The 72,089-nt window shown below is 38.4% G+C and overlaps 2 protein-coding genes and 1 long non-coding RNA gene across 3 annotated transcripts; 2 read left to right on the top strand and 1 right to left on the bottom strand.

The window, feature by feature from the left end:
* The first annotated feature begins 45,516 nt into the window (after positions 1–45,516).
* On the top strand, positions 45,517–48,026 carry LOC145102986 (uncharacterized). Its single transcript, XM_079040514.1, has 3 exons — positions 45,517–46,025; positions 46,277–46,701; positions 47,145–48,026. The coding sequence occupies exons 1-3, from the start codon at positions 45,563–45,565 to the stop codon at positions 47,877–47,879; spliced, it is 1,623 nt and encodes a 540-aa protein (XP_078896640.1). The 5' UTR covers positions 45,517–45,562; the 3' UTR covers positions 47,880–48,026.
* A 7,194-nt stretch (positions 48,027–55,220) lies between these two features.
* On the bottom strand, positions 55,221–58,026 carry LOC145102985 (uncharacterized). Its single transcript, XR_013706332.1, has 2 exons — positions 57,888–58,026; positions 55,221–55,923 (listed from the first exon to the last, which is right to left on the bottom strand). It is a non-coding gene; the product is annotated as an uncharacterized LOC145102985 (long non-coding RNA).
* Positions 55,404–57,357, top strand: LOC145102984 (uncharacterized). Its single transcript, XM_079040513.1, has 3 exons — positions 55,404–55,866; positions 56,090–56,511; positions 56,715–57,357. Exons 1-3 carry the CDS (start codon positions 55,404–55,406, stop codon positions 57,291–57,293), a joined length of 1,464 nt encoding a protein of 487 aa, XP_078896639.1. The 3' UTR covers positions 57,294–57,357.
* Positions 58,027–72,089: the final 14,063 nt, after the last annotated feature.

Here is a 72,089-nt window from a genome sequence, read left to right as displayed (position 1 = left end):
TGTCATGGGGGTTAAGGACCCCATTGTTAGCAACAGATGGTTGGCAGTTGTCGCCAACACTTTTTGTACCAGACGTTGTCTCAAAAGGACAAGATCCAACTTACTTCCTGTCTCCTGAGGGACAGAGCACGAGATTAATGGGAGAAGGTTGGTAGTGAGTGGAGTGATGAAGCAGTTGATGCTATTTCATTGGATGGCTTTTAGACCAGATTCTGGGCAGAGTGTGCCCAGGCGTTTGAGGTGCTATAGTTGGCGCAAGAGTTGTTAGATCTCCACTAGACGACTGAGACTGTGGCAGAGATCACTGCCAAGTCTCAAGAACGAGCTTATATGGTACCAAAGTATGCGGTAGATGAGGAAATGAAGAACGTAAGTTATCAGAACATACTGTAGAATGATAGAAGGGAGATCGTGAGTATCTCAGGGTGCAAGACCCTGAATGATATGCCTTTTTGAGCTTGAGAATGACATATGGACTTGGAGAACAATGGTAAGATGGAATCAAATTAGTTGCATATATTGAGGGGTCTCGAGAGGAGACCCTAGATTTTGGATCAGCTTTTGAGAAAACATGACCAGATTCAGTGCAGCACTTGCGGGAAACTGCACAAGGGAATTATTAGCGAATAGTGATAGAGAATTTCCCAAATTACGGGATTCGGAGAGTACAACGTCGTCTTGGTTTATTCCAAGACTGAGGAGTAGCACGAGAAGCACCTGAGGGAGGTGCTAAAGACTTTGAGGAAGGAGAGAATTTTTGCAAGGTTCTCCAAATGTGAGTTCTGGTTGCGCGAGGTGCAATTCCTTGGGCACCCGGTCAACCAGAAGGGTGTACTAGTCGATCCGGCTAAGATAGAGGTCGTGATGCAGTGGGAGATTCCAAGGTCTCCAATTGAGATTCAGAGCTTCCTGGGTCTAGCAGGTTATTACCAGAGATTTATTCGGGTTCTTGGAGGTGGTGTGATCTTTTGGAATGGCTAGTATTGAAACACTAGCAATAGTAATTAAACTTATGAGAATAATATATTAAAGGAAAAATCATATTGTTTAATTAATATTAGTCAATAATTAATTGATAATTGATTTTGTGGCTAAAAGAGATTAATTAAACTTAAGGGGCTGGAACTGTAATTATAAGATAATTGCATTTGGGCTATGGATCACCTTGGAATAATAGGTTGGATGAATTCTATGGGGAAACCCATTAGAAATCGTCCAATGGATATTCTAAAAGGGTCCATGGGCTGCTTAGGGCTTAAGCAGTCAGATTAGGGTTTCCTAGTTGAAAACCCTAATAGCCTACATGTATATATAGTACCCTTAAGCCCCAAAAACGAGGCTAAGAGTTCGACTAGGGTTTATACACATTTTGGGCAGCCTCCTCTCTCCTTATTCTTCATCCTCTTGCTCTTGGTGTTTGTGAACCATTAGAAGAGTGACACTTGTGACTCTAAGCTTTCTAAAGTCATTACAAGGAGGATTTGAGATTGTTATTGCTACATAACAATCAAGGTAAGATCTAAAAACCCTTTCACATGTTAATATGATTAATTGTATGCTAGAACTAGGGTTTAAAGTCTTGGATGAATTGCATGTGCAATAGAGAAACCTAGATCCAAGCATTAGGGTTGCATGAGCACATAGGATGTTCTTATGGCTAAAACCCATCAGTGGTATCAGAGCCTTGATTGGTTTCTATTGTATTGATGCCTTGGTTATTTGTTCAAGCTTCAAAATCGATTTTTTGGCTCCCTGACTGATGAACTCGGCGAGTTCCAATGTGGACTCGGCGAGTTGCCCCAACTCGGCGAGTTCGAGCGTCAGTAAGAGCAGATTTCGGGATTTCTTGCTGTTTTGCTTGAGTATACTTGCCTTAATTGTTTTGGGTCTTTAATATTCGAATTTTATCTTATATTTGAGTATATCCTTGATTAAACAAAAGATAATTACCAATTGATTATATAATAACTTCCTTATATGATTAAAGATTGATTATTTGTACTAATTGGGTAACTTATCTTGCAAGAAATTGAAATTAGGTCAAATATAGATAATGACAAAATTAATTGTTTAATTTCTATTATTTGTTATTTGATCCTTGTGTTGTGAAAAAGTTTCATTTGTGTCCATGTAAGTTTTATGGTTAAATTTGAACTCAAAGGTTTTGTTTTGAAATTTAAATAGTTGAAACCATAATGTTTTGAAATTTTTCAAAACTTGCCCTCAAGTTTTGGAATTTAAAAGCTGATTAAAAGTTTAATTTAGAAATGTTGAATTTTAAAACCCTAATATTGTTTTGAAAAGTTCAAATCACGCCCTTATGGTTTTATTAATTAATTAAGGTGTATAATTAAAAGAGACTTAATAAACCCATAAAGTTTTGGTTTACATTTAATTAAATTAAAAGTATAATTTATTAAATTAGAACACCTAGTATTTTAAAAGTGTAAAATTCACCCTATACTATATAACATTAAAAGTCTAATATATATGTATGAGTAAAAGTCAGTTTTACCATTAGTAGGCCTCATTCACGAAGCTGGTCTATAAGGGGTGTTTAAGGAAATTGCCTATAAAATGGCGATTGAATGTGTATCCACTCTTACTCACCGCACTCTTGACTAGTGGAGGGTTGTTAGCCGAACGGGTAGGATATGACAGAAACCTTCCATTATAAGTATAATGAAGTACAAAAGTAACCAAATGCTTTTACAAATTCCCAATCTTAGTTACTTTAGGCAAAAGTGAATTGATGAAATTCCATGAAATTACACTTTGTGCCCTTGCGAAGACATTAGTGGAGTGTGTGTGGTTAACCGACACACTAAATGGTTCTAAGCAAAGGTAGCAAAGGGTGACTCAATGTTTTTCATAGTTCGGTGGAGCATGTGTGGTTAACCGGCACATCGAATAGGTGATTGTAACATGTGGGGGCACCATTAAGTCTGCATGGTTATTCACACCCGCTTTGTGATCCTCGGTATCCCAGTCACAAACTAGAGGGGCATATCGAGATTTAAACATGCCATTAAAAAGTTCAATGAATCTCAAAAGATCTAGGAATTTTCAATAGATTTAAAACTTAAATTTCTTTTTCGTTTTTCATGGTGGAAGTTAGTGAATCGTCATTCACTTACCTTCAAATATTATACAACAAGATTACGGCATCCCTTTTCTAGGTTGTAGAGTATTGTGTTGGGTCCTAGCCTTCATATCTCATTTGGGTGATTTATTAAGGACTCAATCAATCAACTAACTTGAATTTAATTTTTCTCCCGTTTTGTAGATGTCAAAGTATGACAACTATGGTCTTCCCAAATCCCGTGGAACAAGATTTTCACATGAAGATGATATTCCACAATTCGATCGAGGAACATGAGATCATGCTTCACTTCCTCCTCCTCCTCCTATTATTCTCCCTAACCCATAAGTTCAAAAGATAGAAAAGTTCAAACTCACTCAAGCCCTTTTGGCAAGTAAACATGAAGAAGGAAAGTCAGTGTGTGCACACATCCTAGAGATGAAGTCACACATTGATAGTTTAAGAATGTTGGGATCTGTTGTCTGTGAGGAGCTGGCTGTTGACTGGGTTCTTCAATCACTTCCTGACTCATATAGTGAGTTCGTAAGAGAGTACTATATGATGAACCACGACGTAACCCTCATTGATCTCACCTATATGCTTATTGCTGTTGAATCAACAATGATTTGGCGCACTGGAAAAGCAAAGTTGATTGGTGAATCTGCCTTCCAGACCTCTGTGGATATAGGAAACGAAAGGCATGCCATGATCGAAGGGTTTGATTATAAGAGAAAGGCAAAGTCTGAAGTAGTTCCATGCGCTGTTCCAAAAGAGTCAATTTGCTTTTATTGCCAAGAGAAGGGGCATTGGAGACGAAGCTTCCCTATTTACCTAAGAGATCTAAGAGATGGGAGAGTCGAAACGTATGGCTTTGCTTTAGGTAAAATCCGTTAACTAACTCTTTTAAGTTCCGATTCTAGATTCTTGATACATGATGTGATAAGATTACAATTGATGTTTTGTAGGATCAAAGAAAGGAAAGGAAACTTAAGGGAAGAAGTGAGCAGAATCTAATCGTGAAGAAATGGATTTCGATCGCATTGCTTGAAGATTGGATTCTTGAGCTACTACTTAGAGTTAGAATAGATTGCTAAGAAATATGTAGTAATATTTTTTCAATGAATTGCATTGTAAGGACAAATTTTTCCGCAATAAAATAGATTTTGATTTTACATTTATCCTTGCAATGGCGTGTATGAAAAATTGATGTTTGAATGTTTCTGTTATTAGCAATAATGGATTTGTTTCTTAATTATGTTATTTGTGGAAATGTCAAGAATTTACCAAATAGGGAAAGTTTCTCATCGCCCAAGTTTCAATTGGACAGAAACTTAGAATCATACAACTTGGTTGCATGATGAATGAGAAATTTCATATTTGGAAATTAGACTAATTCGTTGACAAAGTGTCATGTGAAGGACTAGGAGATCAAGTACACAAGGTTGTGTGTTGATCAAGTCCACCATAAGAGTAACAAAGATATTCGTCATGATTTACTAAGGTTAAGTAAATATGATTATACTTATGAGATTAAGTGTAATTCTCAATTGATTGAAAGAGTTTCAGTAAATAGCAAAACGAATAAAGAAGAATCAAGTAGGCAGAAAGATAAAAGTTTCTCTATTCTAAGAAGAAGGGAGAGTACCTTTTATTATGTTTTATGAGATGTATTAATGATTAAGAACCATATCTCAATTGATCCTCTAAGTGAGTCTTAGTGCAATTGTATGTCTGAGAAGAGGAATCAAGAATTGAAGAAATGGTTAAATCAAGAAGTCAATCATACTTCGTTCCAAAACCAAGTCTTAGAGTTAAGATTGTGACATTGAGTGACAAGTCTTAAGAAGGTTTATAACATTCATCAAATGTGGAAAGTTGTGATGTCTTGGATAAGGCAAAGACCAACTAGGACCAATTTTGTGAAGTGCTTTGTCTTGACAGAAGCTACACTAACTCTTGAATATTTGTTTGTCAAGAAATGTTTATTGACAAGAGAATCTTATATGTCAAGGAGTCATTGAGAGTCTTAATGGTCTTGAAAGGTTTCAAGAACTAATCAAGAATAATCCTTATCAATCATCACTAGCACACGACTTGAGGTTTACAACCTATCGTGTTGACATTATCTTGTTTCTAATGGGTTTCCCCATAGAATTCGTCCACCCCTCTAATATGGAGTCCATTAGCCCAATATTCAACTATCACACAATTGACTGTTCTATTCCCTTAAGTTTAATTAATGTCTTTTAGCCACAAACTTAATTCTTATTAATTCTTGACTAATATTAATTAAACAATATGATTTCTCCTTTAATATATTATTCTCTTAATATATTAATAAATCATAATTGATCCTCTCTCTTCATAATTCATCCTATCAAGTTGCTTTAGTGAAGGCAACCCAAAAGGACCATGCACCATCGGGTCAAGTACATACCAAAATATTTATGGACTTAGACACTAATCCAACAGTCTCCCACTTAGATAAGTCTAATAACTATTCTGCGTATGACTTCAGATCCTGATCAGCAATCGTAGCTTTCAAAAACCGTTGTCAACTCTGATCTTATCAGATACGCGTTTCCTTTAGATAAGGGATCATATATTCCTCCATTCTAGATATCGTATAGATATAAGACATGAATTCTAATCATCCTCTCTATACTATTTCCCGACTTCCGATTTATGACGACTGACAACAGACTACAATTGATCACATCAAATTAGTCCTGGCTTGGCCAAGCGCTTAGGTGCCATCACTAAATCATCGAGGGGCCCAAAGATATCGCTTTTATCCTACTTTGGATAAAAGGAACAGATAAACTTTGACTCAATGGTTGCTTGCACTTACTTACCGAATCACACACAACAATATGTTTTATAACACCAAGTTACTGGTGTGTTTACATATTATCAATGTGCAACCGATTCGCAAGATACAACTCACACATCTCGGTTTCAAGAATATAAGATGTTATCGTCTCACCAATCATTCGTGATACAATTCATGAAGTGATCCAAGTGAGCGTGGGTTTAATCCAATTCTCAAATCATATTCATAAGCACTCATGAACGTTGCAGCAAACATTTGCTTATGTCTAATACACTTTAGACAATCCACACACTAATTCACAACAGTCTTCATTCATACCTACTTCCAACATATGAACGACTGTGGTCCATTCGAATAATTCGATTATTTTGAAATAATTAATTATTTAGGAAGTCAAAACATGCAAAGTGAAACACAAGAATAATACTAATCCCATATGGCCTCAAACCTTTGAGTATAAATAAAACACCTTTTATTTATCACCATATCGATTACTCATTATTTGTTGTTTCGGGTAATCAACTTCTTACTTGAATTATTACTACACTTGTCCCATGCTCTTAGCATGCACACAATGTTTACCTACGGTCCTTACTTTGTGAAATAGGTCAAATGAACACATTTCCAATCACACTCATTTCACAACTCCCAATCCCTATCACAAGTGTAAGAATATCAAATTCTTGCTACTTATAGAATATGCTAGATTCTAACATTTTATGCAATGATCCTTTCGTAATGTCATAGCACAAAAATCACAATGACTATTGCCAATGAAATTACAAAGTTCTCTATTTGAGATTGTTACAATACAATTCCATAGACGTGATGTCTCTCATTCAAAGTACATTCCTTTGAACATCCTTTTGCATAAAATTTTCTAATCTAGACATAGACTCTTAATATCCAACTCCTAATAAGGAAACACTTCCATATTTGCCATATGAAAACTCATTCTTAATAGAATCTTATCCATAATAATGTCGATATGGTCCATCATACTTCCAACTACTCACAAGCGACCAATCCTCAGCGAGCTTTGGATCGTCCTTTGATAGTTGTTTAATTATCTTAGTCAAAACCGATTCTTGTCCTTTTTCCCTCTAAATGCGTTAAACATTTGGAAAATTTTAGAATGGTTAAGTATTACAGCCCTTGCAATTGATCCTATACCCGAAGCGTATGGGACACGATGCATAATGTCTTACATAAAGATATGATACTTTATCAATCTTCTGCCATAATACTTAATGTGTCACGTTCTCACAATTCGAGCTATGAAGAGGGATGCCATAATCGTAATCGAAATTTGAGAACGCACTATGTATCCTTGACAAAATTTATTAACATTCCACAACCTAAGCCTTTAGATTTGAAATGAAGCATAATATTCATTCCCTTAATTATAGCAAAACAACTTTTCAACCCTTACGACTTTGCAAAGTATAACTCTTGTTTTCTATAATTAATATTCTAACTTGCAATACTTGCCATAATAATCATACAAGCACAACATTTATGCTCCCACTATGATGATTATTATCACATAAGCATAACTCTTATGCTCCCACTAGCTTTGACATGTATTCAGAAACAACTTAACTTCCAGAAAACAATTCATATTGAATTTCTTAAGTTCATATTTCTAATGCTTTGATAATCCTTTATCTAAGCTTCTCAAACTTATACACCTTCGCCTTAGATAGTTCAGATGTGTGTCTAAACAATTCAGACTAATTCCCAAATCTCACAATTTGAATCATGGAAAGGGATACCGTAACCGTAATCAAATTTGAGAATTCAATTTTCACAATCACTATCTTCTTAAAATCTCTCTTAGTGAAAGCATTTTCTCACAGTCATTTTCATGAAGGTGGGAATCTTATGACACTTAGATTTTAATGGTGTATGTGCTCCTATCCATATGAATTTGTCAAAACCAAAATTTACGACAAATTCAAACTCATATGGACCGAACCTTCTCAATCTTGATTTCTTGCCTTATGGTAACACGAGTGCCCACCATATCTTCCAAGCAGTTAAGTAGCTCATCCTTTCCTCTCAATGTACTTTCCATTGATCAAGGTGCTTGCTTTTTATGCGTTCAAGTTAGAACTCATAGAACTCACATGCATAATTAACTCAACTGGAACGGAACAGAAACAAGATAGTGTCAACACGATAGGTTGTAAACCTCAAGTCGTGTGCTAGTGATGATTGATAAGGTTTATTCTTGATTAGTTCTTGAAACTTTTCGAGACCATTAAGACTCCCACTGACTCCTTGACATATAAGATTCTCTTGTCAATAAACATTTCTTGACAAACAAATATTCAAGAGTTAGTGTAGCTTTTATCAAGACAAAACACTTCATAAAATTGCTCCTAGTTAGTCTTTGTCTTATCCAAGACATCAAAACTTTCCAATTTCAAATGTGTAAGAATAAGAAAACCTTTTTCCAAATTCTACATTTGATGAATGTTATAAACCTTCTTAAGACTTGTCACTCAATGTCACAATCTTAACTCTAAGACTTGTTTTGGAACGAAGTATGATTGACTTTTTGATTTAACCATTTTTTCAATTCTTGATTCCTCTTCTCAGACATACAATTGTACTAAGACTCACTTAGAGGATCAATTGATATATGGTTCTTAATCATTAAGACCTATCATAAAACATAATAAAAGGTACTCTCCCTTCTTCTTAGAATAGAGAAACTTTTATCTTTCTGCCTACTTGATTCTTCTTATTCGTTCTGCTATTGATTTAAACTCTTTTAATCAATCCAGAATTACACTTAATCTTTTAAGTATAACCATATTCACTAAACCTTTAGTAAATCATGACGAATATCTTTGTTACTCTTGTGGTGGACTTGATCAACACACAACTTTGTGTATTCGATCTCCTAGCCCTTCACTTGACACTTTGTCAACGAATTAGTCTAATTTCCAAATATGGAATTTCTCATTCATCATGCAAGACTTGTTGTATGATTCCAATTTTCTATCCAATTGAAACTTGGGCGATGAGAAACATTCCCTATTTGGTAAATTCTTGACCTTTCAACAAATAACATAATTATGAATCAAATCCATTATTGCTAATAATAGAAACTTTCAAACATCAATTTTTCATACACGCAATTTCAAGGATAAATAAATAATATAAAAATCAAAATTTATTTTATTGCGGAAAAGTTTGTCCTTACAATGCAATTCAACTGAAAAACTATGTTGTTACATATTCCTAAGCAATCTATTCTAACTCCAAGTAGTAGCTTAATATTCTAATCTTCAAGTAATGCGATCGTAATCCATTTCTTCATGATTAGATTCCGCTCACTTCTTCCCTTAAGCTTCCTCTCTTTTCTTTGATCCTACAAGACATCAATTGTAATCTTATCACATTATGTATTAAGAATCTAGAATAGGAACTTAAAAGAGTTAGTTAATGGATTTTACCTAAAGCAAAGCCATACGTTTTGACTCTCCCATCTCTTAGATCTCTTAGGTAAATGGGGCAACTTCATCTCCAATTCCCCTTCTCTTGGCAATAAAAGCAATTTGACTCTTTTGGAACAACACATGGAACTACTTTAGACTTTGCCTTTCTCTTATGATCAAACTCTTCGATCATGGCATGCCTTTCGTTGCCATTGCCTATATCCATAGAGGTCTAAAAGGCAGATTCACCAATCAACTTTGCTTTTCCAGTGCGCCAAACCATCGCTGATTCAGCAGCAACAAGCATGTAGGTGAGATCTATAAGGGTCACGTCGTGGTTTATCATATAGTACTCTCTTACGAACTCACTATACGAGTTAGGAAGCGACTGAAGAACCCATTCAACAGCCAGCTCCTCACAGACAACGTATCCCAACATTCTTAACCTATCAATGTGTGACTTCATCTCTAGGACGTGTGCACACACCGACTTTCCTTCTTCATGTTTACTTGCCAAAAGGGCTTGAGTGAGCTTGAACTTTTCAAGCCTTCGAACTTGTGGGTTAGGGAGAATAATTGGAGGAGGTGGAGGAGGTGAAGCATGATCTCTTATTCCTCAATCGAATCGTGGAATATCATCTTTATGTGGAAAGCTTGTTCCATGGGATTTGGGAAGACTATAGTTGTCGTACTTTGACATCTACAAACCGGGAGAAAAATAAATTCAAGTTAGTTGATTGATTAAGTCCTTAATAAATCACCCAAATGAGATACTAAGGCTAGGACCCGACACAATATTCCACAACTTGGGAGAGGGATGTCGTAACCCAAATTGAAGAACATTTGAAGGTAAGTGAATGACGATTCACTAATTTTCCACCATGAAAAACGAAAAACAAATTAAGTTTTAAATGCTTTGAAAACTCCTAGATCCTTTGAAATTCATTGAACTTTTCAATGGCATGTTTAAATCTTGATATGCCCCTCGATTTGTGACTGGGATGCCGAGGATCACAAAACAGGGTGTTAATAACCATGCAAACGTACATGGTGCCCCCACATGTTACAGTCACCTATTCGATGTGCCGGTTAACCACACACGCTCCACCGAACTATGACAAACATTGAGTCACCCTTTTCTACCTTTGCTTAGAACCATTTAGTGTGCCGGTTAACCACACACGCTCCACTAACGTCTTCGCAATGGCACAAAGTGTAATTTCATGGAGTTGCATCAATTCACTTTTGCCTAAAGTAACTAAGATTGGGAATTTTGTAAAAGCGTTTAGTTACTTTTGTACTAAATTATACTTATAATGGAAGGTTTATGTCCTATCCTACTCGTTCGGCTAACGACCCTCCACTAGTCAAGAGTGTGGTGGGTAAGAGTGGATACCCATTCAATCGCCATTTTATAGGCAATTTCCTTAAACACCCCTTATAGACCAGCTTCGTGAATGAGGCATACTAACGGTAAGACTGACTTTTACTGATACATACATATATATATATATATATATATATATATATATATATATATATATATATATATATATATATATAATTTTAGACTTTTAATGTTATATATAGTATATGGTGTATTTTACACTTTTAAAATACTAGTTGGTCAAATTTAATTTATACTTTTAATTTAATTAAATTGTAAACCAAAACTTTATGGATTTATTAAACCTCTTTTAATTATACACTTTAATTAATTAATAAAACCACAAGGGTGTGATTTGAGGGCAAGTTTTGAAACATTTCATAAACATTAGTGTTTTAACTATTTAAATTTCAAAACAAAACCTTTAAGTTCAAATTTAATCCACAAAACTTACATGGGCACAATTGAAACTTTTTCACAACACAAGGATCAAATAACAAATAATAGAAATTAAACAATTAATTTTGTCATTATCTATATTTGACCTAATCCCATAAGATCATTACCAAATAATTTAAATAATCCATATTTATCATATAAGGAAACTATTATTCAAAAGATTTGAAATTATCTTTTGTTTTATGAAGGATAATCACCCAAATATAATAAAAATCGGATTTTATCATAAAAATACGTTTATCGGTATTAATCCTTCAGCAAAACAGCAAGAAATCCCAATATTCCCTCTGTCTGACCCTTGGACTCGCCTAGTCAGGGACTGGAGTCGCCGAGTCAGATAGACTCGCCAAGTTCATCCACTGACTCACCGAGTCAGGTCGGGCAGAGGCCAAAAAATTGTTTTTCAGTAAATAATTCAACATATCATAACATACAATAGAAACCAATCAAGGCTATGATACTTGTCACACCCCAAAACCGATAACGGCCGAATAAGTTTCGGGGTGGAGGACGTCATGTACAGTATCATCACAATTGCATAATAGTAAAAACAAGAAACATACAACCATTTCATTACATAGTGAGTTTAATTACAAGTGTGTTTTATAATGTTTAACAATCACCAAAAGTATTACAAAAATAAGAGATGGATCTTGTATGCTCCACCTTCTCCGAAATGTCGCGCCTGTACCTGTCTATGTTTGACCTGAGGATACAAGTTGTTTTGAAAACGAATATCAGCATAAAGCTGGTGAGTTCATAAGAGTTTAGTGTGAGTTTTTGTATAAAAAGCATTAGAACCGATAGTATGAAAAGCTGTAATTTACATTCATAAGTAGTAGAAAAACCTAGAAAATCCTATATTTTCCAGAAATACTTTGTAAGTGAAAACCTTTAAGAAACATGTAATTTTCATCATTGAAGAAAACATTCATTGTAACAGTATAATAGTGGGTTCCCAATAAGTAATGCAATATGGTAGGTTATGCCTAAAATCAATAATAGTGGAGCAAACTTTCTATAGTGTTAGATACTTGATTACTTCGGGATTTTAACTTAACTCTTAGTTAGTATTTTACTGTGGTGATAGTGTATTTCTTGTATGTTACCGATAGTGTGAGTAATAGAGGACCCCATGACCTTCCCGATCATGCACAGTGTAGTGAAGTAGTGGCATCCCTGGACCTATACGGCTCGGACTGAGGTTAACAGTTGGGATGTAATAGCGTCAGCCCCGTATAGATCTATACATATAGCGTCGTCTTCCTGCCAGAATACTCTGGGCGTAGTATGTAGCGAATAGAGTATCTCGTAGTGGGTTAGTGTGTTATCTCTTGATTAGTGCTTTCTCTTGTATTATAGCGTAGTAGTCTTTTGTATATTCGTAGTATGTTCTCGTATTAGTATATAGTATCATTATAGAGTGTATTATAGTGTGTAGAGAAGTAGCTTTAGCGAGTAATAGTGGCCTTAACTATACCTTTTATAATTAACATAGTGTGTATGATTCTTGTCAATTTAGTGGTTTAAACATCGAATGAATTGAAAATACTCGTATCCAACACTAATATATATGATATATATAACTAAGAAATAAACGACAGTCGGATGGATAACAACTACCCTAAGCCCACAATCAAACAAGAACAGGAAATAAGGCGAGCTATCGGTCCTAAGTCCTTCAAGCCTTATTTATATAAATATATTGGTGTGGTTACATGTTATAAGGAATTTATTTAATAAAAATCTTGTCAAAAGGGAATATTTAGAAAATTGATCTTTTATCCGAAATGGTTTTGAAAACGAGAATCCTTTTTATAAAGCATAGTGGTAAATCACATGTGATTTGAACTACGGATAGTGAATCACATGTGATTAATTTCCGTAACATGAATGAATGACTTGTATGAATTTCCATAAACATGTAAAATTGACTTGTACCCCCCCCTAAAACATATAAAACATTTGAAAGGTTCATTAAAGGGGTATGAACTCACCTGAAATCGCGTAAATCGGGTGAATCGGGTAAATCGGGTGAAAGTGTCGGTTGAGTGTTTTGTACCAATAAACGACTTGTGCACCTTTTAGGATCCTAATGTCAAATGAAATATGTATTTTTCAAGAAATTAGTCATTTTATGCTTTTCATTAAAGTATTTAGGCATTTTAGCATTGATTCGGGGTTCTAGGGCCTAGAAAGGGGTTCCCGGGAGTGGTACAAGGCCAAGAGGGGTTTGCGGGGGAGTCCATGAGTTCACTCCCTTGGAGTTTACGGCCCAAAGGCCACTCCTTGGGATTTTACGGCCGTAAGCCCCCTAGGCTTGGCCGTAAACTCATGTATTCCTCCAAAATTGCAAGTTAAGGCCTTATTTCACTTCCCTAATTTACTAGCAAGTGTCTTGGACTAATTTGGAGGGTTAAAACCCTCATTTTGTGACATTTTGGGGAGTTTACGGTCCAAATTGTGCTTGGGCCATAAACTCCATTTAGTCCCTCAAAATCGATGTTTAAATGGTCCAAATCACTTCCTTAAGTCTTAGTTAAATTCTAGAAGGCCTTAGGTGGGTTTATGGGACATTTTGGCATAGAGTTTGGGGAGTTTACGGCCCAAGTATAGCCTTGGCCGTAAACTCTTCTTTTGGCTTCAAAATGAGATACTTAATGGCCTTAAACATTTCCTAGGGTCATAGCTAAATTCCTACATGCCCTAGATGAGTTTTTGGGACTTTTATCAAGGGTTTTTGGGTGTTTACGGCCTAAGCATAAGCTTGGGCCGTAAACTCCTTTTTAGGCTTCAAAATCTTAAGTTTCCATGTCCAAACTCCCCTAGGTAAATCCTTTAATTAGTACACAAGCTTAAAGGAAGGAAAAATGGGGTTTTTGGCAAGGTTTTAGGTGTTTACGGCCTAAGGGGCTTCCTAGGCCGTAAACTCCCTTTAATCCTCTAAATCCTATGATTTTTGGCCTCTAAATGCTATGGACTATGATTAGAACAATATAGGGAAGAAACCCTTACGTTTGGGAGCCGGAATTCGCGGTTTTGGAGTCGGGTTCGGGTCTAGAGAGAGAAAGTAGTGAGAGAGAGTGAATGAGTGGTAAAAGAGTGTTCAAATGGTGTTCACTCTCATTTCATATACCTCGGGTATTGCACCCGATACACGGCTACCCGATGCTAAAGTTTAACGGGGTTGAAACTTTTTACCCGGGTGAAGTGGTTGAAAAGTAATATAACTCTATTTAGTTAAACGGGGTTAACACTTACAGGTTATAATTACTTATGATAATATCAAGAAATATAAATAGCTAGATATTTATTTATTGGCGACTCCAAACTTTACGGAAAATAATATATAACGACGAATTCCGTTAGAGAAGACGGGATTTTGTAACGGTAACAAATTTGGGTTGTCACATCATCCCCCCGTTAGGGAATTTCGACCCGAAATTTAGAATTCAAACAGATAAGTTATTACAATACCACTAAGCAAAGAGATGAGGATATTTGAGTTTCATTTGATCCCCGCGCTCCCAAGTGAATTCCGGTCCCCGCTTGGCGTTCCACCGAACCTTCACGATTGGGATGCGGCTTTGTTTCGTTTGTTTTACTTCCCGATCCATAATCTCCGCAGGCTCTTCCACAAAGTTGAGGCTCTGATTGACCTCGATCTCATCGATGGGAATCACGAGAGTCTCGTCGGACAGGCATTTCTTCAAGTTTGAGACGTGGAAGGTAGGGTGTATGTTTCTTAGTTCGTGGGGTAAGTTGAGTTTGTAAGCTACAGGGCCGATTCTGGCGAGAATCTCAAAAGGCCCCATGTACCTTGGGTTTAACTTTCCACGCTTTCCGAAGCGTATCGTGCCTTTCCAGGGCGAGACCTTCAAAAGGACTCGGTCTCCCACCTGGAATTCCAAGGGTTTTCTTCGTTTGTCGGCGTAGCTTTTCTGCCGATCCCTAGCGGCTTTTAGTCGCTCATGAATCTGTACAATCTTCTCGGTCGTCTCTCGAATGATTTCCGGACCAGTGAGAGCGCTGTCAGGAACTCGTCCTTTAGCTAACTGAGTGTCACCCACCTCAGCCCAGCACAGAGGGGATCTGCACTTCCGACCGTAGAGGGCTTCGAATGGAGCTGCCTTGATGCTCGTATGATAACTGTTATTGTAGGAAAACTCCACAAGAGGTAAGTGTGTATCCCACAATTTACCGAAGTTGATCACACAAGCTCGCAACATATCTTCTAGAGTTTGAATCATCCTCTCACTTTGTCCGTCGGTCTGCGGATGGTAGGCTGTACTCATGTCCAGCCTCGTCCCTAGTGCCTTTTGCAATGATTGCCAAAACCTAGAGGTGAATCTACTGTCTCTGTCCGAGATAATAAATATAGGGACGCCATGCAGCCGCACTATTTCCTTTATGTACGTTCTTGTGAGTTTCTCCATCTTATCCATCTCCTTGATGGGTAGGAAGTGCGCAGACTTGGTTAATCCGTCAACGATGACCCAAATGGTATCCAACCCACCCGCTGTCTTGGGTAGCTTGGTTATAAAGTCCATTGTAATCTGCTCCCACTTCCATTCCGGTATCTCTGGCTGTTGGAGGAGTCCTGATGGCTTTTGATATTCGACCTTGACCTTCGCGCAAGTAAGGCACTTACTCACAAAGGTAGCGATCTCCGCTTTCATGTTCGGCCACCAGTATAGCCTTTTGAGATCCAGATACATCTAATCTGATCCTGGGTGGACGGAGTAGCGAGTGTTGTGTGCTTCCCCCATGACCAAGTCTCTGAAACCTCCATGGCGTGGAGTCCAGATTCGGTCCATGAAGTAGTAGGCTCCGTCACTCTTAACCTCCAAATTTTTATCCATTCCACGCAGGGATTCTCCCATCACGTTCTCAGGATTTAAGGCTTCCACCTGAGCCTCTTCGATCTGTGTGGATAGATGCGAATGGATAGTCATCGTCAACGACTTGGTCCTTCGACCAGAATACTCCTTTCTACTCAGGGCGTCTGCTACTACGTTGGCCTTCCCCGGGTGATATCTAATTTCACAGTCGTAATTGTTAAGTAGCTCAACCCATCGACGCTGCCTCATATTGAGTTCTTTTTGGTTCAGTATGTGTTGGAGGCTTTTATGATCAGTGTACACCACGCTCTTCGTCCCATACAAGTAGTGTCTCCAGATTTTTAGTGCGAAGACGACCGTTCCTAACTCGAGGTCATGAGTAGTGTAGTTCACTTCATGGGTCTTTAGCTGCCTCGAGGCATAGGCGATAACCTTTCCTCGTTGCATCAAGACACAACCGAGCCCCTGATTTGATGCATCGCAATATACAACAAAGTCTTCTGTCCCTTCGAGAAGGGATAATACTGGTGCGGTGCATAGGGCTCGCTTCAAGGTCTGGAATGCCTTCTCCTGTTTCTCTTCCCAGTCGAATGATACACCCTTCTGTGTTAGCATAGTGAGAGGCTTCGCAATCCGAGAGAAGTTTTGGATGAATCTGCGGTAGTAGCCGACGAGGCCTAGAAATTGACGAATTTCTGTAGGCGTCTTCGGTGCTGACCAGTTCTCAATAGCTTTAATTTTGGAGGGATCCACGTGGATTCCTTCTTCACTAACCACGTGACCCAAGAATTCAACTCTTCGGATCCAAAACTCGCACTTAGAGAACTTCGCATATAACTTTTCGAATCGCAACATTTACAGGACTTGTCGCAGGTGATCCTTGTGTTCTTCCTCGCTTCGAGAGTAGATGAGTATGTCGTCAATGAAGACGATGACGAACTGATCTAGATATGGAAGACACGCCCTATTCATCAAGTCCATGAACACTGCGGGGGCGTTAGTCAGTCCAAAGGGCATCACTACGAACTCAAAATGCCCGTAACGGGTTCGGAAGGCTGTCTTCGGGACATCTTCCTCAAGCACTCGTAACTGGTGATACCCGGATCTAAGATCAATCTTGGAGAAGTAACTTGCTCCTTGCAGTTGGTCGAATAGATCGTCGATACGAGGGAGAGGGTAGCGATTTTTTACCGTGAGTTTATTGAGTTCCCTATAATCGATGCACATACGAAATGATCCATCCTTCTTCTTCACGAACAAGACCGGAGCTTCCCAAGGTGAGAAGCTCGGTCTTATAAAACCCTTGTTGAGCAGCTCGTTGAGTTGACCGGATAATTCTTGCATTTCGGCAGGCGCTAAACGATAGGGCGACTTAGCTACAGGAGTAGCTCCTGGGACTAGGTCGATTCTGAACTCAACCTAACGTTTGGGAGGTAGGCCTGGAAGATCCTCTAGGAAAACATCAGAGAATTCACATACAACGGGAATGTCTTTTGGATCCTTCGATTTCTGACTAGTGTCGACGACGTGGGAAAGAAAGGTGCGATATTCCTTACGCAAATATTTCTGAGCCTGAATACTGGAGATGATACGAAGGCTCATACCCGGTTTATCTCCATAGATCAATAGGGTTTCGTGATTTGGAAGATTCAGGCGAATGGCTTTGTCGGAGCATAGGATATCGGCGCGATGAAGACTCAACCAGTCCATACCAACAATGACATCGAAATTTTTGATTGAGATTGGTACGAGATCGATTAGAAATGGGTGATCGTCTAACGTGAGGGTACAACCTATGTAAATTTCGTTGGAGCTTTCTGTCTTCCCGTTAGCCATTTCTACGACGAATGTTTCTTTTAGTGGTTGAGGGGTTTGTTTGAGTAATTGTTTAAAGTTTTGATTTATGAAGCTTCTTTCTGCACCACTATCGAATAAGACACAGACATAAGAGTTGTTGAGAAGAAACGTACCCGTGACTACTGTGGGATTCGCTACCGCTTCATTGTGACCGATAGCGAGTGACCTTCCAATTCCCCCAGCATTTGTAGCCTTCGGACAGTTCTTTTTGAAATGGCCAGCTTCGCCGCAGCCATAACACGTCGGGGTTAACCCGGAACTTGAGAAATAGGTTTGGGAGGGGCCTTGCAGAATCGCACCGTATGGCCCTTCCGCCTGCAGTTGGAACACTGCAATTCACAGCAGGGTCGTTGTGGTGGAATGGGCACTTGGGACACTTGGGCAGATTCCCGCTATAAGATTTTGGCGGGGCTGGTGCGGCTGGAGTGGCTGGGGTAGTGGCAGCATGGACCGCCACGATTTGTTGGTCCTTGGAGGTGGTTTGAGTTTTCTTGCCCTTTTTCTTATCCCATCGCTTCCTCTTTCTATCAGATGAATCGGGTGGTGCAGTGGTAATGGGGGTTGCTGTTGCTGGAGTGGAAGAGACTTCATGGTTGATCAAACTCTGGGCCAATTCCTTGGCGCTGTCGAAGGTGGTAGGGCGTGAGGCCAGAACGTTTCCTCGATACGGGGGCACTAAACCCCAGATGTACCGTTCAATCTTCTTGCTTTCGGACGGGATCATATTGGGACACATAGTCGCCAAGTCGCAAAACCTGTCAGTGTAAGCTGTTATGTCAGTCCCTTTCATCTTGAGGTTCCAAAGTTCTTCCTCAAGTTTCTGAACTTCGCCCCTAGGGCAGTACTCCCCTCTCATGAGATCTTTTAGAGTGTCCCAGCCCATGGCATTGGCTGTGACCAGGGAGAGTGCGTTGACATGGCCGTTCCACCATGTCAAGGCCCTGTTAGTGAGGGTAGCAGTTGCGAACTTGATTTTGCTCTCTTCGGGGCAAGAGCACATTTCAAACACAGCTTCGGTTCTTTCGAACCATTGAGATAGTGCCAGAATTCCTCTTGTACCGTCGAAGAAGGTAGGTTTATAGTTCATGAAGTCCTTATAAGTGCATCCCTGCACTCTTTGGTGGACTTCCCCAAACCTAGAGTTTCCACCGCTCGCGTCCCCAGAGTTCATTTGGGCCATGGCTACTGTCACAGCCGCGGTCACTGCTATTTGGAACAACACCAGGTCGAACTGCGGAGGAGGAGGTGGTGGAGGAGGGGTTTGAGTTGCTGGTCTCCCTCTGCTTGGACGCTTTCGTGGAGGCATCCTTCACTGGAAGATCATAGAAATGATAGCAATAGTAAGAGCCTATTACGAATATAAATAGAGTGTCTCATGGATTGAATCACATAATTCAAGATCAGAATGAGATTCATATCAATAGAGTAATTAATTGCCAATATGCTGGTATTAATGATGCAACACAAGTTCATGAAAATTGACCTAACAGTAGGTCTTACATCAAACCATAGAGTAAATGTTGGCAGTTTAGAGGTTTAACTAGAGTACTTTAAGCTAGGAATGTTTACAGACAAGAGACCTACGGAACATAGAGAGAAAAAGGCTAGTCCTTTAAACAAAAGAGTGGGGTAACTAGACGTCTCCTACTGGCGACGGTTACTTGTTGGGCGAATCCTCAGATCCGCTAGCTGACGCATAACTTCTTGAAGGTGTCGATCATGAGTCCTTTGGCGTGCTCGGAGTTCCCTAACTTCGGCTCGGGGTGTAGCCAGCTGATGCTGCAGAGCCTCGTTGGTCCTCCTTGTCCTGTCCATGGCTTCTTCGAGTTAGCGGATGCGAACCGTGTTGAGGTTCGAGTTGGCATCCACTTCCACAACTCGACCAATAGCAGCTTGGCCCTGCTCGACATTCCTGGCAATCCTTCGGATCATGATGGGCAGAACCCGATCTACTGATCCTCCTTCGCTTATGTTGTAGAATCTTTCGTCTCCATTGTATGGCAAAGGCTGACCCTGCTCCTCACTCCATCGGTGCAAGGATATGGCCCACAAAGGAGTGGGACCCTGAAATGTCGGACGGGGGTTAGGGTTCAGGGCTTCAGGAGGTTGGTTGTTAACTTCTCGTTTGGAGCTCGAGCCATCCAAGAAGCCTTCAGCGTGATGATCATCCAAAGGGATCGGGTGATCATCGTCTGACTCCTCATCGATCCATCCTCCATTGCCCTGGTTTGGATAGTACGGATCACCGGGATGGTGGAAGCCAGCCATGCTATCTACGCGAGAAAAGGGGAAAGGAAAGGTTAATAGACGTACTATTCTAAGATACTTATAGGATGAATCGTTATTAGTCGACCCAATACTTGCGTAGTGCATACCGATTACATGTAACCGAAGCAAGATAGTCGTTCGAATAAGCAACCCTAACTTCAGACCCCCAATCAAACAAGAACAGGGAATGAAGCAAAAGCCTTCAGATTCTGAGTCTATAGCGCCCTAGTCACATGTAACCGTGGTGTATCCACTTAGCAACTATTGTCCTACTAGTAACGACCCTTTTAGTTATCACATACGTATGTTTTAGAGATACAGAATACTCCTATAGTATTCTTATGGTAATGTTATGGTGGTAGTGTTGGTAAGTTTTAGACTTGTTGCAACACCACAACCAAACTTAGGCACATGCTAGTCACTCCCAGTAAAACGTAGTTGATCAAGCTACATCCCCCCAAATGTGACTATATGTCTCTAAGCCCAATTGTGCTATCCAACAATCTTAATACTTTTGTTATATTCTAGTGTGATACTGATTTCTGTGTTTTATAGTGATGTGTGTGTGTGTGTGTATATATATATATATATATATATATATATATACTTAGTTAGATCTTTTAGATACTTAACAGTATATATTCTTGGTCAGAGTGTTTTAGTCCCGAAGTGTTTATAGTTCGTATATCTTTTATAGGTTGATATACTTGATTCACTATAAACAATGCTCTGATACCAATTTGCCACACCCCAAAACCGATAACGGCCGAATAAGTTTCGGGGTGGAGGACGTCATGTACAGTATCATCATAATTGCATAATAGTAAAAACAAGAAACATACAACCATTTCATTACATAGTGAGTTTAATTACAAGTGTGTTTTATAATGTTTAACAATCACCAAAAGTATTACAAAAATAAGAGATGGATCTTGTATGCTCCACCTTCTCCAAAATGTCGCGCCTGTACCTGTCTATGTTTGACCTGAGGATACAAGTTGTTTTGAAAACGAATATCAACATAAAGCTGGTGAGTTCATAAGAGTTTAGTGTGAGTTTTTGTATCAAAATCATTAGAACCGATAGTATGAAAAGCTGTAATTTACATTCATAAGTAGTAGAAAAACCTAGAAAATCCTATATTTTCCAGAAATACTTTGTAAGTGAAAACCTTTAAGAAACATGTAATTTTCATCATTGAAGAAAACATTCATTGTAACAGTATAATAGTGGGTTCCCAATAAGTAATGCAATATGGTAGGTTATGCCTGAAATCAATAATAGTGGTGCAAACTTTCTATAGTGTTAGATACTTGATTACTTCGGGATTTTAACTTAACTCTTAGTTAGTATTTTACTGTGGTGATAGTGTATTTCTTGTATGTTACCGATAGTGTGAATAATAGAGGACCCCATGACCTTCCCGATCATGCACAGTGTAGTGAAGTAGTGGCATCCCTGGACCTGTACGGCTCGGACTGAGGTTAACAGTCGGGATGTAATAGCGTCAGCCCCGTATAGATCTATACATATAGCGTCGTCTTCCTGCCAGAAGACTCTAGGCGTAGTGTGTAGCGAATAGAGTATCTCGTAGTGGGTTAGTGTGTTATCTCTTGATTAGTGCTTTCTCTTGTATTATAGCGTAGTAGTCTTTTGTATATTCGTAGTATGTTCTCGTATTAGTATATAGTATCATTATAGAGTGTATTATAGTGTGTAGAGTAGTAGCTTTAGCGAGTAATAGTGGCCTTAACTATACCTTTTATAGTTAACATAGTGTGTATGATTCTTGTCAATTTAGTGGTTTAAACATCGAATGAATTGAAAATACTCGTATCCAACACTAATATATATGATATATAACTAAGAAATCAACGACAGTCGTACGGATAACAACTACCCTAAGCCCACAATCAAACAAGAACAGGAAATAAGGCGAGCTATCGGTCCTAAGTCCTTCAAGCCTTATTTATATAAATATATTGGTGTGGTTACATTTTATAAGGAATTTATTTAATAAAAATCTTGTCAAAAGGGAATATTTAGAAAATTGATCTTTTATCCGAAATGGTTTTGAAAACGAGAATCCTTTTTATAAAGCATAGTGGTAAATCACATGTGATTTGAACTACGGATAGTGAATCACATGTGATTAATTTCCGTAACATGAATGAATGACTTGTATGAATTTCCATAAACATGTAAAATTGACTTGTATCCCCCCCTAAAACATATAAAACATTTGAAAGGTTCATTAAAGGGGTATGAACTCACCTGAAATCGCGTAAATCGGGTAAATCGGGTAAATCGGGTGAAAGTGTCGGTTGAGTGTTTTGTACCAATAAACGACTTGTGCACCTTTTAGGATCCTAATGTCAAATGAAATATGTATTTTTCAAGAAATTAGTCATTTTATGCTTTTCATTAAAGTATTTAGGCATTTTAGCATTGATTCGAGGTTCTAGGGCCTAGAAAGGGGTTCCCGGGAGTGGTACAAGGCCAAGAGGGGTTTGCGGGGGAGTCCATGAGTTCACTCCCTTGGATTTTACGGCCCAAAGGCCACTCCTTGGGATTTTACGGCCGTAAGCCCCCTAGGTTTGGCCGTAAACTCATGTATTCCTCCAAAATTGCAAGTTAAGGCCTTATTTCACTTCCCTAATTTACTAGCAAGTGTCTTGGACTAATTTGGAGGGTTAAAACCCTCATTTTGTGACATTTTGGGGAGTTTACGGTCCAAAATTGTGCTTGGGCCGTAAACTCCATTTAGTCCCTCAAAATGGATGTTTAAATGGTCCAAATCACTTCCTTAAGTCTTAGTTAAATTCTAGAAGGCCTTAGGTGGGTTTATGGGACATTTTGGCATAGAATTTGGGGAGTTTACGGCCCAAGTATAGCCTTGGCCGTAAACTCTTCTTTTGGCTTCAAAATGAGATGCTTAATGGCCTTAAACATTTCCTAGGGTCATAGCTAAATTCCTACATGCCCTAGATGAGTTTTTGGGACTTTTATCAAGGGTTTTTGGGTGTTTACGGCCTAAGCATAAGCTTGGGCCGTAAACTCCTTTTTAGGCTTCAAAATCTTAAGTTTCCATGTCCAAACTCACCTAGGTAAATCCTTTAATTAGTACACAAGCTTAAAGGAAGGAAAATGGGGTTTTTGGCAAGGTTTTAGGTGTTTACGGCCTAAGGGGCTTCCTAGGCCGTAAACTCCCTTTAATCCTCTAAATCCTATGATTTTTGGCCTCTAAATGATATGGACTATGATTAGAACAAGATAGGGAAGAAACCCTTACGTTTGGGAGCCGGAATTCGCGGTTTTGGAGTCGGGTTCGGGTCTAGAGAGAGAAAGTAGTGAGAGAGAGTGAATGAGTGGTAAAAGAGTGTTCAAATGGTGTTCACTCTCATTTCATATACCTCGGGTATTGCACCCGATACACGGCTACCCGATGCTAAAGTTTAACGGGGTTGAAACTTTTTACCCGGGTGAAGTGGTTGAAAAGTAATATAACTCTATTTAGTTAAACGGGGTTAACACTTACAGGTTATAATTACTTATGATAATATCAAGAAATATAAATAGCTAGATATTTATTTATTGGAGACTCCAAACTTTACGGAAAATAATATATAACGACGAATTCCGTTAGAGAAGACGGGATTTTGTAACGGTAACAAATTTGGGTTGTCACAATACCACTGATGGGTTTTGGCCATAAGAACAATCCTATGTGCTCATACAAACCCTAATGCTTGGATCTAGGTTTCTCTATTGTACATGCAATGTATCCAAGACTTACAATCTTAGATCAAACATATTATAAACTGAAATTAGGGTTTAGAGAATTACCTTTGATTGTTTTGTAGCAATAACAATCTCAATTCCTCCTTACAATGACTTTAGAAAGCTTAGAGTCACAATTGTCACTCCTCTAATGGCTCACAAACACCAAGAGCAAGAGGATGAAGAGTAAGGAGAGAGGAGGTTGCCCAAAACGTGTGGAAACCCTAAGGAACAAGTTCACCACGTTTTTGAGTCTCAAGGGTCCTTTAAATAGTGAGGCTATTGGGGTTATCTAACAAGGAAACCCTAATTTTGATGCTTAGGCCCTAAGCAACCCATGGACTCCTTCCTTAGAGGCCTAGGACGATTTCTAATGGGTTTCCCCATAGAATTCGTCCACCCCTCTAATATGGAGTCCATTAGCCCAATATTCAACTATCACACAATTGACAGTTCTAGTCCCTTAAGTTTAATTAATGTCTTTTAGCCACAAACTTAATTCTTGACTAATATTAATTAAACAATATGATTTCTCCTTTAATATTTATTCTCATAATATATTAATAAATCATAATTAATCCTCTCTCTTCATAATTCATCCTATCAAGTTGCTTTAGTGAAGGCAACCCAAAAGGACCATGCACCATCGGATCAAGTACATACCAAAATAGTTATGGACTTAGAAACTAATCCAACAGTGTTACCATAAGGCAAAATATCAAGATTGAGAAGGTTCGGTCCATATGATTTTGGATTTGTCGCAAACTTTGGTTTTGGGCAAATTCGCATGGATAGGAACACATACACCACTAAAATCTAAGTGTCATAAGATTCCCTCCTTCATAAGAATGACTGTGAGGAAATTCTTTCGCTAAGAGAGATTTTAAGAAGATAGTGATTGTGAAAATTGTATTCTCGAATTCGATTATGGTTACGGTATCCCTTTCCATAATTCGAATTGTGAGATTTGGCAACTAGTCTGAATTGTTTAGACACACATATGAGCTATCTAAGGCAACGGTGTATAAGTTTAAGAAGCTTAGATAAAGGATTATCATGTCAAAGCTAGTGGGAGCATAAGTGTTATGCTTATTTGATAATAATCATCATGATAGTGGAAGCATAAATGTTGTGCTTGTATGATTATTAAAACAAGTATTGCAAGTTAGCAATATTAATTATAGAAAACAAGAGTTATACTTTGCAAAGTCGTAAGGGTTGAATAATTGTTTTGCTATAATTAAGGGAGAGAATATTATGCTTCATTTCAAATCTAAAGGCTTAGGTTGTGGAATGTTAATAAATTTAGTCAAGGATACATAATGTTATGGAATTGTTCGAATTGTGAAAACGTGGCACATTAAATATTATGGCAAAAGATTGATAAAGTATCATATCTTTATGTAAGACATTATGCATCGTATCCCATATGCTTCGGGTATAGGATTGATTTCTAGTGCTATTATATTTGACCATTCTAAAATTTTCCAAATGTCTAGCGCATTTAGAGGGAAAAAGGACTAGAATCGGTTTTGACTAAAATAATTAAACAACTATCAAAGGACGATCCAAAGCTCGTTGAGGATTGGTTGCTTGTGAGTAGTTGGAAGTATGGTATTGGATGGACCATATCGACATTATTATGAATAGATAAGATTCTATTAAGAATAAGTTGTCGTATGGCAAAATATGAAAATGTTTCCATATTAGGAGTTGGATATTGAGAATCTATGTCTAGATTAGAAACTTTTATGCAAGAAGGATGTTCAAAGGAATGTACTTTGAATAAGAGACATCATATCTATAGAATTGCTTCTGATAGAGAATAGCCAAGTCTTGATGATTTTGAGCTATGAATTTACGAAAGGATCATTGCATAAAATGTTAGAATCTAACATATTCTATAAGAGGCAAGAATTTGATATTCTTATACTTATGATAAAGATTGGGAGTTGTGAAATGAGTATGATTGGAAATGTGATCATTTGATCTATTTCACAAAGTAAGGAACATAGGTAAACATTGTGTGCATACTAAGAGCATGGGACAATTGTTGTTATAATTCAAGTAAGAAGTTGATTACCTGAAACAACAAATAATGAGTAATCAATATGGTGATTAAATAAAATGTTTTTATTTATACCCAGAGTTTGGGGCCATATGGGATTAGTATTATTCTTGTGTTTCACTTTGCATGTTTTGACTTCCTGAATAATTAAATTGATTAAGAACAATCAAATTATTTGAACGGACCACAGTCGTTCATATGTTGGAAGTAGGTATGAATGAAGACTGTTGTGAATTGGTGTGTGGATTGTGTAAAGTGTATTAGACATAAGCAAATGTTTGCTGCAACGTTCATGAGTGCTTATGAATATGATTTGAGCATTGGATTAAACCCACGCTCACTTGGATCACTTCATGGATTTTATCACGAGTGATTGCTGAGACGATAACTTCTTATATTCTTGAAACCGAGATGTGTGAGTTGTATCTTGTGAGTCTGTTACACATTGATAATATGTAAACGCACCAGTAACTTGGTGTCATAAAACATATTGTTGTGTGTGATTCGGTGAGTGAGTGCAAGCAAGCATTGAATCAAATTTTATCCGTTCCTTTTATCCAAAGTAGGATGAAAGCGATATCTTTGGGCCCCTCGATGATTTAGTGATGACACCCTAAGCGCTTGGCCAAGCCAGGACTAATTTGATGTGTTCAATTGTAGTCTGTTGTCAGTCATTAAAAATCAGAAATCGGGAAACAACATATAGACTGAGAGAATGATTTCAATCCATGTCTCACGTCTACACGATATCTAGAATGGAGGAATATATGATCCCTTATCTAAAGGACACGCTTTAGATAGGATCAGAGTTGACAGCGGTTTTTGAAAGCTACGATTGCAGATCAGGATCTGAAGTCATACGCATAATAGTTATTAGACTTATCCAAGTGGGAGACTGTTGGATTAGTGTCTAAGTCCATAACTATTTTGGTATGTACTTGACCCGATGGTGCATGGTCCTTTTGGGTTGCCTTCACCAAAGCAACTTGATATGATGAATTATGGAGAGAAAGGATTAATTATGATTTATTAATATATTATGAGAATAATATATTAAAGGAGAAATCATATTGTTTAACTAATATTAGTCAAGAATTAATTGATAATTGATTTTGTGGCTAAAAGAGATTAATTAAACTTAAGGGACTGGAACTGTAATTATAAGATAATTGCATTTGGGCTATGGATCACCTTGGAATAATAGGTTGGACGGATTCTATGGGGAAACCCACTAGAAATCGTCCAAGGGATATTCTAAAAGGGTCCATGGGCTGCTTAGGGCTTAAGCAGTCATATTAGGGTTTCCTTGTTGAAAACCATAATAGCCTACATGTATATATATAGTACCCTTAAGCCCCAAAAACGAGGCTAAGAGTTCCACGAGGGTTTCTACACATTTTGGGCAGCCTCCTCTCTCCTTATTCTTCATCCTCTTGCTCTTGGTGTTTGTGAACCATTATAGGAGTGACACTTGTGACTCTAAGCTTTCTAAAGTCATTACAAGGAGGATTTGAGATTGTTATTGCTACATAACAATCAAGGTAAGATCTAAAAACCCTTTCACATGTTAATATGATTAATTGTATGCTAGAACTAGGGTTTAAAGTCTTGGATGAATTGCATGTACAATAGAGAAACCTAGATCCAAGCATTAGGGTTGCATGAGCACATAGGATGTTCTTATGGCTAAAACCCATCGGTTAGGTCGTGTGAATGCTTGGCATCAGATGTGTTTGGATTAGCAATCAACGAATGAGATAGTGTGAGAAAGTGTTGTAAGTCTGCGGGTGTAGCTATAGCATTCACTAGCAGTCAGATAGTATCAGAGTGTTGTAAGCATGCGGGTGTAGCCATAGCATTCACTAGTAGCCGGATAGTGATAGAGTGTTGTAAGTCTGCGGGTGAAGCCGTAGCATTCACTTGGTTAGTAGATAGCATGAGCGCGTTGTTAGGACGCGGAAGGAATAGTAGGACCCACCAGTTTGGGTGTAGCAATAAGGATATGGAAATCCATGGATTTGATTTCGGCATTATTTGGATGGATTAGATCTAGTTGAGCCAGTGATAAGACTGCAGGGATACCATTGCAGTTCCGAGACTGAGGAAGCAATGAATTGCTAAAGGTTGCTTGCTATATAAGGCTGCAAATGGTCATGTAGAAATCGTGTTTAACTATGGTTTGGTAACCTTAGGATTCGACGTGTGGAATCGATCAGTTAGATCAGAAGGCTGCTAGGGCCATAGTGACAAGATAACTAGTAGCTGTAGTTTCAGAGAAGGATTTGGTTTAGAAGTTGTGTGAGGCGACTAAGTAGGGAGTCCTTTGGCTCCTCAATCGGGCTGGAAACCGATATTTCAGACGACTGACGAATGAATTAAGACCAGGAACGTCTCGATAGATGTTGGAAAGCAGCCATGTAGCAACATGCTGATTCAGGCAGTTCAGTATTTCAGGCAGTTCCGTGTTTCAGGCAGTTTAGTATTATTTCAGGCAGTTCCGTGTTTCAGGCAGTTCAGTATTTCAGGCAGTTCCGTGTTTCAGGAAATTCAGTGTTTCAGACAATCAGTGTTTCAGGCAGTTCAGTGTTTTCAAACAGATCAATGTTTCAGATAGTTTTGGGTCACCAACAGTAATGGTATTTGAGGAATTTCATGTATGGTTAGAGTCACAGATAGCTTGGGTGAGGCTAAGTCACCCACTGTCGGGTTCATCTATAATGAGTTAGTATGAGTGGCCTGATGGGGATTCAGACCATCTCGAGACAACAGATTTCAGACAGGGTAGATGTGAACTTGTTGCCAGAATTCGTTCATCTGTAGAATTTAGGGCCTTACGAAGGATGATCACGGTTACCCTAGGGAAGACTAGGGTGTGCAAATGATTTTGACCATGTTATTTGAGTGGTTTGGCATGTAAGAAATGGTAAGGAATGATTTCGACGACGAAATCTAATTCAAGTGGGGGAGAGTTGTAACACCCCATTTATTAAATAAATAATTAGATAAAGTTGATGAAGGGATACTAGCCCTAAAATCAATAATTACATAATAAGAGTTGGTCTCGAGGAGTTACTTGGCATAATTTAGAAGTTGAGGGTTAAAAGTGTAAGTTTCAGACTCAGTTTATAATTAGTTATGAAGTTAGGGGCTCCGTGATAATTATTTGGATTTAATTTAAAAGGATTTTGGAAAAACAAGGTGCAAATGGTAAATTTTGGACTTAAGTTGAAGGGAATTTAGATGGCAGGGGTTAAAAAGGTAAATATGGATCTACTTTGAAAAAATGGTAGCTGGAGGGACTATTTGTGACATTATGGACTAAGTTTGATAAGGGTGGTCGGGTATATAAGCTACCGGTAACCCTAAACCTAACCTGAGGATGCAGCCGCCATCTTTCCTCTTCGTCTTCTACTGGTGGCTGCCAAGACTGTTGGAGTCAGAGGAACCGCCACCACCCATTATGCTAGTCCTCCGACCAGTTGAGCCAGCAAGTGAGTGAAGCACTATGCTGCTGTTTTGTTGTCGAAGAATGCGTGAGTCAAGGCCGACGTTGGGGCCACTGTGCCTCCATCTCCTCCGGTAACGATGCAAGCCTGCTATTCTTCTTCCTTCTCCGTTTCAGCCAACGATACCTTTTCACTGGCCAATGTCGCCACTCCAGGCGGCTGCCTCATCATTATTTCCTTCCGTCAGTCGCTTGTCTCCGTGATTGGGTAGTTGCGATGTGTTGTATGCGTTCATATCTCATCTCATGTCGGGATGTGAATGGGTTCTGCCGAATGGAGGTCGTGAAGAACCACCATGGCAGCCGGCCATGATGGTTGCCGCCGATAACAGAGCTAATGCCGCCTCTCCGGGGGTTCTGCCGCCACCAAACGCCATAGGTGGGTGGTTGTGTTGCTATTCCGGGCAAAAGGCGTAGTGTGTGTTTATTGTAGTGTGTGTGGCTGTATTTATTTCGTTAGAATGTTTTGTCTAGCCGTAAAATCAAGATCAGCCACCACCACCACCGTGAGGTGGTGGCTGCCGCCACGAGCCACCGTCGGCCACCAAGGTGTGGCTGTAGGTGTGTGCGTATGTGATATAGTTAGTGTGTGTGTGTGTTATTCTTGGATTAAGCATTGTAGTTGTATTTTAGCTTTGATTAATAATAAAAATAATAATAACCACCACCGTAAGGTGGTGGCCGCCGCCATGAGCCGCCATTGACCACCACTACCCGAGGTAGTAGTGGGTGGTGCCCCACTAGCAAAACCCTAATCAATAAAGCTTAATGGACCTAAAAGCCCAAGCATGTGACTAATGGGCTTAGTGAAACCCTAAAGGGCCTAGTAGAATCATAATGGGCCCAATAAAACCCTAATTGGTCAAAGGACCTAGCTAATGGGCTTAATGGGCTAGTATTTGGGTTGGAAAAATGATAATGCCAATAAAACCCTAATTTGGGGAATTAGTTGGGACACACGAGAATTATTTAATAATTTGAGATATTAAATAATAATCATTGGCAAAAATTAATCTAAGCAATATGGACTTAATGGATTAAGTCCTTAGTGGATTAAGTCCTTTATGGGTTAAGTGAGAAACACTTAAACCTAATCATCATTTTATGTGAAAACCCTAATTTCACTTGGGTTTATTATTGGGCTTTCAATTGGTCTTTGATGATTGGATTATTAATGGACCATCCAAGATCAATCAAATGGATTAGAAAATTTAATGGGCTTTGAGGTAAGGCCCATATGACGAGTTGGGCCCAATTTGGAAGCCTGGGCCATAGATGGGCTATAGTTTGGGCCTTTATGATTATATGATATTGGGCCATTAGAATGTTGAATATTGGACTGGACCAAATGGTTGGTCCTTATGGTAAGACCTTATAAAGTTTTAGGCACAATTTGGAAATTTGGGCCATATGTTGGGCTTTGATTCATAGTTGACTTTGGGCCTATGGATTGGGCCTTGTGCTTGAATAAAGCCAACCTTGGGGTAATATAGTATTTATCCAAGTATGTATTTATGGTTATGTGTTGAGACCCCATTATTAATTGGGTGTTATTTCGGTGTCGACAGTTTGGGAATCTGTCATCCAGCAGCTGGGGTTGAGTCTGCAGGACTTCAGCAATGTGGGTTTATGTCTACGAGACTTCAGCAGTGTGAGGTGAGTTTTCCTTCCAGTAGGTACGCGTATATGGCCACAATGTCGACCCGTTTAGTTAGTAGTAGTCCTAGACTTCGGTCTGATGCAGTAGTTCAGTGTGCTTGATGTCTTTGTGATTCAAGCATGTATTTTGTGTTATGTGTTCCGGACTTCGGTCCGATGCAATATGCAGTATATGTGTTTATGCTAATAGTTATGGTTATGTTATGCTATCCTCAGTCAGTTCCGGACTTTAGTCCGATGTAGAGGGCAAGGCCCTAGTTAGTTCCGAACTTCGGTCCGATGCAGTGGGCAAGGCCCAGTATGTGCTTTATTTGTTATTGCATGGTATGTGGTAGTTGGGGGAGCTCACTAAGCTTTGTGCTTACAGTTTTAGTTTTGGTTTTAGGTACTCAGTTTTCAAAAGAGGAGCTCAGGAAGATTGCAGTGCACACACCATCTGTTCAGCCAGGGATATTTATACTCTCATAATCATGACAGTTGTTATAGTATTCTGAGATATGTTGTTTATGATTTTTCTATGACGTATGGTGTTTATAGTTTTTATTATTAAGTTAAAAAGAAATTTTTGGCTTGTATTTTTGGGATGTTATAGTTTGTGCGTGTTTCAGTCGTCACCGCGGGAGTGTGTGGGTGAAAGGTTGGCTGGAAAACGCTAAAAGACCACCATTGCAGCCAATCATGGTGGTTGTCAGCGGGAAAGTTCTTCTACCGCCACTAGCCACTGTGAAAGGTGGATGTGGGCATGTGATGGTGTTTGGGTTCGCATACCGACATGTTATGAGGCTGCATGAGCATTTCTTTGTAGGAGATTCGAAGAAAGACCCCAACCGCCACCACCGTGAGGTGCTGGCTGCCACCGCGTGTGGGTGTGATTATTTGGGGTTTTAGCATTGTAAAATGTAACAAAAAAGAAGAGTAATGAAAAGAAAACTGAAAATCACCACCGTAGGGTGGTGGCTGCCGCCACCGGCCTCCGTGTCGGGTGGCGTGTGCTTTGATGATGTTTTGAATCGGTTCGGTGGTTGGACAAAGGGACTAAGAAACCCTAATAGGCCCAATGAGGCTTAATGGGCTTAATAAACCCTAATGATCCCAATGAAGCTTAATGGACCTAAAAGACCAAACAGATGACTAATGGGCCTTGTGAAACCTTAATAAGTCTAATGAACCTTAATAGATCAAAATATATATTAATTGGGCCTATTGGGCTAAGATGGGGTTGGAAACCCTAATTAGGGATTACAAAACCCTAATATTGGATTTATGGGCTTGAACTTTTTGGGACCCACTTTTAGGCCATTGGAATGGAATTGTGTGATTAAGCCCAATCACACCATATGAATTATTTAGAAGAATGATGGACTTAATGGATTGGGTCCTTAATGGATTAAATCCTTAATGGGTTAAGTGAGAAACACTTAACCCTAATCGTCAATTTATGTGAAAACCCTAATTTCACTTGGGTTTATTGTTGGGCCTTTTATTTGGCCTTTGATGATTGGATAATTAATGGGCTTTGAGGTAATACCCATCTGAGGAGTTGGGCCCAATTTGGCAAATTGGGCCAGAGTTTGGGCTTTTATGATTATATGATATTGGGCCATTAGAATGTTGAAGGTGGGACTGGACTAAATGGTTGGGCCTTATGGTAAGACCTTATAAAGGTTTCGGCCCAATTTGGAAAATTGGGCCATGTGTTGGGCTTTGACTCATAGTTGAATCTTAGGCCTTTGGATTGGGCCTTGGGCTTGAATAAAGCTAAGTTAGGGGTAAAGTTGTATTTAACCTCAAGTATGTATTTATGTGTTGGAACCCAATTATTAATTGGGTGATGTTTTGATGTTGACAGATCGGGAATCTATCATCCAGCAGTTGGGAGTTATGTCTACGGGACTTCAGCAGTGTGAGGTGAGTTACCTTCCAGTAAGGGTAGGTCTAAGGCACCAATTTCGGCCCACCAGTAGGTGATTATGTTTGAGATGATTGTCTTTGTGATAGTTATCTGGTTTCCATTAATTAATATGTTTATTGTGTTGGGATGCTATGAGATATGTGTTAGTAGTAGTATGGGTGCAATAGTCCCTAATTACCGGTTGAAAGATACCGAAGACAGTTACCGGTTGAAAAATACCGAAGGGGTGGATAGAACCCATGCATCCCTAGCAGTATGTTTATGACATGTTATTATGTGACCTGTATCGTTCTGATATGCCATTATATGAGCAATATGTTTATGATATGCAATTATGTGACCAGTATGGTTATGATATGCCATTATGTGATTCAGTATGTTTATGTTATGTTATCATGGAACCAATATGTTTACGACCGGTTGAAAGAGACCGAAAGGGGGAGGGAAGGTTAGCTCCCGGTTACCAGTTGACAGATACCGAAAGGGAGGTTAGCTCCCGGTTACCGGTTGAAAGATACCGAATGGGAGGTTAGTTCCCGAGTACCCGTTGAAAGATACCAAAGGGAAGTCCAGCTCCCAGTTATGCCAGACAGATACCGGTTGAAAGATATCGAGGGATAGGCATTATGTGGTATGATGGGGGAACTCACTAAGCTTCGTGCTTACGGTTTTAGTTTTGGTTTCAGGTACTTCGTTTTCAAAGGAAGGGATCCGGCTCGATAGCAGCGCATCACACCATGCTTTCCGCACAAGAGATCCTTGGGATTACACTCGGATATGGTTTTATGATACTGTGTTTTGATTATTGACACTTTGGTTTTGACATGAGATATTATTATGAATTTTTTTATACTAATGGTTTTATGTAATAACTTAATTAAAATGAAATTTTTGGCTTGTATTTTTAGGATGTTACAAGTTGATATCTGAGCCTTGGTTTGAGGGATTCGGGCACACTCTCGGGTGTGTCTGAACTCAAACTTAGGACTTGGTATGAAAATTTTCAAAAGTAAAAATCATTTTATAAAAAGAAGTTTGAAAAGGGAAGAGAACTTTGAAAGAACAAGGTGTGTGATGTGTGCAATTAGCCGAGCTCAAGTAAGTTTTCCCCAAGATACCCATACATGTTATGTTATGATATGATTATGAGAACTTTATGCTAGATTAGCGCTGAGGATCTAGGAGGATTCCTTATATGCCTATTGTATGTGCTTGTAGACTTGCATGCTAGTACCAAGCAATCTGTGATATGATAGCCTGTTTAGCTTATGCTTGATTGTATGAACCTTTGAATTGCATGTACAGACTCCTGAGTAGAGGATATAATGGTTTGATTGGAATATGATGGTTAGATTTTCCATTTTCTGAATGCTACTTGCTCTGTGCTTTATGGGACTCTTAGTAATGTGAGTTATCTATATTCATGAAATAGCTAGTTGACATTACTGGGAATCTTTCAACAGCTGAGGACTGGGTGAGTTCGGGAACCTAGGAGGGCCTAGGATATGTTTCAGTGGGTTAGTAGTGAGGCTCAGTGAGACTTAGGTGTACCAGTTTGAGGAAGGGACTTGGAATATTCGGGAGGATTGCTGAGGAAAGTATGGATAGGTGTGGAAGGTAGTATTGGGCCCGTACTACTGAAAGCACAGGATCCATACTCGAATCGGTGAGAGTCTTGGAGAATATGAGAAGCTTCTGGGAGGATTTTGTGACCCGATTTGAGGACAGAGGATGTTCCAGTTGTTGCAGCTTAGCCATTGGCAAGTGAGCTAGTGAGCGTGACAGGGTGTCAGACCCTAAAGTATATGATTTCCAACAGATGCAGATGCGAGATCGATTTGGAGCCCCCTGGGAATAGAGGGTCATGCCAGGTGTGTGTAGTAGAGGGTCCTAGGAAGAGATCCATGACTTTTGATCCTCATGTGAAAGACCATCAGGGCCGGAGTCAATACTGCACGTACGGGAAAATACTCAAGGGAGTTTGTCGCTCCAATGGTTTAAGCTGCTACAGGTGAGGCAGGGTTGATCATGTCAGCTGAAGGTGATCTGTATTCCTCCAGATGTTGCGGGTATTTCATCTTCTATTGCTATTAGATGGATGTTGGGAATACGTATCGCTTTGGAATTGTGAGTGAGTTTGGATAAGTCAGACCTAGGGTTGGTTTTCTGTTAGTGTCTGGGTTATCAAGAACCATATATGCCAGCATGCATGCCGAAAAGTCCTTGATGAACCTACAGAGGGATATATCTTGCATGGTGGATTCCACGTGCACCGTTGTCATCCCGGATCTTTGTCGGGATTTGTGCTGGAGTATTATTCAGAGAATATTGGGTCAGGATTAGACCAATAGTTCTCTAGTGAAGTCAGAGTTCAGTGATTCTATCATTTGTTCGTATATGGTAGAATTTGTCTATGGATGAACTTTGGAGTTCAAGGCACTACTATTGCTAAGATAGGATTAGTAGCACGAAGATGGTGATGTCAGTTGCGGGTGTTAGATGTATTAGTGGTTGGTCATCGAATGTTTAAAAGAATTGTATTTTTGCATGGGCTGTGTACGGATAGAGTTCAGCGGTGCTGCGAGATTGGAAGTGGGAATGAGGACTCGTCAACCAGAGTGAAGATTAGAGCCTCTAGTTGTCACCATGGGAGGTGGATTGAGGTGTCAGAATGGACCAGATTTCAAGAGTACTCATCAAGATTTCCGAGTATGTCCGATCTTAAGGTTTAACTAGTGATTAATCACTAGCATTGGTAAGAACAGGTTATCATCAGTGGGATATTAGAAAGTGAGAAGGATTGGGAATCCTTCAATTCTCGCGTGCTGTGAAGACTTAGTCGAATCTAAGTGGGGGGAGACTTTTTATAAAGTCCTCCAAATGTAAGTTCTGGTTGCGCGAGGTGCGATCTCTTGGGCACCTTCCCAACCAAAAGGGTATTCCGGTCGATCCGACCAAGATATAGGTTGTGATGCAGTGGGAGATTTCGAGGTCTCCAAATCAGATTCGGAGTTTCATGGGTCTAGCGGGTTATTACCAGAGATTTATACGAGACTTCTCCGAGATTACGGTTCCTTTGACCCGACTGACTAAGAAATCGGTGGCCTTTTGATGGGGGCCTGAGCAGTAGGCAGCCTTCGAGACTCTCAGACAGCATTTGTTCGATGCACCGATTCTCACCCAGCCAGAGGGTGTAGATGATTCCATGGTTTACTGTGACTCTTTGATCACGGGCATAAGTGCGGTACTGATACAGTAGGGTCACGTGATAGCAGGTTTCGGGAACCAGGCTAGAGTTCCGGTTGGGACTCAATTTTAGTGATGTTTTAGGTCGAGTGCGTGTTCGACCCGGTTTGGAAAGTGTTGTAAGACTACGGGGGTAGCCGTAGCATTCACTAGTGGTCAGTTAGCATGGGAAGTGGTATAACACTGTGGCGGTAGCCGTAGCATTCACTAGTGGTAAGTTAGCATGGGAACTGTTGTAAGACTGCGGGGGTATCCGTAGCATTCACTAGCGGTCAGATAGTGATAGAGTGTCGTGAGACTGCGGGTAGTTGTAGCATTCACTAGGTTAGTAAATAATTTGAGCACGTTGTTAGGATGCGGAAGGAACAGTAGTACCCACCAGTTCGGGTGTAGTAATGAAGATATGGATATCCACGGATTGGATTTTGGAATTTCCCAGATGGATTAGGTATGGTTGAGCCAGTGATAAGACTGAAGGAACGTCACTACAGTTATGGGATTAGGAAGGCAATGGACCGTATAAGATTGTTTGTGAAGTATGGCTACCATCGGTTAGGTGGCAATCACTTTTAGCCTTAGATTTGATGATGGCAGGATTCGACGCATGGACCCCATCGGTTAGATCGTGAGGTTCTCAGAGACACGGTGGCATGATAACTAGTGACACCTAGTTCCAGAGAAGGATTTCGTTCAGAAATCATTTAGAGCGACTGTGTATGAGTCTTTTGGCTCCGCAGTCAGGTCGGAACCCGATATTTCAGATGATTATCGAACGAATTGAGACCAGGAAGGCCTCGATAGATTTTGAAAAGCAGTTATGTAGCAACATACTGCTTCAGTCAGATTAGTGTTCGAGCAGTTTCAGCGTTTGGGTTGTATTAGTATTTGTGTTTGGGGTTGCAAGTACGGACGGAATAACAGATTGCTTGGGTTATGTTAAATGACCCGTATGGATAATTGGGTCTGTGATTTCAGTTTTCTAGTGGGAACTTCGAGTTATCAGAAGTTAAGTAGTCAGTTAAGGGATAAACAGACTAGATTCAACAATAATGATCCATTTTGAGTGGTCTGTCAGGGATTCAGACTGTCTCAAGACAACATATTTTAGACAGAGTAGATGTGATCCTGTCACGAGGAATTCGTTCATCTGCGGATTTTAGGGCTTGGAGATGGTTGGTCACGGTTACAATGGGGAGGCTAGGGTGTTCCTAGGGTTGTGGCCATGTTACTTGAGTGGTTTGGTGTGTAAGGAATGGTAAGTAACAATTTCGAGGACAAATCTAATTTAAGTGGGGGAGATTTGTAACACCCTGTTTATTTAATAAATAAATAAACAAATGAATAATAGTCCTAAATGCAGAATGGTGTTGCAAGGAGTTAGTCTTGGGGGTTAAAAAGTTATAACTAAGAGTGTGGGGGTTAAAATGTAATTCTCGAATTAGTTTGTAAAGAATTTTAGAGGTTGAGGGTGGTTTGGTAAATTCTGGATTTAAATTGAAATAAAATCTTGAAGGAAGGGGCCAAATGGTAAATATTGGATTAAAGCTGAAAAGATATTATGGAGGCAGGGGCTAAAGTGTAAGTTTTGGATTTAAATTGAAATCAATATTGTGGGGAGGGACTAATATTGGAAAAATGAGCTATAGTTTGGATGAACACGGTTTTAGACCTGGTGCCATCCTTCCCTCCCGTCACCCTCGTGTGTAGTGCCCATATTTAAGCAATCTAAACCCTAACCCTATCTCTAACTTCAGCTGACACCTTGCCAACCTCCAGCCGCCACCTCTCCGTTGAGAACCCGAATATCATTGTTGCACTGCCGACGACGAAGTCGGGAGCCATCAGCGAGGACCACCGAGAAGGAGCCATTGAAGACCGCCAATGAAGCTGCGAATGTCCGTCGATGCTGAATGTCGGGGCCTCCGTACCCCTATCTTCTCCAGTAATGACAACCCTTCTCTCTCTCCTGTTCTTCTGCCATTTCTCTCACGTTTGTCGCCATCTCTTCCCCGATGGCTATCACCTTTTGATGAAATCCCTTCTTTTTGTCGCAAATCACCATAAGGGTGGTAGTGATGTGTGTATTCCATGTGTATGTTCGTATTTCAGCCAATGATGTGATGTTTGTGCGTGTTTCAGTCATCACCGCGAGATTGTGTGGTTGAAAGGTTGGCTGGAAAACGCTAGAAGACCGCCATGGCAACCAACCATGGTGGTTGTCGCTGGGAAAGATCTTCTGCCGCCACTAGCCACCGTGAAAGGTGGCTGTGGGCGTGTGATGGTGTTTGTGTTCGAATATCGTGATGTTATGAGGCTGCGGGAGCATTTCTTGGCAGGAGATCTGAAGAAGGACCCCAACCGCCACCACCGTGAGGTGGTGGCTGCCACTCCGTGCCACCGTTGGCCACCACTAGGTTGTTGTGTTTATGTGTTGTATTAGTGTGTGTGTGTGTGTGTGCTTATTTGGGGTTTTAGCATTGTAAAATGTAACAAAAAAGAAGAGTAATGAAAAGAAAACTGAAAACCACCACCGAAGGGTGGTGGCTGCCGCCATCGGCCCTCGTATCGGGTGACCGTGTGCTTTGATGGTGTTTTGACTCGGTTGGATGGTTGGACAAAGGGACTAAGAAACCCTAGCAGCCCCAATGAGGCTTAATAAGCTTAATAAACCCTAATGGTCCCAATAAAGCTTAATGGACCTAAAAGCTTAAACAGACAACTAATGGGCCTAATGAAACCTTAATAAGTCTAATGAACCTTAATTGATCAAAAGACATATCAATTGGGTCTATTGGGATAAGATGGGGTTGGAAACCTTAATTAGGGTTTACAAAACCCTAATATTGGATTTATGGGCTTGAACTTATTGGGACCCACTTTTGGGGCATTGGAATGGAATTGTGTGATTAAGCCCAATCACACTATATGACTTATTTAGAAGAATGATGGACTTAATGGATTGAGTCCTTAATGGATGAAGTCCTTAATGGGTTAAGTGAGAAGCACTTAACCCTAATCGTCATTTTATGTGAAAACCCTAATTTCACTTGGGTTTATTGTTGGGCCTTGATGATTGGATAATTAATGGGCTTTGAGGTAAGGCCCATCTGAGGAGTTGGGCCCAATTTGGAAAATTGGGCCATAGATAGGCGTGAAATAGTCCCCGGAGATACCAAAAGGGAGGTTAGTTCCCGAGTACCGATTGAAAGATACCGATGGGGAGTCCAACTCCCAGTTATGCCAGACAGATACCAGTCGAAAGATACCGAGGAATAGACATTATGTGGCATGATGGGGGAACTCACTAACCTTTGTGCTTATAGTTTTCAGTTTTGGTTTATGGTACTTCGTTTTCAAAGGAAGGGAGCCAGCTCGATTGCAGCGCACCACACCATGTTTTCCGCACACGAGATCCTTGGGATTACATTCTGATATGGTTTTATGATACCGTGTTTTGATTATTGACACTTTGGTTTTGACATGAGTTATTATTATGAATGTTTTTATACTAATGGTTTTATGTAATAACTTAATTAAAACAAAATTTTGGGGTTGTATTTTTGAGATGTTACAATAGTTTTACTAAATACCCTTATATTTTAAGCTTTTCCCATTCGATGTTTAATTTCAAGCTAAGTTAATTGAAAAAACTTAAAAATGAGTATGTATGAAAATCATCTAGACATAATCGAAGAAGTTGTATGGATTGTATGAAATTGTGAAGATGACTTGAAGTAAAAAATACATAAATACACAATACATAAAAAATACCACATAAAAATAAATAAAAAATATAAAAAATACTTAAAAATGCCTACAAATACGTTAAAAAATATGTTTATAAACTAAAAAATACATAAAAATGTAAACATATACATATAAAAACTTACAAAAACACATAAATACATACATATATATATATATATATATATATATATATATATATATATATATATATACATAATAAATAAAAAATAACGCATAAAAATATATAAAAAAAAAATATGTAAAATACTTAAAAATATATATAAACACGTAAAAAAATATGTTTACACATTATGTATAAGTTTTGACAAAATCTCCAGAAAAGTCTCATTATTTTGGAAAAATTAACGATTTGGTCATTGACCTGCTGAACAGGTCAAAAGGGATAAGGTGAATAAATTAACCGGTTTCTTCGACTTTTCTATTTAAAACGTAAAAAGTCGGGACTTTTTTATTCAAAATATAAAATTTAGGACATTATTAAAAAAATTTCAAAATATTGAGACTTTTCTGTAGATTTCCTGTCAAAATTTATACTAATTGTTTTAAGAACTTAATCTTAAAAATTGATATTTATATACTTTATATATATATATATATATATATATATATATATATATATATATATATATATATATATAGTTTTTGAAACCGTGAGATACAATCTAAAAATAATTTTAAAATGCAAAATAAAAAGAAAAATCTGAAAAAAAAATTAATTATTATTTTCGTCATTTTATTTACATAAAAAAATAATAAAAATAAATAAATAAAAATTTATGTTTTTTTTTTAAAAACACGTAAAATATTCTAATTGAATATTACACTATAAATATTCTAATTTGATTTCTAGAATGTCACAATATTTTAGTATTTTATTAAATTTGTCAGATATGTAAAATATTCATATATTCTAATGGAGTATTTAATAGATATTTTTAAAAAAATGGTAATTTTATTTATTTATTTATATTTTATTTTTATTTTAAAAAAATGCTGAAATAATATTTTTTTTAAAAAAAATTTCAAAAATTTTCAATTGTTTTGTATTTTAAAAATGTTTTTTTTATCTATAAAATCAGTGGCTAGGATTGCGTATCTTCGTTTCACAAATACAGTAGTCTCACATGAATATATATATATATATATATATATATATATATATATATATATATATATATATATATATATACACACACACACACACACACGAACGTATAAACGAACGAGTTTCTTTGTTCATGTTTGTTCGTTTAACAAATTACATTGTTCATGTTCGTCCGTTTATGTTCGTGAACAAGTTAAACGAACGAACGTAAACGAACAAAGACAAAAAAAAAAAAAAAAAAAAAAAAAAAAAAAAAAAAAAACATAACTGAACATTTATGAATATAAATGAACATATAATATAGTAATGTAATCAAACACGATTAAGCATATATGAATATAAAATGAACTTATATGAACAAATATAAACGAACTTAAACGAACAGAATTGAACTAACAAGATCAATGTTCATGTTCGTTTGTTTAACTAAACGAACGAGAATTTATGTTTGTGTTCGTTCATTTATTATATAAACGAACTTCCCGTCGAACGGTTCATGAACTGTTCGCTGAACGTTCAGTTCGTTTACAACCCTATTCATAGTTAAAGAAGAGTAATTAACTGATTTATTTTCAAACAAATGTACGAATGTCATTGTAATGAAAAATAAGTTCAAATGGAGAACAATGTATTCGAAAATAATACAATAAAATTTGATAATGTTCAATTTGATGAGGAGAAACATAGAGAATGAGTAACATAAAATGTGGATGAAGTTGATGATTCAAGAAAGAGATGGAAAACTCTTGTGAAAAAACCTGTGAAGCGTTTACAAGTTGTTCAATATATTTATACGTTGTTTGTTGATTTCACGAAAATTTAAGTGTTTTTGAAAGATAGTTCACCCCATGTGCTTCTTATTTGATCAATTGTTCTCATTATTGTTTCAATAGTCGAAAGAAGCTTTATAAAACTAAATGCTTGCTTAAATCATATATACCAAGTCTCAATAGATATTAAACTCTTTGGTATTGATTTCGTTTGGCCAAAGTTTATTGAAAATATTGATTATGAAAGTAGAATAGATGAATCTATTTTTGTATAAAATGCTAGAGGATCTATGTTTCGAAAATAATAATATGTTGCTTATTTTTTTTTAAAAGATGTCTATAACAATTTTAATTTATAAGTAATAAGCAAATATAATTACAAGATACTCATATACTATCACTTTGTGTTAAATATTTTATTTCATTTTTGTATTTTGTAATTTGATTGAAACATGCTAATAGTTATTTTATTTATTTTTTGAATTTAGTCGTCAGAAAATAACATAATAATATTTTGCAAAGAAAAAAAAATTTCGGAACCTCCATTTGATTTTTGCAAAAGGCCTTTGAAATATCATGAACACCTTGTCTAGCCTAGTTAGCTAATTCGGCGGTTTTAAACTAACAACTAACTATAAGGTTAAGGATGAAAACTATCGATCCAACCTGTAACCCGACACTGATCCAACCCGAAAATAGACGGATTTGCGTTGAAAATTTTGACCTGCTAATCCGCCAACCCGTTTTTTTCATGGGTTGAATTTGGTTACCTGTTTGGGTTCGTGGGTCAACCTGTCAACCGATATATATATATATATATATATATATATATATATATATATATATATATATATATATATATATATATATATATATATATATATATATATTAGTGAAATCTGATTTCCTTCGGTATTCGTAATATTTCATATCATTGTATTCCTTTCGTATTCGTATGTGGTTAGTCCGCATTTGCAGTCGGCTAATCAAAAAAGAAAAAAACATGTTATTTTTAGATATTCACGAGTCACGAACGAAGAATGCATCCACTTTGTATGAATATTTTTATTTTTAAATTTTCTTTGGATGTTAATGACTTTATGTAGGGGTGCAAACGAGCCGAGCCGAGCCCGAGCCTGGCCAGGCTTGGCTCGGGCTCGTTTAAGTTATATAAGGCTCGAGCTCGAGCTCGAGCTTTCTTGTACCGAGCTCGGCTCGAGCTCATAAAGAATTATACAAGCTCGGCTCGAGCTCGGGCTCGACTCGTTTTTTATCTGACGTGTCTAAATAAGCTTAAGCTCGGCTCGAGCTCGTTAAGAAGCTCGTTTGCTAATACCCTAAATCCATAATTCCCATGTTTTTATTTTAATATATTTAAATAATATTAAATTATATTATATAAAGGCTCGTTTAGGCTCGCGAGCCTAATCAAGCTTAATGACATAGGCTTGAGCTCGAGCTCGTTTAATAAATGAGCTTAATATTAAGCTCGAGCTCGGCTCGGGCTCGTTTAAAATCGATTTCGAGTCGAGCTTTTAACGATCCGATCTCGAGTAGCTCGCGAGTAGCTTGGCTCGTTTGCACCCCTAACTTTATGAACTTATGTTGAAAACCTATTTTTTATGTTAATTAATTTAATCACTTTATGACTTTATATTGAAAAAACCTCATTTTTAAAAAATACATTCATTATTTATTAAACGGGTTATATGGGTTGGGTTCGACTTATTTACTTGTGAACCCACTAATCCATATGCTAAAACGGGTTATGTGGGTTGGGTTGGGTTAAAATTTCTAACCCACCAACCCATGATCCGCCAACCTGTCAACTCATATATTATATGGGTTGAGTTGAACTTATGTTTTTTGACCCGCCAATCCGCCAACTCGTGACCCGCCAATCCGAACCCAACCCGATTGCGAGGCCTAAATTGAGGTCTTGGGTTCGATATCTGGAAAACGAGAATAAATAATTATTTGTTGTCAAAAAAAAACTTGGAAAGGGCTCAGCATACAATGATAGTGGTATAAATTCAAATCCAAACGAGATAACAATTTTTTTTTTAAATTATGTTAAAATTAACTTCGTAGTACTGAATTTAATCAAAAGGATAATGTCGTTAGAACAATTATTTATTTGTCACTCAAAACCTCTTGATGATAACTCACGATGAAAGAACGCGTTTGAACTTTGAAGGTATCATCACTATTTGAGCCCGTGGATATACTTTCGTGATAGTTTCATTTCTACTTCCGTTTGTCCTGCAGTGCCATTGATATACTTTCGTGACAATTTCATTAGAATATTATATTTAACCAAAATTTAAACTTTGTTAGGACATAACTTTTTTTGTTTTTTTTTAATCTCATTAGAATATTATATTTAACCAAAATTTAAACTTTGTTAGGGCATAATTAAAAAGGTGCTCGATTGTTGAAAATGTATGACCCTTTATCAAGAACATTGACCATTACTTACCATTATGCGCGTTGTTTACTACTTTACTTCGTCTCTGTGAGATTACTTACAAAAAGTGTCACGCTAGGACAAATGCACACAATTACGAAGGAAATCGACTTTATTCTGTAAAAGCAGTAACTTAACAAAAAAAGAAAATTTATTGAACCAAATTCGTTTCACGAAAAAGAAAAGTGTATGGATATGCATTTTCAAATTGATTAATACTCAAGTTATGCTATAAATATCACATTTAACCAAAAAATAGATTTTGTTAGGGCAATTCTCATAAATCGAACCCGATTTTAATTGTGAAGCTCGATTCTTGAGTGATTATATTTAGGGAGGTGAAATTAAATATTCTCTTATTTTGTGTTTCTTTCCAATTAAATTTATGATATGTGTAGTATTTAATGTTTATTTAATAAAATTTAATGATATTTTAGTATACGATCGAATTGGTAAGGATTAAAATATCTCTTTATTTCATTTCTATGATCGATTATCATAGACGACCTTTTTACCATTCTGTATAAATAGGTCTAACGGGCCCAACGAATTCCTAATTGGAATTAGGGGGTTCTTTTTGATTGATTCTTTTATCACATTGGAGATTTTAAATCGTTGAATGGGCCTATTCGAGCACAGGTTTAGATTCGGCCTCAATGGGAAAATAAAATGGAGCACCTAACAACGCATCTTCACAGACCAAGAACTATGAGATCACCCCTTTCATACATGCCTTCATTTAAAAGGGTATGAAAAAGAAAAGATAAATATTTATCCATTAGGTAGTTATTCGGGCATTATCGTCAAAAACAATACAGTTGCCTTTCAGAATATGGTTGTAGATGAACAAGTACTCTATGATTGGTTATTTGTTTTCGAAACCAATATTTTCTTTTTCTCTTAATAATAATTTAAAAAAAAAGGATGAGAATCAAAGTTACTTATTGACCAAAAGAAACAAATGATCACACCATGGAAACTGCATAGAAGTTTCATATGGAAGCTTCGTAGAAGCTTTCAAGGGACACGTCCATAAAATGCAGAGACATCGCTGTTGATTCTTTGAACTCGATTCTTGCTCGACGGTTTAGAAGGAGCAAGAGACTATGGTATTTATGGATTGGGTTGTCACACAGGCAATCATAAATAACGACACTACTGGGTTTAGGAAAATGGTTGAAGAGGATGAACACGTGGTCGACAAAAGAATGGAAAATGCTACTGTGTTACACCTGGCTTCAAGACTCGGACATGTGGAGATGGTGTCACTCATTTTGGAACTGAGACCACAAATGGTGACCGAAGAGAATAACATCAACTCAGAGACGCCGATCCACGAAGCGTGTCGTATGGGCCAGTACAGTGTGGTCAGGCTGCTCATGGAGGCCAACAAATGGATGGCGGCCAAACTCAATTCTGAGAACCAGAGCGCCTTGTTTCTGGCCTGTGACTACGGGCATCTTAACATTGTCAATTTCCTTTTGGATCACACTTACACTTCCTTATGGTTGTTGAACATCTTTGACCATGCAGCTTGTCTCTATGCTGCTGCCTCAAGAGGCCAAACAGGTATCTACCTACCTACCTACCTCATGCAGAATTTTGCATATTTTCCCGAAAACTCGTCAGGGTTTTTTGAATTTTGACTTTTCTACCTCTAATAACATTTTTTTTAACTGTTAGACCAACGGTGATAGGAGTAAAAACTTATTAATATATCTTGTTATTATGGATAAAAAGTAAAGTGCATTGTCCATATCGATAGGAAACTAAGTTGTTATTATTTTTAATCATATGCTAATAAAAGTTATTTGACACAGATATTGCTAAAAGGTTGCTAGAAAGATGTCCGAATCTTGCTAATCAAAAAGACAGAAATGGATCCTTAGCGTTGCATGGGGCTTGCAGAAGCGGGCATCTGGAGATTACATCAATACTTCTGAGGAAGGATCCTAATTACCAAGCTTTTCAATTTGATAACAGCGGTTACACACCGTTGCATGTAGCAGCTATACATGGGAAGCTAGCCATCTTGGAAGAGTTTGCATCCGTTGCTCCTTCCTCCTTCCAGACTCTCTCTAAACATGGAGAAAATTTGTTCCATCTTACCATAAGATTCAATCAGTTTGATGCCTTCAAATTTGTAGATGGGATCCTCAAGGGGGCAACATACCTGTTTTATCGACCCGATAGATCTGGTAACCCCATCCAAGATCTTGCTCAGATTAGAGGTTTGAACCACCAGGTATGAATCTGTTTCTCCCTCTCTCCCAAAATATTATGTATTGTGTTTGGCGTGCATTGATTTCGACAAATGTCAATGGAACAAAAATTGCATTCTCAATGTCTCCTCTGTTCAAAAGGAACTGAATGCCCTCCTCGTGTCCTGATCATCGAAAATAGTCTAGAAGGCTTGTGTAATCATGTCTCCTTAATATAACCCTTGTACCTTCTAAAGAACAAGGTATTATTAATGATACCTGAATAAGTAAAAAGAGAGGCTATACATAGTGTGGTCTGACATGTAGACACATATATAATGATGTATCTTTAACCCCAGGAGGTTGTTTGATGCAGTCTAATAAACTTGCTAGTACTTGTTCTAGTTTGATTATCTAGAGATCAAGTTCAAGCGTGGAATTCTCTTTGTTTTGTGTCCTAATTAACCTCATTCAAGTTCATTTGCAGTTCACAGAATACATCAAGGGAGAAAGAAAAGAGCAAATTAATCATCAAATTATATGGAATGAATCGTCTTCAACAGACACAAACATAAACACCCTGTCGGAGATCCGAATTGAAGCACCTCCTCTGGAAAATGAAACATGTTTTTGCAGTCAAACCACTGCAGAAGAAGAAAAACATATCGAAACTTACAAGAAAAGCCCCGAAAGAAAGCAGATGATCAAATTGCATAGAGAGGCGCTGCAAAATGCAAGGAACACGATAGCACCGGTGGCCATCTTGATAATCGCCGTTGCATTCACAGCTGGTATGAACCCTCCTGGCGGTGTCTACCAGGACGGAGATCAAAAGGGAAAATCAATTATGGGCAGAAAACGAGCTTTCAAGATCTTTGCCATCAGCAATCACATAGCACTGTTTATATCCATGTGCGTCGTTATGGTTCTAGTTAGCATCATCCCCTTGAGAGAAAAGCCACTGAATTTGATATTAGCAGCAATTCATAAGGTAACGTGGGTGGCATTAGCATTTATGGCCGTATCATATGTTGCTGGAATTTGGGTGATTTCGCCACTACCTAACGAGAGCCACTTGAAAGACTGGGTTTTAGAAGCTTCGTTGTCTATCTGTGCTGGGATTTTTGTGTCGACCTTCTTTGGCCTAGGGTTAATGCATATAAGACATCGGCTCAGTAAATATAAATGGACTAAGCACCTGGAAGAAGTCGAAATTAATTAGCATTTATCATTATTTTATTTTCAGTGTAAACCACATAATACGAGTTGCAATCATAGCATTTATCATTATTTGCATAGGATTCTAATTTTGGGATAATGACTTGAAAGGGTAACGAACTTTCGATTTTTTTCACATTTGGTCACTAAACTTTTTTTCATTATCTATTTACCACTAAACTATTGAAACTGTTCACATTTTACCCTTATGACCGGTTGTTATCTATTTACCATTGAACTATTGAAACTGTTCACATTTTACCCTTATGACCGGTTGTTACCGGTCATAAGGGTAAAATGTGAACAGTTTCAATAGTTTAGTGGCAAATAGATAACGAAAAAAAGTTTAGTGACTAAATGTGAACAAAATCGAAAGTTCATTTCCCTCTAAAAAGTTCAATGACTAAATGTGAACAAACTTCTTATTGTATTATGTTTTAGCAAATTATTTATTTTTGTTTAATTGTAGCAACATTTGTTGATGAAGAAATCTATGAAATAAAAAAACAGAATGTAACATCCGGATTTTCAGGTATCATAATTTAAGTATTTTTCTTTTGAGTTAAGAAGAGAGACTCGACGAGTTGACGCCTCAACTCGTCGAGTAAGGTCGCGACTGATGACTCGGATTAATGAATGGACTCGACGAGTCGGTGAGGCGACTCGACGAGTCCGCAATGTTGGCAGAAACCCTAAATCTTTGGGCCCGAGCCATATTTAAAGGCACTTATGGCCTTCAATTGCGACTACCTTTCCCATAAGTGAGAACTCTAGCGAGCTTGAGTGTGTAGAGTGAGAGAAAGAGCTATCTTGAGCTTTTTGGTGTGATTTTGCAAGAAAGGAGAAGAGTTCCAGCAAGAGGGACCAAGGAAGGTTATTGTTCTGAGTTATTCAAGCAAGGAGCTTCATTATGAGGTACACAAATGAACCCTTTTCCTTCCTTATTATGTAGATTCCATTTTGGGGTTAGGGCTTGAATCACTTCATCGTTGGGGTTTTGAATGCCTCAAACCCCTCTTGCAAGTTTGTGTTATAGATCTGGACCCTTCTAGGTCTAGAGAGCCGAGAATATGAAGCTTTAGTAGAGTAAACCTTGGGGTTTGAAGTTAGGAAGCATTTATGGGATTTTTATGGTATATATAGTTACTTTCATCTTACACATAGATATGAAGTATTTTATATAAATTACGTGCTATGTGTGCATATTATTTGAATATTTGTTGTCTATGCTGGATGAATGATTTTATACATGTTTTAAAAGATTTAAACGATATATTTATTTTATATCTACAAATATGTTGCAGATGAAACATGGGTAGATGAAATAGTTGGTGTGTGATGAAATAAAATGATGAGAGATAGGTGATGATAATTAGGTAAATAGATGATGATGAATAGGTGATGTAGGATGAAAGGAGATACCATAACCTTAATCGTCAATATGGTGATGTAGTCATCTACCAAAGTATAGATGGCGACCACAGACTATTTTAGACAACCTAGTGGAAACACCAGCAGACCCATAACCTGTAGGTGATGAATTACGAGTTCAGACGATGTTGTAACTACGTATTCATGCGATGGTATTCTAACCCCTTACTATGAATTACGAGTTCATACGATGTTGTAACTACGTATTCATGGGATGTCACAAATTCCGCATGCCAAACCAATGGTCATAATTCACATCAGTGAGAATGGTTCATTTTTTTGTAAAACCAAAATCAGATTGGAAATTTTGATTTTTTATTTTGGAAAATGTCAAACCATTAGTTTTTTATTTCGGTTTCGGTTTTTTGTTTTTTTTTAAATATATTTTCAGGTTTTTTTTTTTATTTCATAGATTTCTTCATCAACAAATGTTGCTACAATTTAACAAAAATAAATAATTTGCTAAAACATAATACAAGAGAAAGTTTGTTCACATTTAGTCATTGAACTTTTTAGAGGGAAACAAACTTTCGATTTTGTTCATATTTAGTCACTAAACTTTTTTTCGTTATCTATTTGCCACTAAACTATTGAAACTGTTCACATTTTACCCTTATGACCGGCTGTTACCGGTCATAAGGGTAAAATGTGAACAGTTTCAATAGTTCAATGGCAAAAAGATAACGAAAAAAAATTTAGTGACTAAATGTGAAAAAAGTCGAAAGTTCGTTACCCTTTCAAGTCATTATCCCTCTAATTTTCTCACCCTTTTCTCATGCTTCATTTATCCATATCCTTATTGTTTTCCTATTCTCGTAGTTAATCGTTGCGTCATTAATGTTAAAAGCTGTGTTTAAGAAATAAAGAGATAGTTAGAGTCAAATATATAGGTCAACACAATATTAGGTTGGTGTGCAGTAGACTTGGAATAGGATGGTGTGTAAAAAGTAAAACCCATCCTTTAATTGTCTTTAATAATTAGCTTGTGATTACGCTTATAAATTATAATTATCAGGTGGTGCCCTCCTTCCTTGAGGTCGAGGGTTTAAGCCTCATGGTGAATATAGGTGAAATTAGATGTTAGTTTAGATGTAGATTATAATATTTGTATTTGCCGGTAAAAAAAATATGTAATGATTAATGCTTTTTTAAATCTAAAATTAATTACTATTCACATTTTTTTATGTTATTAAAAGATGAATTAAATGTAGTTACAAAGTTATAATAGGTAGGTATCGAAAACTAGTTGGATTGATAACGATAACGGTTTTCATATATTAAAATCATTTTGTAAATAAATTTTGTAAATTTTTAACTTATAAACTCATTGCAATCCGTCACCCAAAATAATAGTCAGTTTAAAAAATAATATAAATATCAATAACATAAAAACGTACATATATTTCTTGTTTTAAAATGAGAAAGTAAAAAGTAATTATTGTGAATAGTCGCATTAGTAAAATTAATTGGATTGTTAACGGTCGATTTTCAATAGCATTTGAACAAATTTTAATTAATTTATTATGTTAAAAACGAACATGTATTTTTTTCATATCTTATAATAGTCTAATTTAATTCATTAAAGTGTTCGATGTCCGCATAAAATTTAAGAATGAATAATAAAACAATATTTTGACGCAACAAATAATAAAAAAATCAAATACATTCGCACTTAATCTTGAATATGTATCCAAGGTGTTTCAGAAGTACAAGACCTAAGTTGATTGTATAAATGAAAACGCGGCCAATACATAGTTTGCCATGTAGATGCAGACACACTTTTATGGGCGTTCCAATACGCTGTGGTAGGAGGCATTGGGTAATTTCCTTTCAAAAACACCGACATATAATGGATACCGTTTACAAGTGCCAACGTAATGGCTCGGTGGGGTTGGAACTCTTCAGGACCTCTCCAAAGAGGGAAGCATGTCGTATTTTGTTCGTGGCTTAAACAATGAACGATCACACCAAACTTGTTGGCAATCAAGTAACCACTCAAAGGCATATGCAACCAATGTTCCTGGAAAGGTGCCGGTGACTGAAACCAAGGTTCTAAATGGCGTGAGGCGTGGCGTGGCGGCAAGGTCAAGCCTCAAGCTTAACGAGCCATGGCGAGCCATGGCGTTTTTAAGGCGTGATGTAAGGCGGCGATTTTGTATTAATTTAAATTTATATTACCACATAAATATAAATTTATATTAAATATAACTACATTTTAGAAGTGTTAGATCAATAACTAGTAACAAAATTTTAACAAAAACCATAATACTTGTATCTCCGATTAGAGAAGACATAACAAAGAGAAAAAAACTATGTCTCAAACGAAAAAACATGCGCCATAACACGTCATAACGCGTCATATCACGCATTGCCACGCGTCACGCCTAACAGCAACGTTATGAGACTTTTCGTAACGGCGGAGCCATGCCTCACGCTATGGCGCGCCTTTTAGAACACTGACTGAAACCAACGCAATGACTGGTATACCTCATTGAACCCGTCAGTAAAAACAATCTTTACTAATTTGTATAAAATTCAAGTTTGTAAAAAATGACTTTTGATTGAAAATTGCTACCTATCAGGGTACAGAACACTGTTAAAAATTAACAGAGCCCATACAAACAGATTTTTCAAACGTATAATAACAAAAGGAAAAGAAATTCAAGACAAATGATGTGAAGGAGAATTATATAGTATAAGAAAACAATGGGAATAAAAGATTGAATTGATAGAAAAGAAATACCCTAGCATAGGTAGTGTTGAATCCAGCAAAATCGAGCGCCTCATGGAGAACAAATTTAAGGTTTTTTGGTGCTCTGAAGTAAGATCAACACACACAAATAGTCGAAGAAGGCGACGATGTAGAGAATTCAGATGAGGAAGGAAGAAAAGTACCCAAAATCCATGGAGAAACTAATCCTCAAGTCATTTGTTACTGTGCTATGAAACTATTAGAATACAAAATACTAAGGTACTTGATCGCTTGATTAATTGATTGATTCCGAGGAGATTAGCATTCAATGTCATTACAACAAATATTAACATTAAAACAATTAAAAATACAATTAGAGAAGTTGAACATGAAATTGAAGTGTTTCTCTGGTGGTATGAACGCGGCTGTAACTGCTACCGTTCTGTCTCGTTTTTGTAACTGTCATTGTCTTCCACCTCTTGTAGCTTACTCTTCGGTTAAGATGTCAGGCGGCAACTATTCCTAGATGGCTTCGAATTCCGATGATCGGACGGAAATTCAGCTTGGAATCTGGTGTAGAACAGGTTGAAGACATGCTGGAAACGAACTCATACGACAAGGCATTACGGTTTAGCAATTAATTCCAGATCTGGAGGATGGTGGTGTTTATTTTGGGGAAAATTAGGAGAGTCAATAAGCGATCGATCCGCGAAGGACGTGGAGATGATGTAACAACCACCGAAGATCAATAAATGTGGATTGACAGTCGCCGATGAAGGGAAGAGGGAGACGATCGACAAAAACGACCTAATGCTTCATTGTAGATGATCGATTCCACTCCAACTGGACATTCGATAGGACTATCTTCTCCAAATCGACAAGGCAAGACCAGATTTAGAAGAAAACGATCGACCTAATGCTTCATTGTAGATGTTCCGATGAGCTATACTCACATCCTGTCACACTTCAACAACGATTTCAGGATTTGAGATCCGACGATTTGAGATCGGAGGTGTGATGAAGGGTAGAGAGAGAGGATCGAGAGAGAGAGAGAGAGAGAGAGAGAGAGAGAGAGATAGCATAAAGAGTTAACATGATTAAATGTCCTTAAAATATCCTTGATTTATTTTAATAAGATGCCCCCGCCCCATTTTATTTTCAGATATTTACAAAAATGCTACGAAGCATCCTAACCCTCTATTATTTTAATCTAACGGTTATTATTTAGTTCTCGGGTTCTCGGGAAACTTTGAGTTCTCAAATGATCATCTCTCTCTCTCTCTCTCTCTCTCTCTCTCTCTCTATATATATATATATATATATATATATATATATATATATATATATATATATATATATATATATAGGGTTAGGTTCATGTGAGACGACCTAATTTTATGAGAACGTGAAACCAAATCTTAAAATAATTTTAAAATGCAAAATAAATGGAAAAATCCAAAAATTCTTTTTTTAAATATTATTTTTGGAACTTGAATTAACTAAAATATATATATATATATATATATATATATATATATATATATATATATATATATATATATACTAATAAAAGAGTAGCTCTTTTGCCATGTGTCATCATATTAGACATTTTAATTAATGTGTTGCCACTTGTCAATCTATTAGTTTTCCTTTTTAAATTTATTAGACCTCCTCATTAATGTGATTTTTAAATTTTAAATTTTAAATTATTTTTTCATTAATTCACAAATAAAAAATATCTAATGTATATTAAAAATTAATTTTATATATTTATTTGAATCAATGATTATAATTCACGTAACTAATAAAAATATCTCTTAAATTAATAATTTATTTAAAATAACTTATTAATAATTTTGAGTTTTTATTATAAAAGTTTGATTAATTTTATAACCGTGGTTCCCACGGGTTATAAACTTTTATATATATATATATATATATATATATATATATATATATATATATATATATATATATATATATATATATATATATATATATATATATATAAGGGAAGTGCTATTTCCATTGCACTAATTATATAGAGAATAGACGAATGTGCCATTTATTATTATTTAAGTGTAATTATGGTAGATATTAGTATTTAATATTATGTTTAATCCTTTTGTAAACAAATAAAATAGTAAATTGACCCACTTTCTTAATCTTTGCTACTCTTCCCCCTCACCGAATACCTTCTCCCTCATCTTTCGTACGCCCAAGTCAAGACCTTAAACTCACACCCAAACCCTCGTCGGAAACCGCTCCCTCTGCCGCCACCTACAAAATCGACAGCCACCTTTCGGAATACGATTTGTTGGTCCATGGGGTTTAAAGGTTTCAAGCTTCGATTTTCAAAAGAGTTCCGATCTAGTGCTTTCTATCGGCCAAGTAAGGCTTCCGATCTAGTGCTTTTTGTCGGCCGAGATGTGAGTTTTTCTTGAAGCCGGCGGATTGGGGGTGGTGGGAGGGCCTTTTGGAGAGTGCTTCATCCCCGAATGGAGTCAACCGGAGATGGGTGTTTCTGTAGAAGTTCCGACGATATTTGTATTTTTTATTGGGCAAAAATAGGAGGTTTTTTGAGGACCACAAAAGACGAAGGAGGCAAGGAGTAAGAAGATGAACGTGGGTTGCAGGTCTCCGGCGTGGGTAAAGCTGAAATGTGAAGGAAAGGGTATCAAATGGTGGGGGCAGATCTGGTGGGATAAAGGGTTAACTAATTGAATATTTTATTTATTGCAAAAGAATTAAAATAGATATAGTGTATCAATATAGACCATAATTACGCTCTAAATATAAAAAGGGCATCATTGTCAATTTGTTTGCAAAAGAATTAAAATAGATATAGTGTATCAATATAGACCATAATTACGCTCTAAATATAAAAAGGGCATCATTGTCAATTTGTTTATAAAATCCTAGGATGAATAGAAAATAACCGTGGAATTATCAACCCCCATATATAAAAGAGGCAGAATAATATAGTCCGTTACCTGTTTTGCCGGTGTTCCAGTTCAAGATGCTGACGTAATAATTTTGGTGTTTGATTTTGAGTTTGGAGTTTCGTGTCAATTTCCATAGCTTTTCCCACAATAAATTATTGCTTCCTTCCAATGCATCTTAGGTCCAATTTAGAAACTTTATTCAAAAGGTGCTTTAAGTTTATCTTCACACATATATGAAAGGACTTGGAAGCTGCTTGGAAATTCCCAATTCAAACAATTGGAAAACGGAAGGAAGCTGCTCTCAATTTATGTTCACACCATATAGACAGAAAGTTTCAATCTACAGTGGACAAAAAGTGACATCTACTTGGTGGCTATAAAAGCAGCGAGCGAGATACACATGGGTATCTTTTTTCTTAGATACTCGTTCACACCATCTTAATTAGAGGGACAAGAGATTATGGTATTAATGGATTGGGTTGTCACACAGGCAATCGTAAAAAACGACACTACTCGGTTTAGAAAACTGGTTGAAGAGGATGAACACGTGGTCGACAAAAGAATGGAAAATGCTACTGTGTTACACCTGGCTTCAAGACTCGGACATGTGGAGATGGTGTCACTCATTTTGGAACTGAGACCACAAATGGTGACCGAAGAGAATAACATCAACTCAGAGACGCCGATCCACGAAGCGTGTCGTATGGGCCAGTACAGTGTGGTCAGGCTGCTCATGGAGGCCAACAAATGGATGGCGGCCAAACTCAATTCTGAGAACCAGAGCGCCTTGTTTCTGGCCTGTGACTACGGGCATCTTAACATTGTCAATTTCCTTTTGGATCACACTTACACTTCCTTATGGTTGTTGAACATCTTTGACCATGCAGCTTGTCTCTATGCTGCTGCCTCAAGAGGCCAACCAGGTATCCACCTACCTCATGCATATTTTCCTGAAACCTTTTAAGTTTTGACTTTTCTACCTGTTATAACAGTTTTTAACCGTTAGACCAACGGTGATAGGAGTAAAAACTTATTAATTAATAAGTTGTTATTATGGGTAAAAAATAAAGTACATTGCCCATATTAGTATAAAAATTAAATTGTTATTATATGTAATGTTGTACTAATAAAAGTTATATGACACAGATATTGCTAAAAGGTTGCTAGAAAGATGTCCGAATCTTGCTAATCAAAAAGATAGAAATGGATCTTTAGCATTGCATGGTGCTTGTAGAAGCGGGCAACTGGAGATTACATCAATGCTTCTAAGGATGGATTCTAATTACCAAGCTTTTCAATTTGATAACAGCGGTTACACACCGTTGCATGTAGCAGCTATACATGGGAAGCTAGCCATCTTGGAAGAGTTTGCATCCGTTGCTCCTTCCTCCTTCCAGACTCTCTCTAAACATGGAGAAAATTTGTTCCATCTTACCATAAGATTCAATCAGTTTGATGCCTTCAAATTTGTAGGTGGCGTCCTCAAGGGAGCAACATACATGTTTTATCAACCCGATAGATTTGGTAACACCATCCAACATCTTGCTCATATTGGAGGTTTGAACCAGGTATAAACCAACATCACTCTTGATTTATTAAACATAAAATGATCAAGTCTATTCATGCATGCATGGAGATGTTTATCAGTTCATGTGTTGTAAGTCAATACTAGTTCAATTGTTTTGAAATATAAATGGCCTAACTAGTTCTAGTAGTGTTCGGATTTTCTTTGTTTTATATCACTAACCTTGATCATTTGATTTTATTGCAGTTTTCAGAATATATCAACCGGGAATCAGAAGAGAAAATCAATCATCAAATTGTAGGGAATCATAGGGGCATTCTATATCAAACTGAATTGCCTACAACATCCATGAACCTACCTGAAATTCACTTTGAAGCAACTATTCTAGACAATAAAAGACACGAGATAAACAGATATACAAGTTTGGTCAGTCAAACTACCGAACAAGAAGAAAAACATATCAAAGCTCACAAGAAAAACCCAAAAAAACAGAACATAAAATTGCAACAAGAAGCACTACAAAATGCAAGGAGAAGAATTACAATAGTTGCAATCTTGATAGCCAGTATTGCATTCACAAATGGTCTGAACCCTCCCCGTGGTATCTACCAAGGCAATTCAATTATGGGCAAAAAACGAGCATTCAAGATCTTTGCAATCAGCAATCACATTGCATTCTTTGTATCCTTATGCATTGTTGCAGTGCTAGTTGGTGTTATTCGTTTTAGGGGAAAGCCATTGAAGCTGATATTAGCAGCAGCTTATATGGTTACGTGGGTGGTATTTTCATTCATGGCTGTATCATGTGTTGCAGCAATTTGGTGACTATATCAGTGCCTAATCAAATACTGGATTTTAGACGCTCTATTATCTATTTCTTCAGAGTCCATTTTCTTTGGCAAAGAATCGGATTTCCTTTATCTGTACTATTATCTTTTAGTGAAATGAAACGATCACACTCGCGTTTCTTTTTACACATAAGGTCAACTAGCATTATCAGAATGCACAACAGATAATAATAATAAAAAAAAAAAAAAATCAAAAGTTCATCACCGAGTTCAACTCATACAACATAATCAACTACAGATATTGACAGAGACCTCATCTGTAAATTTAATTTTTCTCGCCAGAAAAGATTGGGAATAGAATTCAATACTGATATGGAAATCTCAACAGACAATATACCAAAACGCTATTGCAATTTGAAGCATCGGAGTATAACTAACATTATAATCCTTCAAATGGAAGACTAAAATTCAGAACAGAGTAATGCGTGCAGTGGAGAGACATAGCCGAAATACTGATTTAGATCAATAATGTTGAGATGCAATTAAGTCAACGCCAAGTATTGATGAGTACATAAGAGTTGTAGGTGCAAATTGAGTTTCTGTTTAAGTTGTTGAGGAACCGAAGACTTACCGGAAAAGCTACCAGGAAACGAAAGGAATAAGGCAGAGTATGTGACTAGGTGGTGGCCTGGTGCCGTGATATACTGATATTGCTATTTCGGACCAAACGAAAGGAAGAAGACATGAGTTTTAGACTTTTAGGGCTAAAACATTTTCGGCCTTCAAAATGCAATAGGCATCCAAGATGATATATAAAAAAAATAATAATAAATAAATAAATAGATAAAGTAAAAAATTTTTGACAAATACATTTTAGATTGTTATTTCGGACCAAATTCGAAGGAAATAATTTCGAAATTTCAAGAACAAGTCCCTGATGAACAATTCTGAAATTTCGATAAAAAATGGCTTTTTATTTTAAATTAACAAAAAGTTAAATAAACATAGTAAATATGAACTATATACGATATTAGTGCATAAATTAAACATTTATTGAAAAACGGTGATATTAAATACTTTGAATTTGATATTTCGGACATAAGTGGTGATATTTTTTCCAAAAAATTGGAAAAAGAAAACAAAAATAATTCCGAAATTTGAAAATCAAACTCGGAATGGAGCATTCTTTGGAATAAATGAAATGTAAGGAGAAAATGATTATTTTTCAAAAACTGGAAAAAAAATGTTATTTTCTTAATAAATAAAAATAAAAAAATCTCATTCATATAAGTTAGATTACTTAATTGCCTATTTTTTGAGTTATTATTTTCACGGACATTATTTTAGAGTAAATTACTGAAATCATCCCTGTGGTTTGGTCTAAATTGCACGTTTGGTCTGTAACGTTTTTTTGCACTCGGATCGTCCATGTGGTTTGATTTTGTTGCATTTTTCGTCCCTTACATACATAAATTTAGGGACCAAACATGCATTTTTTACCAAACCATAGGGACAAAAAACGCAACAAAATCAAACCATAGGGACGATTCGAGTGCAAAAATAAAGTTAGGGACCAAACGTGCAATTTTGACCAAACCACAGGAACGATTTCAGTAATTTACTCATTATTTTAATACCAACTTTGCAGCTTTATAACTCTTTAGAAACTCGAACTTGTGTTATTTTTATCTACGAATTATTGGTCATGTAAACAACAAATTACATTTAGAAAATTATTGCAAACAAGGTCTAGAGCTCGAGTTACATGATGATGACGTAAAATCCTATAAACTCTTCTAAAAAAATAATACAAAATACAATATTCAAGTAACTACAACTTCTTCATTTTAACTCCAAATGACCTAAAACTTTTTTATTGTCTTCTTTGTAAAAAGGATTATCAATGAACATATCACACTTGAAATTTGGATATAGGAAAATCATATTTTTTTAAAAAAATCCAAAGTAGGTTGCTTGGTGTTTTTGAAAATTTTCCAAAGATCGCAATTTTTCTTATGAGATTAGAAAACTCCATTTATGACATATTTCATTCTAAATTACCAAAATGCCCTTCCTGACGCATGCAAATTCTAAGGCTACAAGGCATCATAGTTATCAGACAATCTAACATGCACTTCCTAAAGAGATCCTTAGCCTACATACTAGAATACATTTCCAACAGATTACATATCCAAAGATATAACAAGTATGAATATTATGCGAATTACTTTATTTTCTGAGATCCACCATTTTGTACGCATCACATCTTCATTTCCTTTTTATTAATTCATTTTTCAAAAAGTTTGTAGAAAACAATTTCTCATATCTTAGTTTGAGTTTAAAATCATACGGATGTTCATCCAAATCCCTTAAAGCAAGACTCTAATACTGTAGCTCCTGGTTCCCGGTACGTATTCCTTGTAATTAATAATATTTAATTCATGCAATTTGCCTTGGACTCGACGAGTCGGTTCTCGGACTCGGCGAGTAGGCCCCGTTTGGGCAAAAACCCTAACCCGGGTGTTTGCACCCTATTTAAGCACTCTAACTCGGCCTCCTTTGTCCCTAACACTTCCAGAAGAGTTGTAGAGCGAAATCCTAGCCCCTTTGTGTCCTTGTGAGTGATCTTGGCCTTATGAAGGAAGTTTTAAGCTTAAGAGAAAAAGAAGGAGGTGGAAGAGTGCAAGGAGGAGAAGTAGATCCGACATCTATCCTGCAAGAGGCTTCCATTCAGGTAGAAAAGTCCCTACCTTGATCACTAGTTCATTAGATTCCCTTTTTGTCCATAATTGGTGGTTTTCAAGCCCTAAAACACCAAACTCCATGTGTTTGTGCTTAATGATCCTAAAGGACTTCAGATCTAGATTTTATGGACGTATTAGAAGTATAAAGTTTATGTGGTTCAAGTGATTGAGGTCCCCATTGAGTGTATGACCTCACAAAGAGCTTGGATTTGCCTTTTGGAGCTTGTAGGGCCATGCATGCACGTAAAGTTTGCAACTTTATGTGATAAGCATGCCCTAGGAACATAGATCCATGGTTTTGAAGCGTTGCATGTATCAGATTTGGTCTATATGGGAAATGGGTCGAAGGGACTCGGCGAGTCCCAAAGTGGAACTCAGCGAGTTCTATGAAGATGGCCTTAGACTCGGCGAGTTGGATGAACAACTCGGCGAGTCCTCGACGAGTTGTTCTTCAAACTCGGCAAGTCAGATGAACTGTTACTGAGTAAGAGGGGTTTAGGTGTTGAAGGTCCAACCCTTCGTATCTACACGTGGAATTAGCAATTTAACGTGTAGCAATAGTCCCAGAAACCCAAATCCTCATAAAGGATGCTCTGGTGAGGATTTGGAAGCGAGTAGGAGATCTGCTCGTATGGACTCGGCGAGTTGTTCTTGGACTCGGCGAGTCAGCTCGCGAGCCGGTTCTATCGTCCCAAGTAGTGAGTTAAGGGTGACTCAGTGAGTGGGATGAGGGACTTGTAGAGTAGGACCGGGTTAGTGGGAGAAGGACTCAGCGAATCGGTGCCATGACTCGGCGAGTCCAGTCAACTAGAAGTTGACTTTGACCAAGGAGTTGACCTTGGACCAGGGGTAGGTCAGTCATCTGACCTAAGGGTGTGTATGAGTGGCTAATCTATGTTTATGATTTATAGCCGGAGGATTACCGATTCAGCAGTCAGGCGCTTAGCAAGCAGACATTCAGCAGCTACTTTTCGAGGTGAGTTACCTTCCAGTAGCGGTGTGTCTAAGGCCACAATGCCGGCCCACCAGTAGGAGACGTATGATAGATGATTGTCTTTGTGATATCATCTAGGTTTGCTACTACCAGATATGTTATATGCTAGCATGATATGTTGTATGTGATAGTAGTAGAGTTTGGTTGTTAGGACCGAAGGGTGGTCAGACACCTCAGGTACGTCTGACAGTATGTGATGATATGTTTGCATGCTGGCTTGTTATGTTATATGCGATAGAGGTAGTAGGAGGGGACCAGTCCCCGAGGTTCGGTTTTTAGGACCGAAGGGTAGTCAGCACCCCAGAATGGCTTGACATGGGAAGGACAGCACCCCATAATGGCCGCACGGGTAGGTCGACACCCCGGAATGGCCATACCAGGTAGGTCGGGCACCCCAGAAATGTGTGGCAGTATGTATGTGACTTGATTGTATGGTATGTGGTATGATGGGAGGGACTCACTAAGCTTCGTGCTTACAGTTTTCAGTTTTGGTTTTAGGTACCTCTTCAGTGAAGGGGAAGGAGTTGGCGCAATAGCGGCACATATACACACACGTTGGATTTCCGCATTATGAGATGTTCTGGGATTGTACTCTGACATTATTATTATTTTCATGTTTTGGGTTTTCAGACACGAGATATGTTTTTCTGAAATGATATGATCGGATGATGTTTTACTACAAATATTTTACAAACCACTTATTTTAAATGAAATTTTTGGGTGTGAAAATTGGGTCGTTACAAGTTGGTATCAGAGCCCTGGTTTGAGGGATTCGGACACACCTTCGGGAGTGTATGAACTTAAACCGAGGGATTAAAGGATTTCGAAAAAGAAAAAGTTTCTAAAAGATTAAGTAAAGAGTTTTAAGAAAGAACGAAGTGTGTGATGTGCGCGACCGGCCGAGCTCAAGTAAGTATTCCCCAAAGTACCCATACAATGTTATACTATGTTTATCAGTTTCCGTGGAACAACATGCTAGAATAGGACTAAGGATCTAGGAGGATGCCTTACGTGCCTGCTTTATGTGTTCCAGCCTTATGAGAATTGCATGCTAGAAATTGAGTAGACAGTAATAGGATAGCCTGTTTAGGTTATGCCTGATAGTATGAGTTCAGCATTGTATGCTAGTGCAGTTTCTCGTTATGAGAATAGATTTTCTTGAGTAGTTCCTATATCCGAATGCTGCTTGCTTTGTGCTTTGAGGAACTCCAAGTGATAGGAGTTAGCCATTAGGTGAATACGTTACATCACATGGGATCAGGGTTGGATAATCTCAGAGTGTTGGATTTGACCCTGTTGCACAGCTCTCGTTTGAGTCCAACCATTATAGGGACGAGTCTTTTACTCGAAGGATTATCCGAGCCTCGTCACATGTGATGGTATTCAGGTGATGGCTAATTGGAATTACAAGGAGGCCTTCAGCAACTGAGGATTGGTTTAAGCGGAGTCAAAGATTTTACTAGGGTAAGCCTAGGAAAAAGATAGCAGTGGTTAGTAGTGGTAAAAAGTGATTTGGTGGAGTCAAGGCAGTCCTTGAAGAAGGTACGGATAGATGTGGAAGGTAGTATGGGCTCGTACTATTGAAAGCAGAGGATCCGTACCCGAATTAAGGAAGGCTGAGGCAAGACCAGGGAACTTGTAATAGATGTGGTTCCTTTAAAAGGTATCAGTATCACTAATGGTTGCCTGTATGTATTGCAGAATGGTGGTACTACGATCAAGGCCAGCAGTTGGCAGTTCAGGAGAGGGATCAGGTTCGGGATTAGGTTCCAAGCTAGGGGATGAGAGGCTACGTGAGTTCATCGCGTTAGAGATCACCAGGGGTATCCTTGAGTCGACTCCCATTATCTTCGGGTCGATCAAGGAAGGGATAGTTGAGTTTATGGAGGATCGCCTCAGGGCATTCAAGAGCGACATGGCATCTTGCCAGTCGGGATCTCGCACATTGTCCTTTATGGACTTCAGTGGCATTGGTGCGCCAGACTTTCACGGGGCGAAGCACCCTATAGCTGCCAGGCGGTGGATTGCAGACATCGAGTCTGCACAGTTGACTAGTTTCTGCCCCGAGGGGTCGAAGGTGAGATACGCAGCAGGGTGTTTGAGAGACAGAGCTAGAGACTGGTGGGAGTTTGTTGGTGACTCATTGGGAGCCTCGGCTGTCTAGGCTATGACCTGGTCGGACTTTGTGACCAGATTCAGGGCAGAGTTTGTGCCGGCTGTCGAGCTTCAGCAGTTGGCCAGGGAGTTTTTAGATATGAGGCAGACGATAGAGACTGTGGCGGAGATCACCGCCAAGTTCCAGGAGAGGGCATTGTTAGTGACTTAGTATGCAGGTAATGAGGATATGAGGCGGACCCGCTACCATGACATGCTACGAGCTGACATTTGGGAGCATGTTAGCTTTTCAGCTTGCCCTACCCTGGATTCCATGATTGCTAGGGCTAGGGGGAGGGAGATTGATCTGGAGCATATCCAGAAGAGGAAGGCAGAGGAGGGACAGGTTACAGGGGCTTCGGGGAAGAAGCCCAAGGGATTAGATGCTGGGCCAAAATGCCAACAGGGGCGAGGCCGCTGCAGGAAATGCGGCAGGCCACACGAGGGGGCATGTAGACTAGGATCGTCGGGCTGCTACAAGTGCAGCAAGATAGGGCATTTCAGCAGGGATTGTACTGCCCCTGCACCGGTTACTCAGACGTATGAGTTTCTGTGCTTCCACTGCAACCAGAGGGGCCACAAGAAGGCCAATTGCCCCTAGTTGACAGCAGCATCAGCGCCAGTGAAGGCGCCAGCTCCAGCGACTGTGCGGATCACAGATGGCCGGTAGGGCAAGTCGGAGGCTCCAATGGTGAGGAGCCGGGCCTTCCAGCTGACTACAGAGGAGGCATGCGCCACACCCGATGTGGTGACGGGTATGATTCCTTATTTATGCTTTTATGTTATGCTGCTGTAATTTTGATATGTTATATGTATGTGCTCTGCTTAGGATCGTTCCACGTGAACGGTATCCCAGTTCAGGTTTTGTTCGATTCGGGGGCTACCTGATCATTTGTTTCTCTTGCGCTTAGCAAGAAGTTTCCTGAGTCTTCGGGCAGGTTGGATTGCCCTTTAGAGGTGGAGATTGTGGACGACCGGTCAGTTTGAGCATCAGAGGTTTTTCGGGATTGTGTATTGAGATTGTTTGAGGAGCGGTATCTGGTTGACCTGGTTCCTATTCTGTTGCGGGGAAACAAGGTCATTATTGATATGGATTGGATGAGCCCCAATGGAGCAGTGATAGACTGTGTGCAGCAGCTAGTGCGAGTCAGAGCCCTAAGTGGGGGAGAGTTGGTGATTCAGGGTGAGAAACCACAGCGAGGGCCAACCTTATGTTCGGCGGCGAGGGCAAGACGCTACCTTCAGCAGGGTTGTGCAGGATATGTCGCTTACATCATAGACTCCCGGGAGGCGGGTAAGGCGACAGTGGGTGACGTGCCCGTGGTTCGAGAGTTTGCGGATGTATTCCCCTGAGGAGTTGCCTGGGATACCTCCGGAGAGGCAGGTGGAGTTCAGGATCGACCTAGTCCCAGGTGCGGCTCTGATAGCCAAGGCACCATATCGGTTGGCTCCTCCCGAGATGCAGGAGTTGTCTGTACAGCTGCAGGAGCTGTTAGACAAGGGATTCATCAGATCGAGCAGTTCACCTTGGTGAGCCCCAATTATGTCTGTGAAGAAGAAGGATGGGTCGCATCGGATGTGTATAGACTATCAGGAGCTGAATAAGGTAACAATGAAGAACCGTTACCCAATCCCGAGGATTGATGATCTATTTGACCAGTTACAGGGAGCATCTTGGTTCTCCAAGATCGATTTGCGTTCAGGTTATCATCAGATGAGGGTTAGAGAGGATGATGTGCAGAAGACCGCGTTTCGGACGCGCTATGGCCATTATGAGTTCGTGGTGATGCCGTTTGGGCTCACCAATGCTCCTACCGCGTTCATGGACCTCATGAACCACATGTGTAGACCGATGCTGGATCGGTCTTTGATAGTTTTCATTGATGACATCTTGGTTTATTCCAAGACGCAGGAGGATCACGAGGGGCATCTCCGAGAGGTGTTGGAGACCCCGAGGAGAGAGAGCTTGTATGCTAAGATCTCCAAGTGTGAGTTCTAGTTGCGCGAGGTGCAGTTTCTTGGGCACCTTGTCAACCAGGACGGGATTTCAATAGACCGGCCAAGGTAGAGGCCGTGATGAGATGGGAGGTCCCGAAGTCTCCATATAAGATTCGGAGTTTCCTGGGTCTAGCGGGCTATTATCGGAGATTCATCCAGGATTTCTCCAAGATAGTCGTACCATTGAACAGGCTAACAAGGAAGGTCGTGGTCTTTCGTTGGGGGCCTGAGCAGCAGACAGCGTTCGAGACACTGAGACAAAGATTATGCGAGGCGCCAATCTTAGCTCTGCCAGAGGGCATAAAAGATTTTGTTGTGTACTGCGATGCGTCCATCTCAGTTTTGGGCGCGATATTGATGCAGAAAGGGCATGTCATCGCCTACGCGTCGAGGCAGCTGAAGCCTCACGAGGCGAATTACCCGACGCATGACTTGGAGCTGGGGGCTGTTGTGTTCGCCCTCAAGATTTGGCTTCATTACCTCTATGGGGTTCGTTGTACCATTTACACGGACCATAAGACTTTGAGGTACCTCATGGATCAACCGAATCTAAACATGAGGCAGCGTCGGTGGTTGGACGTGGTAAAGGATTACGATTGCAAGATCCTTTATCACCCAGTGAAGGCCAATGTGGTGGCCGACGCGCTTAGCCGTAAGACAGTGCCGATCCGAGATATCTGCCTACGGATGACCATAGTGAATCCGCTGTTGGAGCGGATTCGGGAGGCTCAGCAGGAGGCTATGAAGGAGGTGTTGGAATAGTGTCTAAGGCTGCAACTATATTAGGCAAGTATTTGACCCGGTTGTGCATGGTCCTTTTGGGTTGCCTTCACCATAGCAACTTGACAGGATGATTTATTAAGAGAGAATAAATATTATTAATATATTATGAGAATAATATAAAGAATAATAATATTGGTATTTGATTAATATAAGTCATAAATTAATTAGAATTAATTTGGTGACTTAAAGAGATTAATTAAATAAGAGGGTATAAACTGTCAATTGTTTGATAGTTAAACTTTAGACTGTAAATCCTTATTGGATAGGGGTTGAACGAATTCTAGAAGCTAAGGATAGCTTAAAATCGTCCAAGGCTATCTATGGTAAGGATATGGATTGCTTTAAGAGAAGATTATCCAACTAGGGTTTAAGTTGTAACCCTTAAGGAGTCTACAAGTATAAATAGACCCTATGGCAAAGGGAAATCGACACTTCATTAAGAATAGAGAACCTCTTGCCGATTTCCTCTTAGCCCCTCTCTCCCAAATCATCCTCCTTGCTATTTGGTGTTTGTAAGCCATTAGAGGAGTGACAGTTGTAACTCTAGAGCTCCAAGACAACAAGATCAAACAAGAGATTCAAAGGTATGATTCTAGATCTGATTTAGTATTGTCTTATACCTAATTAGTCATTAGAAGTCTTGGATTCAAAGCATGTTTAATTAGAAAGCCTAGATCCAAGCATTAGGGTTTTGCATGCGCACATAGGAAAGTTCTTATGGCTAAAACCCATCAGTGGTATCAGAGCCTAGCTTGGTTTCTATTAAATTGTTGCTTAATTGGTTGAAACTTAACTGCAAAATTCGATTTTTGTGTTTCTGAGTCATGGACTCGGTGAGTTGGCCTAACTCGGCGAGTCCAAGCGTCACGAATGGCCAGATTCGGGATTTCTTCATGATTATCTTATGGAAACTTACCTTAATCATATTAGATCAACCCTAATCCGATTTTTTGATATATATGAATATAATCTTGATCTAATTAAAGATATTTATCAAATAATAAAATATTTAATTTCCTTATATGATAATTAATTAATTATTTTGATTAATTTGGTAATTATCATGCATGAAATCTTGAATAAATCAAATATAGATAATTAGGAAATTAATTGTTAATTGAAATTATTTGTTATTTGATCCTCCATGTTTTAAATGTTTTAAAACTTGTCCTCAAGTTTTGAAATTTATGTTTTGTGATTAAAAGTTTTAGTTTAGACAATTTAAATTTCAAACCCTAGATTTTAAAAGTTTAAAATACAACCTTATACTAGTATAATATTACAAGATTAATATATATATATATATATATATATATATATATATATATATATATATATATATATATATATATAGGGAAGAGTTATATGGAAAATGAATGATTAGGGCAACACATATTTGAACCAATGAAAACATGACAACACATCACTTCCACAACAACTTCCACAATACATTACTTGTGAAGAAAGAAATGGACACGTGTCATTTGATTATTGGTTCCGGTAGATGTTGCCCTAGTTATTTGTTTTCCATAGAACTAATTCCTATATATATATATATATATATATATATATATATATATATATATATATATATATATATATATATATATATATATATATATATATATATAACTAAAATGCTAGTCTTACCGTTAGTAGGCCTCATTCACGAAGCCGATCTATAAGGTGGGTATAAGGTTGTGGCCTATAAAATGGCGCTTAATGGGTGTACACTCACACCTACCGCTTGCTTGATCGGTGGAGGGTCGTTAGCCGAACGGGTAGGATAGGGCAACCTCATCCTCTCATTAAAAGTATAATATGATATACAAAGTAACTACATATTTTTTAAATTTCCCAATCTTAGTTACTTTAGGAAAAGTGAATTGATGCAATCCCATGAAATTACACTTTGCACCCTTGCTAAGAAGTTAGTGGAGCGTGTGTGGTTTACCGGCACACTAATTGGTTCTAAGAAAAGGTGGCAAAGGGTGATTCATTGTTTATCATAGTTCGATGGAGCGTGTGTGGTTTACCGGCACATCAAATAGGTGATCGTTACAATGAAGGCACCGTGTGAATTTGCATGGTAATTCACACCCGCTTTGTGATCCTCGGTATCCCAGTCACAAACAAGAGGGGCATATCGAGATTTAAACATGCCATTGAATAGTTTCAATGAATCTCATCCGAACCTAGGAATTCTCAATACATTTAGGACTAATAGTTAGGTTTTTGTGGTGGAGAATTAGTGAATCGTCATTCACTTACCTTCATATTATTTGCATGTTGGATTACGGCATCCCTTTTCTAATATGTAAATATTGTTGTTGGATCCTAGCCCTAATTATTCTTATTGGGTAATAATTAGGGATTCATATTCTAATCTATCTTTGTCCTTTTTATTTGTAGATGTCAAACGCAAACAACGCTGCTGCTAGTTCTTTCACATTGATGAGCCTTTGCCAAAAGGTCACTTTCGATGGAACGAACTTTAGCGAATGGATAAGATACATTCGCACCATTGCTCGCTATGAGGATAAGGAGTATGTCCTCGATGAGAAGCTCGAGAAAATCAACCCTGAAATCGCTACTCCGGCTGAAATGACCGCTTTTGAAACTCATGAGCGCGATGCAACGAAGGTACATTGCATCATGATAGCCACCATGAACTCCGAATTCCAAAAGTCCTATGAGGACATGTACCCGTACGAAATGCATCAAGACTTATTGGAGAGATACCACCAGAACGCGAGACAAGAGCGTTATGAGATTTTCACTAACATGATTTCTGCTAAGATGGGTCATGGAGAATCTCTTACCGTGCACCTGCAAAAGATGCGAAGGTACATTAGAAGAGAAGCTGCACGGAGTACCTGTAAGACATCAAGGAAGGAAAGATCAAGCCGTCTTTCGCAGGTATATACACAATTAAATCTAACGATTCTAATCATGCTATTTCTTGGGTTCTTGATACCGGTTGTGGCTATCACATTTGTTCTAATGTGCAGGGACTAAGAAGAAGTAGGGATGTGGAGCAAGGAAGGATCAATCTAATCATGGGGAACAGAAGATCGTCGCCTGTGACCAAGATTGGAGAATATTCTTTAGTGCTTAGGAATAATTTATGTTTAGATTTGAACAATTGTTGCTATTCGCCAGAAATGGCTAGAAACATCATTTCATTTCATGGTTTGTTTAGACAAGGTTTTAGATTTTCTTTTAATAATGAGAATGGTTCTATTTTGGCTTATCTAAATGGTGTCTTTTATTTTGAAGCTATACCATGTAATGGAATTTATGAAACTGTTATGATTGTTGATAACTTAGGAAATGATGTTTTGAATATAGATTTTTCCAATAGTATGGATAAGGCATCCTTGTGGCATTGTCGCCTTGGACATGTCAACAAGAAACGCATAGCCCAACTCGGATGGAGTGTTGGAGTCATTCGACCTTAGGGAAGATGACACATGCGAGTCTTGTTTGCTTGGAAAGATGACTAAATCACCCTTCACGAGTTCATGTGAAAGGGGTGAGGGTCTATTGGACCTAATACATACCGATGTATGTGGACCGTTTAGATCAACCACGAAGGATGGGAACCGCTTCTACGTAACTTTTACCGATGATTATAGTAGATATGGGTATATCTACTTAATCAAGCAAAAGTCAGAAACTTTTGAAAAGTTCAAAGAGTTCAAGAATGAAGTGGAGAATCAATTGGGAAGGAAAATCAAGATGCTTCGATCCGATTGAGGAGGAGAATACCTAAGTCTTGAATTCCACGATTATCTCAAGGAGTGTGGAATAGTTTCACAATTGACGCCACCTAGGACACCACAATTAAATGGTGTGACAGAAAGGCGTAATCGAACCTTATTGGATATAGTTCGCTCTATGATAAGTCGTGCTTCACTACCTATCTCTTTTTGGGGGTATGCCTTAGAGACTTCCGCCCATATCCTTAACCGAGTCCCTACTAAGAAGGTTACCAAAACACCTCACGAGATGTGGATAGGGAAGGCTCCCTCGTTGGCACATATCAAGGTTTGGGGTTGCGAGGCTTTCGTATGACGAGATACTCACGACAAGCTCGAACCTCGAAGTGAGCGATGTATTTTCATCGGCTACCCGCAGAAATCCTTTGGATATCTCTTCTATAGACCGAAGGACAATGTTGTCTTTGTTGTGAGGAGAGGAGTTTTCCGAGAGCGAGAACTCATAGGCCAAGGAGAAAGTGGGAGGCAAATCGAGCTTGAAGAGATTCAAGAGTCGATAGACGAAGGAACCTCTAACGCTGGCACTCAACCCTAGGAGGAAACTCCGGTTGAACCGATTGACGAATCCTTACCTTTTAGACGTTCCGATAGAGTTAGAGTTCAACCCCAGTTTTATGGTTTTCATATTACTACCGAGGGGGATACGTATATTAGTGATGGTACACTAATAAATCTTGATGAACCTAATAGCTATAAGGAAGCCATGGCAGGCCCAGAGTCTGCAAAATGGAAAGAGGCAATGGATAGCGAGATCCAATCCATGTATGATAACCAAGTTTAGAATTTGGTTGATAATGTTCCCGGACGTAAGACCGTTGGGTGCAAGTGGATCTTCAAGAAGAAGACCGACGTGGATGGAAACGTACACATATATAAAGCGCGATTGGTTGCGAAGGGCTTTACTCAAACTCTCGGAGTTGACTATGATGAGACCTTCTCACCAGTTGCGAAGATAAAATCTATTAGAGTGATGCTAGCGATTGCCGCATTTCATGATTATGAGATTTGGCAAATGGATGTCAAGACCGCTTTCCTTAACGGAAAGTTGGCTGAGGATGTTTACATGGCTCAGCCAGATGGGTTTGAGGATCCGAAGCATCCGAATAGAGTGTGTAAGCTTGAAAAGTCCATTTATGGACTTAAGCAAGCGTCTCGCAGATGGAATCTTTGCTTCGATGAGAAAGTCAAAGAGTTTGGATTTGTACGAAGCGAAGACGAATCATGTGTATATGTCAAAGCCAGTGGGAGTATAGTTAGCTTCCTCGTTCTATATGTCGATGACATATTACTAATAGGAAACGACATCCCCGACTCTGCAGGAAGTTAAGTCCTGGCTCGGGAAGTGCTTCGCTATGAAGGACCTCGGAGAGGCTTCTTACATTTTGGGAATAAGGATAGTAAGAGAAAGAAGTAAGAGACTAAAAGGACTTAGTCAGAACACTTACTTAGAGAAGGTACTAAAACGTTTTAGTATGGAAAACTCAAAGAAGGGAGAATTACCGATACAAAGTAATGCCAAGTTGAGTAAGACTCAAAGTCCGAGTACCGAAGCTGAAATAGTAGAAATGAGCCGAGTACCATACGCTTCCGCAGTTGGCTCAATAATGTACGCTATGACTTGTACTCGCCCTGATGTAGCCTTTGCTTTGAGCATGGTTAGCAGATATCAAGGGAATCCTAGCAGAGCCCATTGGATTGCGGTGAAGAATATCCTTAAGTACCTTCGGAGGACGAAGGAATGGTTTTTAGTCCTCGGAGGGAGTGATGACTTGAATGTGCGAGGGTATAGTGACACCAGCTTTCAGACCGACAGGGACAACTACCGTTCGTAGTCGGGTTGGGTTTTTACCCTGAATGGAGGAGCAGTGACATGGAAAAGTTCCAAGCAGGAAACCGTAGCTGATTCAACGTGCGAATCAGAGAACATTGCAGCGAGTGAAGCGTCGAAGGAGGCAATATGGCTGAAGAACTTCATCGGTGATCTTGGAGTTGTACCTGCCATAGAGGAGCCCATGGAGATTTTCTGTGATAATGAAGGAGCGGTTGCCTTGACCAAGGAACCGAGAGATCATGGTAGATCACGACATATCGACACAAAATATCATTTTATCAGACATCGTGTAGAAGAAGGACAACACGTAGTGAAGAGGATATCATCAGAAGATAACCCAGCAGATCCGCTTACAAAGGGACTGAGTAGGGTTAAGCACTTGCAACATGCTAGGAGTATTGGGCTGAAGGATGATATTAGCATAGATTAGATAGTATTAGAAACGTGTAATAGATAAATGTAATTAACATTTGATGATTAAATAAAGGAGTTTTATTTATGAGTAATGTTACTATCTTATGTTAATTGTTTAACTATTGTTTCATTT

This window comes from Lactuca serriola, chromosome 4 (genome assembly GCF_051521515.1).
Source record: "Lactuca serriola cultivar US96UC23 chromosome 4, Lser_US96UC23_V15, whole genome shotgun sequence".
Classification (NCBI taxonomy): domain Eukaryota; kingdom Viridiplantae; phylum Streptophyta; class Magnoliopsida; order Asterales; family Asteraceae; genus Lactuca; species Lactuca serriola.
The sequence above is the reverse complement of the archived record's forward strand: the minus strand, read 5'-3'. Positions and strand labels throughout refer to the sequence as shown.

Coding starts and splice junctions, on each gene's coding strand:
- LOC145102986 (XM_079040514.1), top strand. CDS start 45,563: ATGGTATTTATGGATTGGGTTGTCACACAGGCAATCATAAATAACGAC. Junction 46,026..46,276: donor TGCCTCAAGAGGCCAAACAG/GTATCTACCTAC, acceptor TATTTGACACAG/ATATTGCTAAAAGGTTGCTA. Junction 46,702..47,144: donor TTAGAGGTTTGAACCACCAG/GTATGAATCTGT, acceptor GTTCATTTGCAG/TTCACAGAATACATCAAGGG.
- LOC145102984 (XM_079040513.1), top strand. CDS start 55,404: ATGGTATTAATGGATTGGGTTGTCACACAGGCAATCGTAAAAAACGAC. Junction 55,867..56,089: donor TGCCTCAAGAGGCCAACCAG/GTATCCACCTAC, acceptor TATATGACACAG/ATATTGCTAAAAGGTTGCTA. Junction 56,512..56,714: donor ATATTGGAGGTTTGAACCAG/GTATAAACCAAC, acceptor ATTTTATTGCAG/TTTTCAGAATATATCAACCG.